The sequence below is a fragment of the Coptis chinensis genome, chromosome 2 (genome assembly GCF_015680905.1).
Source record: "Coptis chinensis isolate HL-2020 chromosome 2, ASM1568090v1, whole genome shotgun sequence".
Classification (NCBI taxonomy): domain Eukaryota; kingdom Viridiplantae; phylum Streptophyta; class Magnoliopsida; order Ranunculales; family Ranunculaceae; genus Coptis; species Coptis chinensis.
The window spans coordinates 18,397,281-18,469,369 of NC_141457.1; the positions used below are offsets into that span (position 1 = coordinate 18,397,281).

Consider the following 72,089-nt stretch of genomic DNA (forward strand, 5'->3'; position numbering starts at 1 on the left):
ACTTCGTCAAATTTTTTCGTAGCGATAATAATGTACTAAGCGAGCGTAAAAATGTTCAAACTTAGACTGACGAAGCTAAACGTGGTAACTTCATCAGATTTTGTCGTAGCAATAATAACGTACTAAGTGAGCGTAAAAGCGTTCAAACTTATACTGACGAAGCTAAACGTTGTAACTTCGTCAAATTTTATTGTATTGATAGTAACGTACTAAGCGAGCGTAAAAGCGTTCAAACTTAGACTGACGAAGCTAAACGTGGTAACTTCATCAGATTTTGTCAGAGTGATAGTAACGTACTAAGCGAGCGTAAAAGCGTTCAAATTTAAACTGACGAAGCTAAACGTGGTAACTTCGTCAGATTTTTTTCATAGCAATAATAATGTTGCGATGGAAACCAAATTATACCATTAGAACTGAAGTAAAAGAAATACTTTATTGATCACCAAATCTTGTAATGTGCAAAGATAATAAAAAAAAAAAAAAAAACTATTGAACTGGAAATAGACTAACAAATTGTTATCCGATTTTTTGTTCAACTTGTCTATTTGGTCCGCTCACTTAATAAAATAATTTGTTACGACGAGCAAGAAACAAACACTACCAGTGGCTGTTGGAAATAAACCATCAATGTTAAGGCCCCATTTTTTAAATGACCAAGGTTTATGGATTGGATGACGCTTCATCACGGGAAGTTTGACTCATATCATATATCATGTTTTTGACAAGGCATACACTTCTCGGACAAACGCTTAACATCCGTTGATATGTATGGCCACCAATACCATTGGGTCATTGTTATGTGAGCGAGACTTCGCCCCCGGGAGTGGTGTTCACATAGTCTTGAATGAATTTCTTCAAGGCCTAGTAAATCGTTCGTTCTACCCAAACAACAAAGGAGAGGATTGAGACTTGTGCAGCTGCGATAGAGTTTTTGGTCATCAGGAATTCCGGAACATCGTCAGCTGTATGATCGTCGTCGATAGATACCGAGACATTACCAGTGCCAAGCTTGTTGGAATCATCTGACAGCATAAGTGGTTAATCTAGTGTTGTTTTGGCAGCAACGACTTGATTTACACAAATAAGTTGCGATAGAATCAAAATGTCGTATATCATAACGTGGATACTGCACAATACTGATAGATGTAAAATTTCATACAATTTGTTAAATTAAGTCCAGATAAATGACTATTTTATTATCGCGAGCTGCATATTATCATTCAAAGTGGCTAGCGACTAACTTAAAATAATTAATCGTAACTTAGTCGCCCCCAGCTGAAGAGTTGTGCATATACTGCAAATGACAGTTTCATACTCGACCATATTATTTGAAGCGTCAAAACCCAAACGTAGAGACCTCTCAATTATGTCTTCATTTAGCTTCAAGATGACAAAATGAAGACCGGAGGCAGACTTATTATGTAAACTATCAGTGTAAATCTAGTAATCAGCTGATATATCCGATAAATATTTCAAGTCATCATCCCCGGGAGGTAATGACAATTAGGGATCGACGTTTTCCTCATTGAGTAATGCATTAGACATAGGAATATCATCAATAAGAAAATCAGTCATTAGCAAAACCAAAGTTTATCTCTATTTAATTGTACGAGTGTCATAGACAATATTGTAAGCGCTAAGGCAACTTTTCCATTCTACGACTTAATTCGTAGACATTGCAAAAAAACTTGCACAGCGGATAGTCAATATAAACTTCAATGATTCCTTCCTGAAAATAAGCTTCAGACATCTGGCTGCAAGAAACAAGGCCAATGCAATTTTCTCAATGCAATAATGCCTCGATTCAGCTCATATAAGAGTCTTGCTAACAAAGAATATGAGACGACTATCGACACTATCTAACGACAATGAACAATTATGAATTGGAAATATTTTGCTGAGATTCTTGAAAAGTAACCTGTGCACAGTTTGTATTTATTGTCTTGAACTCGTGGGTAACCATTGCGAACAACAAGAATCTAATCATCATCACGTAAACAATCCCACACGTAACTATGTTATTGGCGTGTGTTACGTTGAGTTGTTATAGATACAATACTATTTTCGAAAACTCGTGGATTACCGAACATTGGGAACAATGGGAATCTCATCCTCATCACACAAACGATCCTACACGCTACGATGTCAGTGGCGTGTGGTATGCTATGGTGCGATAGATTTCACATCATCTTTGAGAGGAATGGTTCGTTTTAGACGACGCTTTTAGTAATTATTTTGTTTCCGTACACACTAGAAATATCGAAGAAGTTCTTCACGAGACATTGGACTTACATTATCCGCATCAAACGATGGAGAATCGTCAAAGGCAATAACTTCGTGCTGAATAATTTGGTGCATCGGTGGAACGACAGTAGGGTCACGTGCAACTTGTTGTTGAAAAGGAGTAGGAAAGACTAGTCCGTTATCGCCAACTTGACCTTGAACATAATGTACGCGATGATCGACATTAATTGTATCGGGAACTTGAGCTTTTCTTGTATTCATTATAATTTTTGCAAAACGTGATCGAGGGTGTTGAAGAAGAACCGCAGACGGCACCAATTATGTTTTGACCAAATATGATCAAAACACTAAGTGGTGACGAATGAGATGAATAACGTATAAAAGTAGTGAGAAAAGGAATGGTGATCAAGAGAATGATAAGACTGTACCTTTCGGTTGCCTACGTACCCAAATTATCGATGAGATCAAGTCTCAAGAACGTAGTTCTGTATGAAAAATAGTTTGGTATTTATATAAGTAGAGTAGAGACTCCTTGTAACTCAAGTATTCTTGTAGCTTAAGTAATTGTAATTGAATATAACTCTCAACTGATAATTATCTCTTTGATAAGAAACAAATCTGGACATAAATCAATGTACGTTAGTGGCAAGCCATGTAGATAAGGTTCAGCCTTAGGCACATGAGTTAATGGGCCTATATATTAATCCATGGTATTGCACATTGGGCTTTAGCCCTTTCAATTAAACGAATGAAAATGTAGACCCCTACTAATGGACGTTTGCCACGTAGGTGGGGGTCGAAACAATATGGTCAATGCAATCACACTCCGCAAAACAAGATTAGTGTAACTTATAATAAATCACTTATTTGTGATCATAGTTTTTCTCTCATCTTTGCTTACTTGAGGACAAGCAAGATGTTATTTGGGGGTGGTGATCAGCTCCCAAATGTGCATTTTATTACCCTTACAATACTGCATTACAACCCTTCTTATGTTTAATAAAAAGACAACTTATAGCTTTTATTGTCTTTTTCAGATTACAGAGAATTTCAGACTACTTACCATGAAAGTTGTGTCTTAGCACCAAAAGGAGTCTTAATCACGCTTATTATAAAGACCAGAAGCTACTATAAAAAAGTACTGAAAAAGTCAAAGTCAAAGGTCAAAGCCCTCAACTCATAAGACCAGAGATGGAGGTCCTTATTACAAAATATGGCATTCTCCAAAACCTATCTTGATCAAGAAGAAATCAAAAAGCAAAAGCATAAAGTAAATGGTGAAGTGTCTTAAATGTAGTGGAGAAGGGCAAATCAATCATTGGCATAAAGTAGGATACATAAACCAAAAGTTAGGGAGAGAAAATGCACCTATACTTAATCTAATGTCATGTAGGATTTATTTTTCTAGTCTTTTTTCATTCAAGTCATTTTACTTTATTGTTTGTAAAGACTAGATTTTGTAATTAGTCTTACAACTTAGGATAATGGGATTGAGTTGTGGATTTGACTGAGCTCGTGATAGATGCAAGCTGCCTACGTATCCAGTTCTCTGGTGAACTGGAATCAAGTCTGATGTAGTTCCTATTGATTGGTCCTTTGAATAGGAAAATGGATTGATTGTGGAGAAGAAGCCATGCCTTTCCAGAGTGGAGACCGTCGTCCTCTTTGGTGATGTCTCCTCCTGATTTTATAACCCCTCTACTTATTGTGGTCTTGAATGAGCTTTGATGAGGATGCAATAAAGTGCATGGTTTTTGTTACATAATTGTTGTAACGTCTGCCTTTCCATCTTTGAGCGTTACAAGACCTGGTTGTGGTCTTGGTATAAGCAACCTAGTTGCGGTCATGATATGAGCGTCCTGGTAGGTCTTGGTATGAGCGACCTGGTAGGTCTTGATATAGTGACGAGTTGTGCTGGACATGTGTATAATATATGTTGGTTGTGTATATTAGTCCCTCACACAGCCCCCTCTCATTAGGTCGTTCCTATTTCGTAGGAAGATCTAATGAAAGATTAACTCCACACGTGGAAAGCACATGGGTTATGTAATGATTGAATATGAGAATGATGTTGCTTTGACAAGTACTAGATTAATCCTAGAAGTGTAGGCCCTGAATTAGTGAGAAGGTTATTGCTTAAGAGAGCATTCTGATTTCTGCACTGAATTGATCTTAGAGGTATATATCATTAATTAGTGAGAACATTGTAGCTCAAGATATCACTAGAGCTCAAGTGAGCGTTCTACTCTAGGGCGTGTTGGAGTTCGTGTGAGCATGCTGCTCTAGTGAGCGTAGGTCTAGGGACCCTTAGTGCTTAAATAAGCGTTCTGCTCAAGTGAGCGTAGGTCGAAGGACCCTTAGTGCTTAAGTAAGCGTTATGCTTGAGTGAGCGTAGGTCAAGGGACCTTTTAGTGCTTAAGTACGCATTCTGCTCCAGTAGGTCAAGGGCACATTTAGCACTTATGTAAGCATTTTGCTCAAGTGAGCATAGGTCGAGGGACCCTTAGTACTTAAGTAAGTGTTCTGCTCCAGTAGGTCAAGGGCCCCTTTGAGCACTTATGTAAGCATTCTGCTTGAGTGAGTGTAAGTCGAGGGACCCTTAGTGCTTAAGTAAGTGTTCTACTCGAGTGAGCATAGGTCAAGGGACCAGGAGTGCTCATGTGATCGTTCTGCTCTAGGGAGCGTTTGAGCTCGAGTGAGCGTATTGCTTTATTAAGCATTCTGCACTGGGCTGGCCTTTGACGTGTAGGTTGAGTGAGCATTTTGCTCAAGTAAGCGATGTGGCCCATGGGAGCCTAGTGCTTTTAGAGAGCATTCTGCACTGAGTCGGTCCTAGAAGTATAGGTCCCCAACTAGTGAGAAGTGGTGACGCTATATAGTGTTTGAGCTCGAGTGAGCGTTTAGTCATTCAGAACGTTTGAGATTTGGAGAGCGTTTGAGTTCGTTTGAATGTTTTGCTCTTAGAGAGCATGCTGCACTTAATTGACCTTAGAAATATAGGTCTCCAACTAGCGAAAAGTGTTAAGGCTAAGTAGCATGTGAGCTATGTAGCCTTGAGTTCGAGTGAGCGTTTTAATGTGGAGAACGTTTAAGCTCTGTAGAGCGTTTTAGTTTCAGTGATCGGGTAGCTCTAGTGAGCGTTTTGATTTTGGAGGTCGTAGTTGATAGCTAGCCTTGAATTGGCGTAACTGTAGCTAGCCCCAGTTTTGGAGCTTGATTGACCTGTAAAAAATGTGAGCTAATACCATAGATGCGGTAGTAATTCTGGAGATGCATAAAGTATAATAACTGAATTGAACATATTTAGGTGGCAATAATTAATAGGGTTAGATAGACTTACCCCCCCATTACTAGTTGCCAATTAGTCTTACCCCATTTTAAAAAATATTAGTGATACCCCCCCATTTGTAAGATCCAACGGTCAGATTTCTTCATCTGAAAAAAAAATCATCTCGTAGCCGTTGGATCTGACAATTGGGGGGGTATCACTAATATTTTGGGTAACACTAATTGCAACTATTAATGGGGGGGTAAGTCTAACTAACCCTAATTAATAAGCCCTAGTCCAGAGATGGTTGTGGCTAGCCCCCAGTTTGGAGCTTTATTGACCTGCACTAGATTGAACTAATATCCAAAAAGAATTAGAACAAAATAAATGATAATTTGGAGATAAATTGAGTATCGAGCTCAAGTCGTAGCCGAATTGTACTGAGCATATGGCTATTGCGAGCTCCTGGTTTGTAATTTGAGTAACATGTATGCAAACTTGATGGCAACAATTTTTGATCAATCAAGTTTGACTTTAATAAATTACGCAGGAGGTCGATCACTCGCAACTATGTAAGCGACCTGCTCTTAATGGGTAAAGAAGTGAACGACCTCTTAATTCGGCAGTTTGTAATATCTGGGTGGTGTTGATTCAGAGATTTGAAACTTGCGTTGTTATACTGAAGTATATCTCCATGCTGCAGTATTATGGTAGCACCAATTCCTAGTATAGGTGACCTGCCAAAGAGAGTGTTGTACGAAAAGTAATTAGCTAAATATGTTAACCGGGATCTAACATGCCCTTGATTAGGTTGCTCAAAATCTTCGGATTCCTGAACCTATAGCTCACGATAGCGTAATGTGAGGGTTGAACTCGTATATGTAGCTTGTAATTCACGAGCTTATAGTATGATCTCGACTGTGGAGGTGTGTCCTGGTTCTTTGTAGTAGAGTACGTATTGATTTAGCCTAAAGGAACACATGGTTTCAATAATAGCATAAGAAATTAATTGGATTCGAAAACTGACGGATTGTCGTTTTAATGGCTATTCAACGCTTACTGCTAGCCTATGATTTTAATTAAAATCTTAATGTACCGGTGCTCCATATGCATGTGCCTTAGTGTATGTTATAGCATGAATGAATGACCACCCTCCAATTAATTTCGGTAATTGGTGTAATTGTGTAACGGAGAGGCCATTGAACACATGCATGTTAGCTAACATTCCAAGCTTAAGCCCATTCGTGGAAAATGAATGCAAAGCAATATAAAGATAAGTGCTAATGAGAAGCATTATGATTCAGAAAAATGAAATTGAATATTTGGAGCTGGAACATAGGTCGCTCAACTGCTCAAGGCTTTGAGTAGGTCGCTGACCTTATCAGTCCCTTAGCTTAAAGAGAGTAATATTATCTCCAATTACATAGCATGAGGATGTCTCACTGCTGTCAGTTGGAAATTGAATATAAATGAAACAAACTATGCATGTGAACCATCAAATGTGATTCTCATTTTCTGATGGTAGCTGGTATTCTACAATAAATTAAGTGTTTGTCTTTTGTGCAAGACATGTATCATAATATGGAATTGATGTGCAACAGGAGAGTGGTAAAAATATTCTAGATGCACAGAAAATGGATCTCATGCTATGACCATGAACGACCCGCAACATATGAGTGTTTGCAGATTAACAGAAGTGATGCAAAGATCATAGTTTAAGATAAATGAAGCATATTCAAAGATAGACTTATCTATCTTTAGAACGCTGCCTTTATAACGCTACCTTTCTTATTATTGTGAACTGGCCATCAACTTGCTATTTTCGACTTCAGTGGTAATATATTATCATTCCCAGAAACGCTTCTAATGCCCTTCAGTGACTTGCTTTTCAACCAAGCTTCATGGGCTTGGAAATCGAAAATTTCATAAATTAAAGATTGAGTGGAGTAATTGGAAGTTTAGTAGATGAATTTCCAAGAAATTCGACCCACAGACGACGCCAATGTAAAGACTAGATTTCATAATTACTCTTACAACTTAGGATAATGGGATTGAGTTGTGGATTTGACTGAGCTCGTGATAGATGCGAGCTGCCTACGTATCCAGTTCTCCAGTGAACTGGAATCAAGTCTGACGTAGTTCCTATTGATTGGTCCTCTGAATAGGAAAATGGATTGATTGTGGAGAAGAAGCCATGCCTATTGATTGGTTCTTTGATGATGTCTCCTCCTGATTTTATAGCCCCTCTACTTAATGTGGTCTTGAATGAGCTTTAATGAGGATGCAATAAAGTGCATGGTTGTTGTTACATAATTGTTGTAACGTATGCCTTTCCATCTTTGAGCGTTACAAGACCTGGTTGTGGTATAAGCGACCTGGTTGTGGTCATGATATGAGCGTCCTGGCAAGTCTTGGTATGAGCGACCTGGCAGATCTTGATATAGTGATGAGTTGTGCTAGACATGTGTATAATATACGTTGGTTGTGTATATTGGTCCCTCACATTGTTCTTCGTTTCAATCTTGTTATTTTGCTTTGTTATTCAATCAATCAATCTTCTTTTTGTTGTTCTTTGTTCCAAACTTTCATTTCAATCCTTTCTTTCAAAGTTTGTGTCATTTCAATCTTTAAAACATCTCAAGCTTTTAATGTTCTTCATAAAACTAGAAACCAATACAAGTCCTAAACTAAGAGTCTACCTTCCTTTCTTTAACTCCCAACATTCAAACTCTAAACAGTCTATGGTGAACCACATCAAAATCTTTGAGATACTCCGAACTAGTCTACTTCAACAGTGTCTTTTCAAATCTCCACAAAATGAGGCGGTTGTTACACCTGCTTAAAAACCGCTCACATCTTCACATGTGTTGCACACGTGCTGTCAAAATCTCTCAGCAGCTTGATCCTCTACGCAGAGCGACCTACTGAGACGGGGCTGTGTGAGAGAATAATATCAACATTCAATAGATATTACATACGTGTCCAACACAAGCGTAGCTACCAACTGATCTCCACCACGTACTCCATTCAGATCGCTACATTACACCTCGCACCTTCAGACCGCTTCTTAGCCACTCGAACCAAGAGTACGATCTCTTCAGAGAGATCGTCCTACCAATTCGACTTATATAGCGATCTTCAGAAGATCCACACTTGCTCAGATCATAACGGATAATAATGTACCCCACAGTTGTCACCATCAAGAACAAAGCTCCAGATACGCACTCCATTACTCCACCACCACTTGCCATCATGGCTCATTAAATGACCTCAAGTCCAGAACTTGACCTGACGCGGGATAGGAGGAAGCGCGGGCAACTTGCCTATATAAAGAGAAGAGGAACTACGTCTAACTTGATTCAAGTTGCACCCAAGAACTTGATACGTATGCAACTCGCATCTATCGCAAATTCAGTCAAAATCTTATCCAATCCACACCTCCATTCATAATTAAGACTTGTAAAGCAAACACCAAATCGGGCCTTTACAGACAACATAAAAAATGTTGAAGGATTCTTTTTTGGATCAGTCGATCTTGCATAGGTAGACTACTTGAGAAGAGTTACCATGAAGTGAAAGAGTGTTTCGGAATTACTACCTACCATATTGTACCACTTCACTTTGGCTCTTGGAGTTTTGATTGAATCATATGCGGATTTTGTAGTGAATTCTCCATTAGCTGAGGGTGCCCATATCACTCTATCCTCTGCCACATACACATTAATCTCTGTTTTCAGCATCAAACTCTTAAGTGTACCTTGAGGGAGATCTTGTACTAGTGCATTCCATTGGCCATTTGAAATTAGAGAACTAACTCTTGCATCATCTGGGATCTGCAACATGTCTCTTGCACCTTGTAATTCATTTAGAAGCATTCCATCAATCCACGGGTCATGCCACACAGATATAGTGTCACCAGATATGATGCGACATTATACTTTATAAATTTGATGGCAACCTTCCTCATTTCTAGAACATTCCTCTAATACCCATGAGCAATCTTAATTTAGGAATTTTCAAAGTGAAAAGTTTTGTTGCCTGATGTTTTGAGTCCACATCCATTGTACCCATATACTTTCTTCTCTCCTTGCTACTTTAAATACCAACCCATAATAAGCTGCTTGGTTCCAAATTTTAAGGTATAAGATGTTAAGTCTACCCTCATGCTTTGTCTTTGTTGTACACTTCTTCCTAGCATGTTGCATCTTCATTGACATCTCTGGCCCACTCCATAAGAATTTGTTACATATTGTTGTTACTTGCTCCAACACCATATTAGGGAGAACAAATTAAATGTTCTTGACCAGTACACATGAAATGAAGCTAATACAAAGTGTATCAGTTCAAGTTTCCCTGCATGTGATAGACATGCATCTTACCTTCCAGTTCTTTATTCTAGCAGTTATCTTTTCAATCAAAGGCATACATTCTTTGATTCCCAATCTAGTTGATACCAGTGGAAGCCCCAAATAGTTGATAGGAGCTGAGGTTTCACCAGTTGAACCCCCATGCATTATTTCAGCTAACAACTTGCTTTCACCTTGATTTAGTCCTCCAGTAAGTAAGGTAGTCTTATCAGAGTTAATACTCAACCCTGTGTAATCTGTAAAGATCTTAAGAGTGTTCTTGATTGCTTTAAGAGATTGGATATCACCTTTGAAGAATAAGAGAAGATCATCAACAAAGCATAGGTTAACCACTTTAAGTCTCTTGCATTTAGGATGAGGTTTAATAACACCTCTTGCAAGCTCTTCATTGAGTTGACAACTCAAAATTCCCATGATCAACACAAAGATGTAAGGTGATAGGGGATCTAATGTAGATTTTGACTGGCGGAAACTTCAGTTAAATAAAATCTACACTTTAATTGGAACACAAATTAAAGAAGACCTAAGAATCTATTTTTTATTGAATCTCACAACTCATAAACTTTAACACTGAAGAACCCTAATTATAAGCCTCTTATTTATAATAATAACAATAATGCAACAACTAGTGGGCTCATGACCCATGAGCTTGGACTCGAGTAAGGGGAGCACGCCCTCAACATCAGCAACACACTAATGTTCTACATCACTCTCCCCATGTTAAAGAAGCTTGTCCACAAGCTAAAGCAGTGGAATGCCTAAAGCTTGAAGCTGGAAACACTAACAAAGCTTCATGCTGAAAATCTAGGAAAAGATCAGGTGGCTTGGTAGCAACATCTTCGGCCTCATCTTCACCTTCAGCTAAGAAAATAGGGTGCCTCTTCTTCTTAAGACACTCGACAACAATGTGATCCATAATGCCACATTCAAAGCACTCTCTAGCAGTACTATATGTACCAGCAGTCGACATAGGAGTAGCAGTAGGAACTGCACTTGTCGAACCAGTATAAAGAGGTGCTGATGTCTCGCACTAGGTGAAAGCACTTTTTCAACACGCAAGGCATACTTAAATGCGGTAGCCATGTCATCAATCTCAAACATGATAAGTGCTTCACGAATTGCCTTATGCAGGCCATTCAGTAACAACCCATTCTCTGTTCATCAATTTCAACCAACCCAACACGAGTACACAACAACTGAAAGTGCTCAGTATATTCTTGAACTGAAGACAATTGTTGTTTCAAATTTTGTAGACGAATTAACAAATCTTGCTGGTACTGTTTAGGAACAAAATGAGCAATGTAACTCTCGACGCATAGTAGACCAAGTGTAGACACGCCTGTAACCTTGATTAACCCTCCTCAGATTTAACTCATCCCACCACACCAAAGCATAACCCTTCAATTGAGTAGCAGCTAATTTAACCTTCTTACTATCATCTAAGTTTTTATAATCAAAAGCCTTTTCAATGTGATTAAGCAAATCAATAAACTCATCAGGATCGAGTTTACCATCAAAAGTAGGCACATCGATTTTAATATCACCAGCTTGACTCGATCCTCTCCAATATATGAAGGAACGATTAACATCAACAACCCCATTATAAATATTCTGAATACCATGACCTTCATCAAAATAATTAAAATTGTCATACCTTTCAAAATCACCTCCCTGGCGATTAAGTTCACGATCTACCCTACGACCACTTCGATCAGTAGAAGGAGAAGAAGGAGGAGATGGAGACCGGCCCCTATTCTCTTGTCTTGCATTGCGAGGAATAGGTTGTTCCCAAAAATTCCTATCACCATCAACCCAGCGTTGTACATGACGTTGGTAACCACGATCTCTACCTCGAACCTGATTAACACGTGGATTTTCACACCCTTGTTGAGGAAGACGCACACCTCAAGGCGCCGACCTCTTGCAAGGGTAGCCCTCGATTTTGGCTATAAGGGTTTACCTTGGCTGAAAAATCGGATCTTGAGGCCCTTGGGGGTGCACGATAGGTAGTTGTTGGACTGGTGGTGGCACTATAGGTGGAACACGCACAGGGGGTTCAACAACACCTTCATCACCTTGACCATCTCCACCAATAGGTGGTATACGATCACCTACTACACCCAGGGGATGAACCTGAATGTCGTTATTCTCTCCAACAACTCTTTCCCCGTCATTCCTCAATTCTCTAGAGCAATAGGCGCAAAAGGGTTTAGAAGAGGGATTGTACCATCACTCTGCAAGGACGCATCGATCATCAGTATTTGAAACCACCGAACTAGTATTTCAAAGTGGTGAGCGTGGCAGCTGCACCTCTCTCTGTACTGTGGCCATTGTTGCAGTAAAGTTCTGGAACATCTGTGTCATGTTTTTCATGTTTTCTTCTAAATGAAACATGCGAGTATCCATATAGAGGGAGGACGACCTCGAGTTGCTTTGTTATTCACCATAATAACAATAAAAATTGATTTTTTTTTCAAGAAATAAATCGCAGTGAACAGTACACGATGAACATTGTTTCGGTGAATAGTGCTCGTGAATAGTAATCCCGTGAATCAATCTACTCTGATACCAAATAATGTAGATTTTGACTGGCGGAAGCTTCAATTAAATAAAATCTACACCTTAATTGGAACACAAATTAAAGAAAACCTAAAAATCTCTTTTATTGAATCTCACAACTAATAAACTTCAACACTGAAGAACCCTAATTACAAGCCTCTTATTTATACTAATAACAATAAAACAACAACTAACTAGTGGGCTCATGACCCATGGGCTTGGACTCGACTAAGGTGCGCCCTCAACATCAGCAACACACTAATGTTCTACATCAGGATCACCTTGTCTCAACCCTCTCATTCCTTTGAAATGCCCTTGAGGAGAGCCATTGATGAGGATTGAGTAATGTGTTGTGGAGTAGTAATTCTGGATCCATTGACTTAGCTTTGGAGGAAAGAGTAGTCTCTGTATCATCCTAACAATAACATCCCAACTAAGTATCACACCTTTAGTCAAATAGTTCAAAAAGAACAAGCTAGAACTTGATGGCTTTAGTGAATTCTTCCCTGACTATAGACCAACAATGCCTAAAATGTAGGCATTATACCCATCTGGCGAGGAGCCTTATAGTCAGCCATATCAAATAGACAATCTTTAATTTCCAATTCAGAGACTTCTAAGTCCATTCCTCCTGTATCTTCTATAACATCCTAACTTGCAGCTTTTCATAAAACTCAACATCTGATACTGTGTTTGGTGAAACACGCACCCTGTAATATAATCCTAATCCTTTGTAACAATCACTGAATGTTGAAACCATCTTATCTTAAGAATTTTTGAACGGATGTCAAAAACATTTTGTACGTGATGTATGTGATGTATGTTAAATTGAATACGGCCGTATGTATTTGAGGGTGTGCATTTGAGTAGATAATAAATATTACCTTAATATATTATTTTTGTCTTCAGCTACCTCTAAAACCTATATTGGCTCTAGCCCATTTCTCATCCTATCTTCGACTCCACCTAGGGGTGTAATACGGCGCGGGCCGGGTCAACTGCGGCTCAAATAGTGATGGGTCGAGGCGGGGCGGGGCGGATTGAAGTGTCATGTCTTAGTACTATCATCCGACCTGTTGGGTCAGCTTATGGGGCGGGCTTTGGGTGGGTCATCCGGGTCGGGTGAAAATTATCATTTTAACCCAATTTCACCGAGAAAAAAACTTTCTAATTCTGCAAGTTATTTCCAATTCACAACATAGAGAAAAAAAAAATATAATCAATCGAAAAAAAAAAAAAAAAAAAAAAAAAAAAAAAACTTGAACTAAAACCCAAAACCATATCTGTAAATTTGAAATTTTTTTCTCGTGATTTATCATTTGTAAATTGATTATTTTTCATAACATAATAAAATGAAGATGGGAGCGAGGATCTATAGTACAAAATAATAAAAATATAAACTAAAAGAGTTCAAAATTAATACAAATATGAATGATTAATCTTTTCCAAAATTCGAAAGTTGAATTTAAACTTTTGATATTTGCCCAATGTTCAAACTTGAATATTCAAAATTGATGTTGAACTCATAAGTTTGTGTTCATATCTCCCAAATTCCTACAAAAGTTAAAAGAAAATATAAACAAAATACAAAAATATTAGAATTAGAGTCTTTAAATTGTACGAGTCAAAGAGGTTGGGTCAACAGCTTTTGACACGGTGTGGGTCGGGTGGCTTGACGGGTCAGGTTTGAGCATATAACTTACACCTATAGCCCGACCGCGTAAAAACGGTAGCGAGGTGGGGCGGGTCTGTTTTCGGGTCGGTGCGGATTTGGGTGGCGGATGAAGACCGAATACCCTACCGGATGATGGGTCAACGGGTTTTTTTTACACTCCTCCCCACCCTCCTTTCTTTCTCGACAACTGGAGGGTGTGTAGAGACCACCCTTAATACAAAAACCTAGACTGTGAACGGTATCTGATGACATGATTTGAGCTAGGCTAATATCATCAGTTAGCTAAACCAAATTAAGTGGGAAGGAAGGATATAGTCCCACATAGACTACTGAATCGTTAAATAGTCACTTTATATAGCTTTCAAGTACTTCATATAGCTTGTCCCCATCCGTTAAAATTGGAACGATACAGAGAAGATTAGCATGGCCCCTGCGCAAGGATGACACGAGAAATGGTCCAAATTTTTTAATACAAATCTCAGCCGTTGATCTTCTTTTTTTAAAGTTAACCGAAAAAATTAATTTTGCAATGGAAGAAGTAGCAGGAAAGAAAGTCGTCGTTGGAGGGATAAATTTAATAGGAGAAGATACACTTGAAGAAATCCTCTCCAGACTCCCTGCCTCATCATTCGCATCCGCCACGTGTGTTAACCGTTCTTGGTCCCACCTCTGTAACCGAATCCTAACTAAACCCAAACTCGTTTCTGCTCTCTCCTTAAACCCCAATCTAAATGTAATAATTGTACACACCTCTTTTTTTTTTTTTTTTTTTTTACGTACCATTTTTCTGTACTAGTTATTTTTTATGTTTTGTTTTCAGGTTGCAGTGAGTGAAGTTGTTGAGAAAGTACTTGCCCAACCAATACGACCTCATTTCGCCATTGCTTCCATTGGGAGTAAGTTCAGCTTGCCCGCGACTCGCAAACTGATAGCGTCGAGATTGGGTACTGGAATTCCGATTATTGTTTCTGAAGCGTATGGGATTATTGGGAAAGATGTTCTTACTGGTCACCACAAGGAGGTCTGTCTGGTTGTCTATCTCCATTGTTTACATTTTTTTTTTTTTTTTAATTTAAAAAAAAGATATTTAGTGATAGTCTTTTTTATTGATAGGTTAATTGGCTTGAAACTGATGTTGATGAGACCGGAAAAAACTGCGCAGGCATAGTTCTGACAGTTGGGTTTCTTCCTGGATTGAAAGTTTGTTCAATTCCTTTAATGAAAACAGTAGAGGTAAAAATTGACTATTGTTGTCGGTATTATGACGATTATATTTTCATACACCTTTTTTTTTTACAATGATTCATGGTAGAGTTCACTTGGTGAATCTTGAGTAATGGGATATTAGACGTGAAGATTTCCTTTTTTATTAAACAGCAGTTCATGGGGCCGCCGAATTTTGGTATGGATGATCTCTTCGTCTCGAATATATCATATAGTTCAACATTAGGAGCATCGTCATTATTCATTTTGTAGAGAAATTTCCTACAGTCCATATGTGCTACTGTTTTTTTTTTTGATCGGTAAAATGTGATGTGTATATATATATATATATAATCATAAGTCAACTTTGTAGGATGAGATATCCCGCTCAGATACAACAAAGGGAAAGACATATACAATATCGATACTAGAAAAAAGAAAACTACAACTATTAGAGAAAACTAAAGCAAAGGGATGCAATCATGCATGGCCGAGCAAGGAGCCCCATCTGAACATAATATCCCCAAAAGATGTATTTGTCCACTCCTCCCAAAACTTCTAAGTCCATATGTGCTACTTGAACTTGGAAACTTTGGAATGATGAATTAACCCATCAACAAAAAAAAATCTGTTGCAAATTCAGTAAAACTTTTAAACACGAAGCTAAATCAACGGTCACGAAGAAGCTTACCTTGAATTGATTGGCGTATGGAATGTTTCTTGAATACTTCCTATGACTAGTTCATGTTTACAACTTTTTTGCATTTTTTCTTTTGCCCATTCGGAACATCTGGTATGCTGAGTTGATACCCAAATATTGAACCTTTACAGGGACCTTCTCAGCAGTCTACTATTGACAAATTCGTAACCGATATTAAAGATTACACAGCCTCAGTGTCTGACTGCAATTCGCCAGTGGGAATCATATTGTTCGCTGTAAGTTTTGCTTCCTTTCTAGGATACTACATATCGTAATTGTGGTGTGCCTAATGGATCTTGTTGATTTTAGGATCGGAACGCTGACATGGGGGCCGTGCTTGAAAAGATGGGTAAGCATCATCTGGTGTGTTATTTATTTATTCATTATTGGGTCAATTGCTTTTAGTATAAAACAAGACGAATATTCTAAAGGGGGGGAGGGGGGGTGTCTATGTTTATGTTGGTCTATCGTCGCATGATCCTATCAGGTTTCCTTAGAGACAACATGGACATTGTGATTAACATGTGCACAACACATGTTGATTATTCTAGCAAGACTATCTTCTTCTTTTATTTCTCCTAGTCTCATGCACGCTTGATGAGCGTTTGATTTACTCGTCTTGATTGTATACGCGGAAATAAAGAAAAATTTGTAATTCGTATATGCTTTTAAAGTGGAAAGTGAGAATATTGCTAAGTTGTACGCATTCATTTTTTCTTAGGAATTAATGTTCCCGTCCATAAATATTTTCATTGGTTATTTTAGTCAAATATATATGAATCAATTTTTCGTTTAGTAATTGGTTAAGAAATTATTTAAGTTGGTCAATTTATGTATATATATAAGAAAGACAAATTAGTTAGTCAAGAAAATGAAAACACAAAAAAAAAAAAAAAAAAAAATGAAGAATGAAAAAGTAAAAAAATTGAGAGTGGGTAAAAACTAAAAGGTTGAGTTTAAGTCTTGTAAACTTGTAAAGAAGTAAAAAATTACACAAGCATGATATGGAGCCCACTTACCTTTTGTTTGAAATGTGTAACCAATTTTCTCATTAACTAAATAAAGAATATTCAAATACTCTTTTGTTCCTACGGTTTATAATTAATACAATGGTATGTAATGGTTCTCTTGACATATAAGATGTAAATTACAGACAAAACCGTATGTACATTTGTTAAAAAGTAGGTTGCTATTTTTTATGATATCTTATAGTAAATTACCTTTTCGTCCCTATAATATAACAATTATTAGAGTGATATGTACATGAATCTCGTGAAAGTTAAGACGTAAAATAGGGACAAAACCGTCTGAACAGGTTGTGATAGCTGGATGCGGAATCCCCTTTATACCCTTAAAGCGAAACACATTGCAATATTTGATAAAGCTGCCACTGAAATTTAAGAAACACTAAAGGGACAAAATCGTCTTTTTAGTGGACATAGAAAGATACCGTATCTACTGTAGGTGAGACCGGAATAATTACGAATAATGAAGATATTAATATTTTAGTTTAGAATTAGTATAGTCATTGTTTTAGTTGATTTCGAATTGGAATTAGATTAAGACTAGTTTTTAGCAACTTCTTCTCTTATATAAACAATTGTAGAGATTAATCTGGGCAGACCTGATATTTTTATTATTGAATTAAGAGAATTCGTTTCAATACACGCCTTATAATCGAATTAAGTAAATAACATTAAAACGATTGAATTGTTGTTACCAAAATGAGATGACCGGATATGAAGAGAAGATCCATGCAAGGAGAAGAGGTTATATAGATGTGATTTTGATGCAAGTGATACAAATCTCATAACTTCTTGCAGTATGCAAAACTGCTTCATTAAGGATATCTATATCGCTGGCTCATTTTTTAGTATTTGTTTTGCTTACTAATTTACTAGGCTAAAAATGTAGTTTCATATTGCCTGAATGTTTGTTGCAAACTATTATTTGACTTTTTTGTATGAACAGATTGTGCCATGTCCAAGGAAACCATCATTATAGGTGATGAGAGTAATTGCTTCTTATGGAATGATGGAGAAGGCTTCAAAGAGGATGCAATTGCTCTTGTATTTGCTACAGACCGAGACAAACCAGGAGGTACATCTTTAATCTTTTGCTAATGAAATGCTCATAAAAGAGCAGGACTGCTTGTGTAATACTTCCTTTCTATCATCGACGTTCCCAAACTTGTATAGGGGCAGGACTCAGGAGGATGTATTATAAACAATAACAAACTTCTTGAAATGGATTGAAGTGCACTTGCACTTGTCTGTATCTTTCTTGGCACCTTTTTTTTTTGGGTTTCTCTAGAGCATTTGCTGATCCACATTCGTACTTCATATGTCAACGCCTCAACGGTGATTACTATATTTTTTCTCTTCAATTGAAACTATAATTTTTTATTATGATATTTCCTTTTGTACTGAGTACCAGCATTTATGTTTCGGTTTGAAAGGATATCTGGGTGGGAAACACTCCTTAATAGTGAACTAGGGAAGTATTAACAGATCACATGGAGGTGACTAGTAGACATCCTTTTTAGGCACCGCCCAACCAACAGTCCTTAAAGGTTCTTCAATCACACAAGATTATGGAGCGTTTTCCACAAAAAAGTTTTAGTGCAACTTTATCCCTGTAAAGGTTGCCTTATTTTGTTGGGAAGCCTTCTATGATAGAATTCAAACAATTCATTACTTCAAAATAAGGGGAATCTATCTTACCAAATATGTCCTCTTTGCAAGAATGTTGCAAACGGCGTCGACCATCTTCATGTCCTCTGTTTTTTTGTGGGGAAGTAGTCGGAAGTGTTCTTTTCTTCTTTGGCCTAACAGTGGCTTCCCCATCAGGTATTATGGTTTGAAGTAATCTTCCTATTTCGGCAAAGGCAAGATGGTTGGTGGACTGGATATCGGGCGCTATTATATTGTTAGTACTGAAAGTTGGAATATGAAGATCCTTGAGGTCGATCAATGGCTATTACTCTTGAGGTCAAATATCCACTGTTTAGTTGGGTGGTGGGAATTCCTGTCTGAAATATTTATATAGGATTTTTTATTTGGATCAAACTCTATTGTATCTTGATGTTTCTGGGATTTCATAGTCATTTTTTGCTTTTTGTTAAGGAAGCGAACAGTATTGTTAATGGATCTTCTTTTTACCATCAGATAGGATCCTCACCATTATTTTTTATTAATTGCGCAGGTATAGGTGAAGTTCACTTTAGTCTTGCACTGTCAACTGGTGTTTCCCCTGTAGGTCCTGTATACAAGGCAGCTTCAGTTAGAGTGGTCAAAGACGAAGAAGGGATATGTTATACTTGGCTAACCGCAAGAAGAAAAGGGTCTCTTGAGAAGCTTGACGGTCAAGTTATCCTCGAAGAGATTGATGATATGGTATGCTTATTTTTTTTTGAATTTTACTGTTTGCTAGATTTTCTGCAAGAGATTTTATCTATATCTTTATGATTTTGAAAAGTCGTTTATGTTAAATATTGCCAGTATTTGCGACTCATTGAACTTGTCAAGGGCCTCACTGTCACAAGAAATATGGAGTCATTCAGTCATCACTTACAAAACTTTTAACATGCACCCACAAAATATTTTTCTAACTATGTGGGCAGAAACATGGTGGAAATTGTAAATGCAAGACATACACATCTGTATGGGGATATTGCCTTTTTAACTCCCTAATAGCACATTATGCAATAAAAATAATAATTATCATCATGGAAACTTAAGAACATAAAATAGAAAAGGACTGAAGTGGTGGATTTGGTCTACATTCCATTTAGAGTCTTATGTTTCTTCGGTGAGCCCTAGGCGAGTGGTGTATTTATTGAAGGGTTTGGGGTCATGGTCCTTTCACCTCTTCAGGTAATCATTTTTGGAGCTTGTTACCATTTACTTTTCTGTGGGGTATTTGGATTGAGCGAAATCGTCGTTACTTTGAAGGCGTTTCTGCATCTAAGCAGGAGCTTATCATATCTATTAAGGCTTTATTGTTTCAGTGGTCTAAGATTTTTAAAGAGTTTAGGAGTTTTCCTTTCGAGTATTTTGTGGTGAGGTGGGATAAACTTTTGTATTTAGATGTAGAATAATTTGTGGTTCTTGAGTTAGCCACCTGTGGTTATGTTTTTATTTTTATTTTCTTTCACCGTAATAGTAGGCTTTCTTGGCCTACTTCTTTTCACTTTTAATGAGATTTCAACTTTACCGAGCCAAAAAAAAACAAAGAAGAAAAGGACTGAAGTAAACCTCTATATCTAGGAAACCTGAGATTGGGATCTTGGGAATCTTGGTATGGTTGGCTCAATTGTATATATTTTTTTCATTATTCACCTTGGCCCATTAGGCTTATTTATAAATTGATGGAATTATTCAATTCCTGTGCATATTCGTTTTGGTAAAAGGTCTTCTGTTATGTTCTTGTTAGTAAAAAAACTAAAAAGTGTTTCTGAGTTTCTGAGTTAGTTGATTAAGGTAGATGGAATGACACTATTCACAATCTACCCAAAAGACCTCTTAAGAACTCAATCTTGAGTACTGACATCTTTAATGAGCTCTTTGAAGATCAGATTATTTGGACTCCAACTGCCTCGATGATTTCTCCAATAAGTCAGCTTATGATGATGGTCTTAGAAGAACAAGGGCTAAGGTGCCTTGATATAGTCTAGTGGGGAAAATTAGTACTACCAAAGTTCTCCTTCAATGCATGGCAACTCTTTTCTGGGAGTTTCCCTCCCCAAGACAGGTTAGTCTACAAAAAGGTGCTGCCATCTTCTTGTTGTTTTTGCCAGGGCCATAAAGAAAACTCCAAACACCTTTTCTTTGATTGCCTATATTCTAAAGAAGTGTGGATTCGAGTTAAAACTTCTATTGGTCTTAATGCAAATGCCTCTCACTCTAATAGAGAATGGTGTGATATTATGAACCTTTGTAAAGGAAACTCGTCACCAGTAGAAATTTATAAGGTCTTTGTATGTGCAACTATTGGTTACATCTGGAAAGAAAGGAATAATAGGAGGTTTAATGGTGTATCTATGGAGGCTAAGGATGTAAGCTTTCTTCTCATGTCTGAGATGAAGCACTATATTGAAGTAAAGGTGGAAGAAGACATAAAGGATTTGATGGCTATCAAAGTTCTAACAGATAGAATTGGGTTAAGTTTATATATAAGTAGAAACAAGTCACCCAATGTAACTGGATACCCCCTCCACTAGATATCATTAAAGTTAACTGTGATGGTGCTATGAATGCTGAAGGAGTTGGCTATGGAGGGACACGAAGAGATGCAGAAGGAAATGTGGTGTTTTCTTTCTCTGGAGGTGGCTCTGTTAAATCTATGCTATACCAGGAAATAAAAGCAATTCATATAGGTTTGTCTATAAGCCTATCTATGAATATAACAAAGGTGGTAGTCCATTCTGACTCACTAAGAGCAATCCAAATCATGAAAGGTATTGTAGCTGCACCCTGGAATTGCTGGAATCTTGTCACGGCTATAAAAAGATACGTTGCCAACATGGAAGTGATTTCTTTTGTGCATGTATTCAGAGAAGTGAATAGAGCTGCTGACTTTTTAGCTAAGTTATCAATAGATTGTAATGAGGAACATATATCTTTATGTCCTCCCCTATGTAAAACCCTCTCTGAGATAGTAGATGAAGATGTAACAAGGCTTTACTTGAGAATCTAATACAGGTGGAGGTTTGCCTAACCTTAGCAACATTTCTTAAAAAAACAAAAAAAAAACAAAAAAGTGGTGTTTGCCTGATATATGGACCAATTTCATACGATTTAATCTTACATGTCTCAACTCCTCGGTTTGATGCGGAAGATAGGAAATAATCTTGATTTGAATTGATCGGCTGAACCATTTGGGTTGTCTACGTACCCCCTTACCGGGGATCAAGCCGCGCCGTAGTTCTCCATTTTCTCTACTCTCTATCCCTCGCTTTCTCTTGTTTTCTGCCTTGGCCTCATTTTTTCCTCCTCTTCAACCCTATTTCTTATGAGGTTTATACCCTTCCCTAAGTCTTCTCCTAGCCCTTGATCATTTTTTTCCTGTCTCATGGTCCAAAATTACCCACTTGTCTCTCTCTACCTCTTTTGAGTTAAGTTCCTGTGCTCCCATCTCATGCAAGTGATATGTTTTAGGCCTCTTATACATGTGATGTTACTGGTCATAAATATGGCTACTACAGATGCCCCTTCTCGGGTCTATCGACAAAGACGGCGGACCCGAGAAGACCTTGATCTCTCCTGTATTCGTACTTGAATTTTAAACCTTTGCGGTATCATATGATTTCATCTCATATTTTTGTGTATTCATCTGACACTAGCTCTGTGATATAAAAACTTTTGAAAGCAGTTTTTAATAGAAGTGTGCCAACTCGAAATGTCTAATAGCTTAAATATGTCTCCACTTATGTCATTTTGGCTCACAATGATAGTTTCTCAGCTCATCGCTTGAAGTTTTTAGTCCATACAAGTTTAAGGGAGCGCCCAACCCATGTTACAGTTTAAGGGGTGTCCAATCCATGTTTGTTTTGGATACAAGGGTCTACGGATGGCTCCTCTCACCTGCATCCATTTAGATAGAAATCACAAGCGCATATCCGCGAAGGGTCTTCTTGAACCCCTCCGCTCTGTTTCGGAAAGCGCAACAGCTTTATCCATTCGCATTTGTTATATTCTTGCTCATGTCCTCGATCTCCAATGCTCAGAATTGCCCTTGGCAGACAAAACTAACCCAGCTTCTCTTCTCGGTCAACCATGCCCTAGAGCGTGGTTGAAAGGGAATTAAACACATCTTTACTCCTAGAACTCGACTAAAGTTAGCTGCGGAGTATACAATACCCGTTTGTTTAACCTCTCAGATAAGGGAAGAAACAACTTCCCTATCTACTACTGCGGCCCTACCAAAGGACGCATCTATCTATGCGAACATTTATCATCAATGTGAGATCATGCAACCATTATTGTTTGAAACACTCAATGCTGAAATTAAGCTTCTTGATGACAATAAATGCATGCAAACACAGTAGTTAACGGGGTGAGATGGATCCATCTTTCAATACCAGCTCAATCTCAACTCAGCTCCGCGCTACCGCAGGTCTTTCTCTTTCTCTGTAACCTGAAACTTTCATGTTTGAGTGTTATAAAAATAATGTGTGAGTTATAATGAAGACCATTCAGCAGAAGAAATAACAACGATCATATGCTAAAGACTATGTACAATCTGTCTTATCCAGAGGTGTACGGTCATGTTCCCCATCTAGGTTTGCAGACACCTAGATAACCTAGAGCTAATAGGTCTCTGGAATATCACGAGCTTTGGGCAGGACATCTCTGCCAAGGATGGGGACAAGGCTTGCCTACCCCTAGTGTAGCTCTGGTTGACGGCTGAGTCACTACTTGTTCGTCTATTATGTACATGACGGCAAAATAAATAAGTCACTTACCATTCGTATTCGGACACTCCAATCCGACGATCTCAGTCCCAAACTCTGAATCTCCTTTCTCTACCTCCAAACTTCATGGCCGTCAATGTTTTGCTCAAGCTCCGAAGTTGATTAAATAGTTTCAAGTGCCCCACTCAGTCCAGTCTTGTTGAGAATAGCAAAAACATAGATAAGATCGACCAGCAAGTTTTCCATTAACAGTTATGTGTTTAGCAGTATATTTTCTTAACCAACACCACAACGTTTTAACTCGTTTTTGAAGGTACTACTGTTAGTTAACCAGGCATGCCTTAGAGCGAAATTCCTTGAACTTCACGCTTACAATTTGTGGTCTAATTGAGCCATTGGCCTCTATTCTATAACATTCATAAATGGGTTTGACTCTACAGCTCTCACCCTCTTTGCGAAAATCAAAGAACAAGTAGTCTCCCCAACAGCTTCTTCACATGGGCTAGCGTGAACAAGCATCAACACTTTTGAACCATCACCAAGTGAATCTTTGAGAATTTGAGTTAGCTTACTGTTTCTATATGGTACATGACCACGATTTCTTTTTAGAGCAGCAATAACGTCCCCAAGAGCTGACAGAGAAAGATTTATGGCTCTTCCTTCATCAACAGTCTGCCCTGTAGCTCTGGTCTTCAAAAGTCGTTCGCTTCCACCAAGATCCACCATTCACAACTTGCTTACTTTAGCTTTAACTCCCTCCACTGTCCCAGATCGCGCAATTGTAATTCTAGCTAAACTAGATATATTGCACTAAACAGAAATACAATTACCAATTCAAATTAATCCAATGAAACAAATAAAAATAAGAAGGGGCCTAATAACCCACCAATGAGATCTGCTAGATGCATCGTTGACATTTGTCCGTGATGTAGATCAGGCCCTTCTCCCTTTCGTGTACCACCGACTTGCTTGTGTCAAATCAGATACGCTCACATCAGTGAGTCCCTCAACTTTGACGAATCCATTTGGACCACTTTGTATGTTGAGATTGCATTTAGAGGAGGTCTCGTGTGTTCTTGCAGGCAGCTTTGGGGCCAGCAAATCCCTGAGACTACCCATGTAAACTTCTAGCATACTCATTGAGAAAGAATATGAAATTGAATTATCACGAGTTGCTAAACTGAAGAGTTTTTCAAGAGCTTGAGGAACAATCCCTGGTTGTTTATTGGTTCCCTCCTTTTATTCTGGTCCCCACAGACGGTGCCATTTGTATGAACCCACTTCATACCATTTAATCTTACATGTCTCAACTACCCGGGTTTGATGCGGAAGATAATAAATAATCTTGATTTGAATTGATCGGCTGAACCTTTTGGATTGCCTACGTACCCCTACCGGGGATCAAGCCGCACCGTAGTTCTCCATTTTCTCTCCTCTCTATCCCTCTCTTTCTCTTGTTTTCTGCCTTAGCCTCTTTTTTTCCTCCTCTTCAACCCTATTTCTTATTCCTGTGCTCCCATCTCATGCAAGTGATATGCTTTAAGCCTCTTATACGTGTGATGTCATTAGTCATAAATATGGCTACTACACCTATAATTGATGAATCCACTGGAGAAATAAAATTGTAGTTGGAGGTTGAAACGTTCTTCCACAACCTCTAATTCCAAGGTTACTAAAGTAATATGGACAAAGGATTTAACACACTAAATCCCTAGATTGAATGATATAAAAACAATATGACTACTGGGAAGTGGTAAAGGAGGAAAGCAGGACCAATGTGGTTTGATTTTATCCATCCTTTCCGTTTGTGGGTTTATTCCTCTTTACATAGGTTTTGTTTTGGTTTTGCTAATGCAATCCAAACTCAGACTTAAGATATGTCCTTCATTCAATGGTGGTTCAAATATTTTTATAATATGCGTGGAGGCCCATTCATTTTGATTTGTAACAACATTTTTATGTTGTGATTATTATTTTATTTTTTAGTTTTGTTTTGTTATTATGGTTGCTCTCGTTAATTATAGAAGGTTGTTTGCTTGGCAAGTTGGTTAGTCTCTAGCTTGATTTCATATCCTAATTAGCAAGCAAACCAATACTAGCATGTTTTTTACTCCTTCCTATAAAAGGATTCTTGGCTGGCATGATCCCACCTGTAAATAAACTAGTGATCATCCACTTAACTTATTTTTTGTGAAGTTATAAGCTATGAAGCACGGATACGCCTGTAAGGGTGAAGTATCCGTGTCCAACACGGATACGCCCCGATTCGCGTCTGATACGTGTTGGATATGCGATTTGGAGTATCCGATTTTTTAATTATTTTTTTAATTTCCGACACGCGGGAGATACGCAGGGGACATGCCATAATATTAATCTCACAAATTTTTTTTGGAACTTCAACAAAAAAAAAACAAGTGAAATAAAATCCAAGATAAGAAGAGATGCAAGAGAAGAAAGATGAAGTGATTAAGTGGTACCTGACTAACTAATTTTAATCTGCAAAAAAAAGGAACTTCTTTTTAAAACCTCCATGGATAAATCTTCAATTATATGAAGTAGAATTGTCATTTTAATTTGAATTTGGTGAAAAATGCTCAATTATATATATATATATATATATATATATATATATATATATATATATATATTATTCAAACGTATCCATGATGTATCCATGTCCTATATTTTTGAAAAATGCCGTGTCCGCGTATCCATGTCGTGTGTCCGTATCCGTGCTTCCTAGGTTATAAGTGTGAGTTTAATATTAAGATTTGCTTTTACCCCTTTTTGTGGGGTTGTTGAAATACTAGATATAGGTATTTTGCTGATTGTGCTAAGTGCTAACTGAAATTTGCTTCCACCTCCAATTTGTATTAAAGTGGTGTCGAAACTTCAAGCTCTTGGGAGATATTGCTCCTGAATCGAGTTGCAGGAAATCTGTCTGTGAGATCGACTGATTCGAGACCGTTGGAGTATAGTGTATCGTCATCCTTTGTACGATCAACTGGTTAGAAAATTTCCTCTTGTTCGGGTTACAGGCCAGTTTTTGTAAAAGATCAACAGACCATCCATCAATTTCTGCAATTTAGTAGGAAGCCCTGAACGCTTCCCCACTTTGTTGGAGATCTGAACGTCCATAATGGTTTTGTGTTTTTCACATGATTCACAATCTAGTATAGATTGCGTCCCAGAATGAACAACAAGTTATGCTTGCTCCAATTGATTGATTACCACAGGAATTAGTTGAATGCACACCTCTATCCCCCTTGACAATTGCTAGAATAAGCTTAAAGGAACAAGCCAGAGAATGCGGTCTCTATTTTCTATCTCTTCAAAGGTCTTGAAGCTTGCTTGAGTCCTCACAAGTGTGTGTTCTTTAATATGTTTTCCTCTTTATTGTTTATGTACTCCATTCAATTTATTCTTTTGTGCACTTCTATGTTTAATTGATTTGTGTGCCGCTATAAATTTTTCTTCAACTTTTTGAGTAAATTTCATTGAAGTTTCTTAAGTAATGCGAGGTGTTGAAGGATGATAAGGGAATTTTCCTTTGAAACTTTAGTGCCCGCAATAATATACTTTTTTTCTTTTGCAGATGAGTCATGCTAGTGATAATGACTTGTACATTGGAGTTACAAAGCGAAGAAAATGTTCTGTTGGATCAGAGAAAAAGAAATTGGTTTCAACCTTGGCATTCCATGAAGTTTCAAGGTAAGGTGTTACCTTTTATGCATCTTCAGCCTTAGTCAATGTTGTGTATACTGCATGGGTTCTATTCCAAGGGAAATACAGGTTGATAGGTTCCCTGGGCATGATTCTGTAGCAGGTACCACCAAAATGGCCTTTTAAGCACATGATGGACGAATTTCCAACTGCTGCATCCAAACTAAATTAATTAGGTAAAAGTATTCTACGGAGTGATTGAGTGATTCAGAGTCCGTGTTGGTCAGGTATCTCTAAGTTATTGAGTTGGAAATGGTTGTGTTAGGAAGATGGCACAAGGAATAGGGTGTTTGTTATTGAGTCTGTGTTGCTTGGGAATGTAATAATTTTTTTCATTAAACAGTAAAATCTGATTGAGGATTTCACTGTACCCAATCATTCTCGAAATCATAAATAAAAACTATCTTGTTTACAGATGGTGCAATCAATAGTATCTTAAGTAGGTATGGAAATTTTGAAACACTGATTTTTGTTGAGGATGATCACTATGACACGGGGATCATACTCACCAAATATCACCCCTTGTCTCATCTTCGTGTGTAAATGTGCTTGGGATTTTTGGCTAAATCAAAATATTGCCATCTGGGGCAATTGTGTTATTAAGTAGAAGTCAGGGAAGTCTTCAAGGATGTTTGGAACGTATTTTGTGATTTTAATAACAATCATATATTACCGATGACTTTACATGTCTCTTCATTTCATCCTAAAATCCAACTGAATGATTTCCCCCCTTTGTTTTTCTCTAGGGGTGATGAAGAGTACCTATATGTCGTAGGTGATGGAATCAAAACTGGTGATACTTTCCAGTTCTTCTATCCATATCCAGAGGGAGCTTTGATGTCACGCAATGTTGTTTTTGATAACCTCAGAGCTCTGAAGCAGAGTAATGCTGATAAGAAGGTGATGTGCGGAGGACTTATATTCTCTTGCTGCGGTCGTGGTGAATCGTTCCTTGAACAGCCAAATGCTGACAGTTTGGCTTTTTCTGAAAATTTTGAGGGAGTTTCTTTGTCAGGAGTGTTCTGTTGTGGTGAAATTGGACGTAGCTCGGTGTCGATTGGACAAGATAACGGTGAGCAAAGATCTAGTAATTGCTTTCTTCATGTTTACAGCACTGTGTATCTTTTAATCATGCATACCCCTTGAACTCGTCAGTGAATTTTAAATTTTACTTGTCCTCTACTTAATGTGGGATGATAATGACCATGCTCGTTTTGTAGACTATGTTTAACCTTCGAAATGATATGACATGATTCTCATCGTTCATATAATTGTGACATTTTACACAAGTTCTTGTGGTAGAACTTATAAGACGGACTTATCTTGTTCTTTAAGTGTGAATTCTTTGTGTTTTTTCTTGGTGGGCTTGGAAATTGGTTAAATTAGGCGTTCTAAGTATATCCAATGATTTTCTAGATTGATCTCTGAGTTGTACAACAGATTGAAGTTTCCACTGAATAGATCTTTGATAGAGTAGTCAGCTTTTGGTGGGAAAGGGCGAACAGTACAATGATCTTGACTGGTCGAAGGGAAATTATAGTTGCAGTTACCGGATTTCTGGATTTATTTTTGGGTAAATTCTGACTTTCCGGATTTATCTTGTATCGGCTAGATTTCATTGGCATTTAGAGCTGGTATTAAAAGACTCTTGTTATGATATGCGTCTTTGAATATTTTTGTTAATATACCTTTTTAGTATACTTATGTAGGGTGTTTTTTCCCTGCACTCTCTCTTCGGAACATTTGAGTACTTTGAGAGCGGCTGGCAGAGTCAATTATTATTGGAAGCGATAGAGGTTTACGTGTAGCAGGCCACTGAGATGTTCCAATTAAAGTCTTATTGATTCTCAATTTTCATAAATTCACTTTTGAATTTGTAGCAGGGAAGTAGGGAACAAATATAATCTGTTACAAAGCCATCCCATAATTTGTCTAGCTAAGTTGCTTATGCATCAATGCTGAAAGGTTACAGAAAATGCAGTGCGCGGTAATCTTCCCTGATTCTCTCGCACTATTGTTGAACATCCAAGTCCATTTTAGGACAACTTCCCTTAGCTTTGAATCCCTTTGATGTTTCCTACTAGATTTAAACAGTCTAACATTTTGAAGAAACATTCCAATACATATCAATGGAGTAGATATTTCAGTTCTTCCCTGATTCTCTCGCACTATTGTTGAACATCCAAGTCCATTTTAGGACAACTTCCCTTAGCTTTGAATCCCTTTGATGTTTCCTACTAGATTTAAACAGTCTAACATTTTGAAGAAACATTCCAATACATATCAATGGAGTAGATATTTCAGTTCTGCTGCGGAGCAACTGCACTGGAAGTACTAAATAAGTGTTAGTCCCGGATTTCCGCAACGATTTTGCTGCCATTGAGCCAATAGCTGCGGTTGGGTGATGTTTGCCTAACATTTTCTTGGAATTAGTGGACCGAATGTGTGCGTAGGTGTATCTGCAAACACTTCACTTTGTACTCTGATTAGTCTGATACTCCCTCAGTGTCCTTCATATGTGCCAGAGGTGGTAACATTCGTGCAGTGTTCAGATACAAGATAATGAAAAGTCGTCTTGGTACTACGTGATCTGTTAGACTCTTCACACAATTCAGTAAATTGTGTAATTTGGGTTTCCTATTTCGTTAACTAGGAGCAATGCCACATCTCAAGAACAATGAGACCTTGGCAGCTTCTGAACGCAAGGCCTAATGACACCTAATCTCACCGTCTATATTATTTCGAAGGTGAGACTGGGCAATTCCCTACCCCAGGAGTTGGACTATAGCCACAACAAAAGCTTAACGATAAAAGAGACGCTTATTTTAGTTTTGCTAGAGACGAATGCTTCAAGATCTTTACCAATCAAAAGAAAATCCGTGTTGGAAATCAAAATTCGTGAATTATAACTGTAGACAGTTTCTTAGAACTTATTACAAACGAAGTTGGAAAAAATAAAGTTCCTGAAAATTCTCTTCAGAATTCCCTCCTACATGTTACATTGACTTTTCATTATTTAACAATCAATCTTGAATTTCTTTTCTACACATAACAAAATTTGTTGCACTTGCACTGAGCTTTCAATCACATAGCGCATTTATTAGATCCTCTGTTGTGATTGAATCCATGATAAGAGCATGAAGGCCTGCAACCTGATGTCCATAGATGTCTCGCCTATAGAGTCTATCCAATACTCCAACACAACTCCAATCCACTTCATCAGTTGTCAATAGGTCGTGTCTAATTACATCACTTGCTAAAACCATACTCCCACTAGTATTCTCCCCATCACTGCCATAAACCGCATCCATTATCTTGATCAAGCAATCTATAACATATTACAGCCTTTTGGCTGAAGCTAGGATTTTACATCTTTCAATGGAGGTTGTTATTTGGGACAATAGGGGAAGCATAAATAAAACCGAATAGAATGGTCTTGGTTCGTCCTCACCCTTGATGGAAAGAAGGAACTCGAGAAGATACATAGCATGCAGGCAAAGGGTGATTCTGCCAAGTATTTCCCAACAAACAGCACTAAAGCAAGAAGATCCTCTCCTTTTCTATGATCATGATCCTTTGCCTCTTTGCAAGAACTCTAGGACCTTACCCATCGTCTCGTTCAGACAATTGACCACCATTATTCCCGTGTTTTTATCAATATAACTCTCATTGATTTTAGAGATATTTTCTGCCGAGACTGATTTCATCATCTTTTCTTATGATGATTCCTTCTAGGGATGTCCAAACGGGTACCCGACCCGGCCCAAACCCGATTTTTCGGGTTTTGAACGGGTATCGGGTTACCCGGGCCCGACCCTATTCTTTGCTGGTCGGGTTCGGGTTCGGGTATTTGTTGGATACATGTGACCAAACCCTACCCTAACCCTATATTTCGGGTACCCGTCGGGTTCGGGTTCGGGTTTCGGGTATGGTAAAACCCGAAATATATGAAATAAAAGAATATTAAATCTCTTCATTAGGAACGCCATTTTCAGTTATTAGATCTCAAGAAAAAACCTCTTTTTCATCTAATTAATCAAAAGCCATCTTCTTTTATTGGATTTGATCCGATTTTAACTTTAACATCGTAAAAGCCACCCAATGATCATCAAAGATTCAAAACACCGCGGGATTGCATTTTTTGAAAAGCAAAAGAAGAAAAGTAGACCAAGCAAAGCAAAGCAATTCCAAGACAATAACTCAATAAGATTGATGGTTTTTGGGAGTTTCGAACTTCTTGTGGTGGTGTGAATCGACTGTTGATTTGACAATAAGATTGATGGCTTTTGGGAGTTTCGGTTTCTTGTGGTGGTGTGAATCCGACTGTTGATTTCTTTCGGCCTTGGTGACCACATTTAGAAAGAGATATTTGAGGAGGTCTTTGCAAATTTTTGAGTGAATGCAAACTTAAGCACCATCAAACCCACCAATCTCTTCATCATGAGCGTGTGATTGGGTTGTCTTGTTCTTGGAGAGTTGTTGGAGGGAAGAGAGAGAAGAGTAGTAAAGTGCGGTCAAAAGGTAATTTGTCTTGAAGACCAAAAGTAAATAGTAATGAAGCAAAAGACTAAAAGTTTGTTGAAGATAAATAGATAATAAATGAAAATATAGTTGTTGGGAATTATGGTCTGGTTCGGGTTCGGGTTTTGGTCGGGCATTTTTACCCTATATAACTGGGTTTTGGGTTCGGGTTGGTCCGGATATGGTTTTGGGCTTTTTAACCCTTTTAACGGGTTTAGGGCCAAATTATCGGGTCGGGTTGGTCGGTCCGGGTTTAGATAGTGTGACCAAACCCGACCCTATGTATTCGGTGCAGGTTGGGTTCGGGTTTTGTCGGGCTCGAGGCGGGGGGTTGGTTTTTTTTTTTCGGGTTTTGGGCGGGTTTCGGGTTTCGGGCAGAATGGACATCCCTAATTCCTTCACGTATGAATCTTCAACTGCGTGCATACAAGAACAACTAGCCCTAGCACCTAGCACTTCCAGAAAGATAAGATAACGTATGAATCTAGATGCGTACACACAAGAACAACTAGCCCTAGCACCTAGCACTTCCAGAAATATAAGAGAACGTATGAATTTTCAACACAAATGCGTGTACACAAGAACAACTAGCCCTAGCACTTCTAGAGAGATAAGAGAACGCAGATAAATAAAACAATAAAACGAAACAAATTATATTCAGTACTACAGTGGAGAACCGTATTTATAAACAAACTTCACACCGCCACTTCAGTTTCCTATTTCGTTTATAAGAAAATTAGAAACTATGTATAAAACAAGGCTAAATCTATGGTGCGCGAGATGTAGGGTCGCCATAAAACAATTACAAGGTATAAAATTGGAAGTTGGACACCAAGACAACAATTACAATGTATAAAACAAACCGTAACTTGTAATTAGAAACTGACCGACTTCCTGGTTGGATTCCTTAACTTTTGATTTAGAAACTGTAATAAAGAGACTTGGAAACCCCAGCCCATTCGTACATGCTATTCCAAACCCAGGCCCAACGTATCAAGACATGAAAACCCAGCCCAACGCCAGCTAACTCAACGGTACAGATGGAAATTAATGAAATTACAAAAACATGTGTGCACAACAACTTGGTACTACTTTTACTAATGAATATTATGGGGAGAAAGGTAAGTTTGAGCTCAAACAGCATTAACATAATCATTTAAATGTAAACACTAATTGAATGCAGGGTTGCAGGGTATGCTTCAAAATCGCAAGTAAAGTCGATGGCGAATTTCAATCGGGACTTATATGTAGTATAAACTCTGAAGGAAAATATTCCAATGCTGAGCTGATGTTGCTCCTCATATGTTAGTCCAGCACCTGACTACAATGCTCGAGACTATCGTCATCATGAATCGTCATCATGAATGCTAGCAACTGAAAACCTTTGCAGAATCTAATTCCAAGAGGTTGATATAAGATATCCCCAGCCAAGAGCTTCGATATGTACAGTTTCACTCGCTCGAACCTATATAAGCTTCTTTTTTTAATAAACTATATAAGCTTCTTAGCAGTTTGGGTAGTTAACATATTTAAGATATTACATACATAAAACACTAAATGGATTACCTCTTCTGACAATTTCTTTGATCATCATTGATGATCCATTGATTTAATATCCAATCAATTCTTTCTACAACCATCACATCCAAGTAAAGAAAAATTGGACGGTTGCTAAGAGAGGCGGCTTTAGGGCTTATTTCCTCACAAAATAGCAACATGCAAAACACAAAATACTCAAATTGGAATTCCAAAAGATTTCTTCAACTTCTCTACCTCCAAATAACCCGTGGAGTAGGGGAGGAACTCTGAGAAATGGCTCTTGCTCAGGTCGTTGATTCCAACAGCGAGTTTGGGGATCTCCAATATCTCTTCATGGCTCAAAGTCCGAACAAATCTCGCTGGATTCCCAGCCCACAGTTCTCCTGTTGGAATCCTCCGACCTGGAGGAAGAACAGATCCAGCTTCGAGAATTGATTGAGTCTCAACCAATGAACCTTCCATGAGAATGGAGCGCTGCCCAATAATGCACTCTGGTTCGATTATGCAAGAACGCAGAAGACTGTATGCCCCAATTGTAACATACCTTTCAATTGACGTTTCTGCTGGCAGCCCTGAAAAAGACCAAAACAGAAATCATTCAGATCGAGGCACATATACTTTGACATCATAAAAACACATACCAGAGGAACGACAACAAGAAATTTTATATCATCTTGTTCAGAGCCTTCAAAACATCACGTTAATAGCACAATATGTGCACTTGGATTCTTTTGTAAAATTGTAAAAGAACTGTCCCAGAATGCAAAAGTGGGTGGCCTATTGACTGTCATTGCATTCTGATTGTCAAATCTCTAAGTTCAAAATTGAAACTAGATTGGATGAACTAAACCATCTGATCGCTGAAGTATGGCCATATTCAAACCACACAAAGAAGATCAAATGTTTAAAAAAAACAGAGGAGGTAAAGATGGTAATGCTTTAACGATGGCTAAGATAGATAAAACCATGTTCATGGGCCAAACAAAAGGGTAGATGGAATCTTTACCAATAAAAAAAAAATTGAAAAAAAAAGGCTTGGTGGCAGGACAGCAGTAGTAGCGGTGAATAAGGAATTTGTTGGATGAAAAGATTGATGAAAGAATAGGAAGGTGACCCCATTAGAGGGTAGGGGTCAGAGACTAGACTCCTTACCTCAGAGTGTATGGACTAAGGACTCGGGAGTAGAACATAGCCAACGATGAGGAAAACCACTCAATCATGTGTCTCCCTCGGGTCCTTGGACCTCCTACTACAGTCATGATCAGCCCAATGAAAAGATAAGATTGTCCTCTATCATCTGTGTAGGGTCCATGAGATTTCCACCATGAAAGCATAAATTGGACGATTCCCCCATATGAACCTCTATATGCTTCTTTGACATGCATGCCCAAGTCTCAATTGTACTATTGGTAGCAGAACATACTTTTTTAAACACCTATAACTACACTGGAACCTGGCATTGCCACCCTGCCCCATTGTGCACTTCACTTTTTTGACCTGCAAACCTGACCACGTGATCTGATTCCAGCTGCACAGCGTAGTATGTTATCTCGCATCACGTCATTGAGCTTAACTCTTGCCTATCAAAAAGTGCAGCTTAACAGTCGCAGGGCAGTGGTTACTTTTGCCAAATTATGGTCAGTACCCATACAATTGTCCAAACCATGGGCGTATGGAAGATAAAGAAACAAAATGTCAATGAATAGTGCAAAAATGGATGACAAGACAGAAAAACCTTGTTCCAAAATAGAAACAACTTGCCACGAGGGCCAATTATCTCTTTTAGAAAAAAAAAGTATGAAACCACATACTTGGTTTTTCACGCGGAAAATATATGGTCCTCGTGACAAATGACTTCTTTTTTTATTTAGAATTTTGTCTTGCCGTGCATCCTCGCATTAATCAATGACATTTTGTTTCTTTATCTTCCATACATCCATGGTTTGAACAACTCTATGGGTATATCAACCATAACTTATCCAAAGTAAGCTCAGCCGCACGGACCGTTATTTTTCAGTTTCGCACCGCCTTTGTTGCCCCTTCATCCATCAGTAGTTGTGAAGATGTGACAGACTCCGTAAGAATTTTTCAAAGATACTTGTAGAGGCACTCCTGTGTGGATTTTCTTTCGATTCTCCATTGCTGGGTTTCTACGATTTTTTTCATTTCTGATGTAAGACCTTTTTTTTTTATTGTTGTTAGTGAAAATTACTAAGATATATTTATTTTAGAAAGGTAAACAATTACATACGACCCACTCCCCTAAACAAGGAGGGAACATTGGAAAGAACTCCTAGCTCTCCAATATGGGACTAAAATGCGCACAAATAATACTAATAATACTAATAAGACTAACAATATCACTTAGACTCGTACATTGTCAACACCCCTGCTCAAGCCGAAATATACAAAATGTATACGTCAGGCTTGCAATCATGAGTACATAGATAAAAACTCTCTATATTTCAGTCTTGCAATTATATGAGTACATAGATAAAACTCCCCTTAAGCAAATACAAAGATGTCACTAAATCTCCAAGCTCTAGCTGCAAGCACATTCATGAACTAGGCACCCGATAACAACACTACAAAAAGCCTGGGACCATTTGCCAAGCCTAACCATAGCCAAGTCTAAGGCCCACACATGGCACCCTTAAGGATCTCTCATCCAAGCCCGATGATGTCCCAACCTTAGCCACCACTAAGCACAATCCATAATTGGTCCCCATCTATAGGGTGGGGTTTTAACTCAAAAGGCCTCGACAACTCCAACAACAAAGGCTCCCAGCACATAGGCATTCCTAGCTCCAACAACAAATGGTCCTCAACAGAAGATCACTCAAGAACCCCCAAAGGCTGGGATGGATCCAAATCGGTGGAGGGATGGTGCACAAGGACCCAATAAAATCTGATAACTTGGGGAGGAGAGATGATGAGCCGACTAATAAAGACACTGCTTCAAATTGTTGATAGTAGGCAAAGGCACAAAATGCAACATCCAATTAGTGGTTTACAACTTCTAAACAAGCAAATAAGCTTAAGGCGGGCTGCCTATATCAATACTTCCTACACCACCTCTCAAACCCAAAGGCATATTTAGTAAAGGACTTCCCATAAGCATCTTTCAGTAACAGCAAAGACAAAAACATCAACAACGAATAAAGATATGAAATATACCTCAACAAGAGGTAGCAAAAGTCTGTGAAATGCCAAAGTACTTGGCACTACTGCACTACAAAAGGAAATCAAACCCTGATAAGCCAAACGATCATTGACACCAACTGATACACATATGCCCCTCAACAAAAGAGCTAAAACGAAAGAAACCAGTGAAACACACCAGATAACTTGGCACCACGACATAAAAGGGTCAAACCCTAGATAACTTAACCATAGATCAATTAATTTGAATACCAACCAAGCAATAAACCACCAAGGTTTATCATCAAATTTTACACTTTGAAAGGAGGGGAAGATCACACAACATGCGCTGATTAATTCCGTACAAATCGATATCCAAGACTTATAGATTTAAACACCAAAGCCTAAGTATATAACACTTGGGAACTCTTGCTGAACAATATAACGTATCTCCTTAGATATCTCATGGCCTACCTTAACATCAATGGATCCCCATAGTAGACAGACCAATCAGGAAGTCCAAAACAAAAATCACCAATCAAACACTACCAAATCGAGAGAACCCACAACACCAAGACCTCAAAGATCTATATCCCATGATGAATGAACACCATACCATAACCTATAACTAAAAGATATGAAAGCATTCACTAAATTGCAGATATTAACACAACCATATCAACCAAGATTGAGAGTTCAGTGACAAACCAAGAGCATCAACATAATAGTTCACAAGGAAACATCACCAGATGTGCCCACTGGAAAAAATCTCAATCTCACATAAACAATACCACCAAAACGAGGAGAAAAAAAGGACTAGCAAAACTCATCAGAAAAATACATTCTTCGCCGGAAACTAGTAACCAGAAAAAGTGAAGCGCTATGTCTTAACCCTAAAGCTCCAATACCAAGCGAAAACTACTAAGAAATATTTATTTAAGCAAGGTAAACAAGTACATAGGGCTCACTTTGTGATTAAGGAGGGAGTATGTGATTGAACTTCTAGCTCTCCAATATGGGGCTAAAACCAACACACGCATAAAATTAATAAGATTCTAACAGTATCACTAGACTCAGTACAATCTCAACATTGTTATTGTAGGTCTACATCAAATTTGTTTTATTTTACTTGAGAGTCAAGAAAACTATGAAACAAGTAAAGGAGAAAATCATTACGTCAGTTCATACTTACTTGTTTATGTTGCAAGAAAAAGAACAATCTTTACAGAGTCAGGAAACACGGACATTCAAACACATTGACACTCCTCGGACACAGAAACATATGTGCCCAAAATCTTGCTTTTTAGTTTTCACATGGATACTTTTGGGACACTTCTGCACACAATACATAGGGTGAGGTTTTTATTTTGTTCCATTTTAATTTTAGCAACCAATAGATATTAGATATATTAGCAATCAAGGTAAACAATCAATAGATATATTAGCAAAACAAAGTGGTAAACAGTGTAGGATGAGCTATCATACTGCAAACAAAACATAGAGCGGATAACATAAAACTTAATAGACAACAAATACAACCACCAATCAACCCTCTCGGATAACACACCCCCATGAGAATGCACAAACCCTAAGCAGTATATCCTTGAATTCATTTACACAATGTAGAATCAGGTTATTATGACACAAAAGTATGACAAACTAAATGACATGCATTGATGGGGCCACAAAGAAAAAAAGAAAAATGTTGGATGTGTAGGGAAGAAGAGTTGAGGAAACCTTTGGACCTTTTGACCTTTTGACATGACTTACATGATTAGACTACAAAACTACTTGGATTCTTTTTTCGTCGCTTAGCAATTGAGGTAGCATTTTTATAAATACTATATTAATTTTGGATATAAATACTATCAATTTGTCACAATATGAATCTTGTACTTAATACGATCAAAAAATTACTTTATCGCCATGCCCTCAGTGTCAACTTGACCTAGTTTTTTTTTTTTAATCTTTTCTTCTTCTTCTTCTTCTTCTTTTTTATTTTATTATTATTATTTTTTATTTAGCTTTTAAGATTTATCGTGTTCGTCTCTATGCTTCCTAGCTATAGACAAGCAACCATACAACATTAAGTAAGTGACCAAAGCGCACTTAAAACCTATCTCTATGCAGCATAATTCACAGATATGCTTAGTATACGATCTCAACACTCTCCCCGAACTTAGGTTCTTACCATACCTACAAGTACTCCCTTATAAACTCTTCCTCAAGATAGACCTTACTCTGCTAGCAAATACGTGCGTAGAATAAATACGGACTTATTGTTATAAACCAAGCTTTCATTGTTGTAAGCGTGTGTTCCATTTCGAAAACAAAGTCTAGTAAAGACACAACCTAGCCAGTTTGTCTCCTAACACCCCAACTAAGAGACTGTGCAGTGTGCACAAGTCAAGACTAACTATGGTTGTGGTTGTGAGACATAATGACCTGCTCTCATAGATGGAGACAGACCCCCTCAAAATAAGTTCAAATATTTTACTACCACCCCCTCAAACTTTTTTACTATGTTTTTTAAACGTGAAGTCACAACATAGTCTTCTTATAATAGGTGTAGGAACATCATATCAAACCCAAGTGTTTTATCATTAATCTACTCTTAGAGAATATAAAAAGACGGGACCGAGAATAGAAGTAAAAAAACACACAATTAAGTCAAACAAAAAATCCTTGCAAAGTCACAGCTTACTTGCTTTCTCCAAATATCAAAAAGTAAAGCCTTATTATACCATTTCTTTAATAAGGTCTGATTCTATCTTCACTATTCACTTTACCTTTCTGAGTTTTGAAAAAAATGGAGAAAATCGCTCATTTTAATCCTTTCATAACTTCTTAAACCATTTTATTTCAATTTACAACAAGGATTTGCTAATTCTGATGGAAAGAAGTCAAGAAATGATGTTAGAAGAATATGTAAGCATTTTAAAACCCTGATATTAAACTATTATTTTCAATTCAACGATTTCGCTGAGTTATTTGGAGATGAAAGAGCTCAGGGTGCACATAATATATGGAACAAACCTCTTAAAACAGTCTATAAAAGTGACTGTGGGGAGCTTAAAGTGGCCATGCCTTTGCTTTCTCCTAGTCTGCCTTTATTGTTCCTTTTCAAGATCTATGGGGCATGATCATAATTTGAATGTTTTCCTTCATCTACTAATACGTTTTGTTATCCCTTGTTAATTATATGGTCAAAGTGGTAAACACGTTTCATGCTAACGTGCGCTTCATGCTATTTCATTTTCTGAAATAGTATAAGCACTCCCCCCTAGGTCAGATTTATGGCTCCGTCCGGCCCCATCCGGCCAACCGACCCTGTATTTTGATTATGTGTAGACACTCGGCCCCCCTAGGTCAGATTCCTGGCTCCGTCCCTGCCTGCTCTCATATTACCACCATAAAACGGTGAAAATAGATAAGATCAACTCTTGACATATTTGGTTGTCATTCATTGCAAACTAGGTCTCCTACATGAAGAGTATGTTTCAGAATTTTCTCACCTGTCTCATGCAGGGTATCATACAGTTAAGTATCAGTACAATGTTATACAGGATAAAACTTTTCAGCAAGGTTAAAGTCGCCAATAAACTACCTTGTAAAGTAATAATACAAGTTGGGGCATTTCTAAATTAGTCAAAACCATAATATTGAACGAAAAAAAAAAAAAAAAAGGCAAACCTGTAGGAGAAGCGCAAGCAGCATGAACAACACAACGTTCTTGCAAATTAGAGAAGAAACCAATAGTAATCTTATTAAGATCACCTCTTAAAACGGATCCAGCCCAAACAGAAGATCCATCACAAACCTTAACCTGACCAGCTAAAACAACATTGGGTGCCACGTAAGCATCAACAGCTATTTTAGGTACCCATTGACCTAATGGTATTATCTGTCTTTGTCCTCTGTAATCCCATTTCACTCGATCTCGTGCTGCTGCTTCTGCTGTGGAAAAGTTTCGTTGGAGTTTTGAGGATAGGGATCTTCTTGAGAGACGAGCTACTAGTGTTGTTGTTGCCATTGTTTTTTTCAGGAGAGAGCTGGTTTTTTTGGAGAGAGAAAAAAAAAAGAAATGAGTGACAAGTGAGGACCAGGGTATTTATAGTTGTGAAAAACCAAGGCCATAAACTAGGCCTGGTTTGTACTGGGCTTTTAGAAATTCATTCATTTTTATGTAATGAAACGCAGGCCCATAAACTAGGTTGGTACTGGGTTCAGAGAATATTGTGGGCCTCAAATTAACAGGCCTGCCGCATTTTAAGAGCACTCCTCCTTTATCCGTCACATGAAAATTCGAGGTTTATCTAAACACCTTTAATAGAGCGTGCCCGTCTTAGCCGATGTAGCATGGGCCGCCAGCACATAGAGGCATGGGCGAACTAGCCGTGCACCGCGCTTTTTCTCCTCACTCCATTCCCCATCTGTCCGTTTTAGCTACCTAAGCCTATTCGGCGTCCGTCCGGGTTTTCCCTCCAACCACCAGTCAACACCTACATTCTCATAGCTACTCAACTCCGAGCCATCATCCTTAGCTTCCACCGCCTGCTTCACCCAATCAAAACACGAATCAGAAAGAAGATCTTTTTGTCTTCTCAATAGAAAAAATAAACCCCCCAATCAATTGCTTAATGTTTGGTTTTTTCATCCTACCAATTTCTCCATTTTTGAATTACTAAGAAGAAGAAAATCAAAACAAGAGTCGGAAAAGAAGATTTTTTGATCTTCTCAACAGAAAAAAATAAACCCCCTAATCAATTGCTTAACATATGTGTTTTTCATCCTACCAATTTTTCCTTTTTGAATCACTAAGAAGAAGAAGAAAGCAATTAATAAGAGGTAAGAAGACTGCTTCTTTAATTACTTATTCTTATTTGATTGATTCTTTTATGTTTGTCAATTGGGAAAATCATTTTTTTCCCTGATTTTTTTAAAAATTGAGTTGGGTTTAGGGTTAGCATAGGAAAAAGATAGAGTATATCTCAGGCTTTTGCCTTCATAAATTTTAGATGGGGTGTGACATTTAGGGTCTCACTCACTCTTTTTATGTGTTGAATAAAAACAAGAATAGAGTTTGTTCTCTGTATAATTCGATCAGAGTCTCTCAACCTTTATCGGTATATATTTGTCAACTTAAAGTTGAAGTTGTCTGCTGATCAAAAGAGAAATTAAGTTTCTTGAAAATCGAAGGGCCAAGACAAATTCTCCACACTCTGATCTTTAGATCACGAAGACCCTAATGACTTACCCCTTCCAGCAAGAAGAAAACAACATAAATGTGTTTTTGTAAGGAGATGTGTGTAAGTACAAATCTACCAAAAACTCAATGTAATTTCAAAAATTTTAAACATCTCGAACACAAAACGTATAAAGAGAGTTAGGTGTATTATTTCTTCTGAAGTTGCTTCAAGTACATAACTATGTATCTATCAAAAGTGCTCTTCTCCATGAATTAAGAGACACTCCCGAAGATCCCCAAGTTTTGGCAGTAATTTCTTGGAAGGAGCGGCGTTCTATTATAATTATGGATGCTAAACTTTTTGTAAGGAGATCTGTGTAAGTACAAATCCACCCAAAACTCGATGTAATTTCAAAAGTTTCAAACATCTCGCACACAAAACGTATAGAAAGAGAGTTAGGTGTATTATTTCTTCTGAAGTTGCTTCAAGTATATAACTATATATCTATCAAAAGTGCTCTTCTCCATGAATTATGAGACACTCCCGAAGATCCCCAAGTTTTGGCAGTAATTTCTTTGAAGGAGCGGAGTTCTATTATAATTATGGATGCTAAGCTTTTTGTAAGGAGATGTGTGTAAGTACAAATCCACCCAAAACTCGAAGTAATTTCAAAAGTTTCAAACATCTCGCACACAAAACGTATAGAAAGAGAGTTAGGTGTATTATTTCTTCTGAAGTTGCTTCAAGTATATAACTATGTATCTATCAAAAGTGCTCTTCTCCATGAATTATGAGACACTCCCGAAGATCCCCAAGTTTTGGCAGTAATTTCTTGGAAGGAGCGGAGTTCTATTATAATTATGGATGCTAAGCTTTTTGTAAGGAGATGTGTGTAAGTACAAATCCACCCAAAACTCGATGTAATTTCAAAAGTTTCAAACATCTCGCACACAAAACGTATAGAAAGACAGTTAGGTGTATTATTTCTTCTGAAGTTGCTTCAAGTATATAACTATATATCTATCAAAAATGCTCTTCTCCATGAATTATGAGACACTCCCGAAGATCCCCAAGTTTTGGTAGTAATTTCTTTGAAGGAGCGGAGTTCTATTATAATTATGGATGCTAAGCTTTTTGTAAGGAGATGTGTGTAAGTACAAATCCACCCAAAATGCGAAGTAATTTCAAAGGTTTCAAACATCTCGCACACAAAACGTATAGAAAGAGAGTTAGGTGTATTATTTCTTCTGAAGTTGCTTCAAGTATATAACTATGTATTTATCAAAAGTGCTCTTCTCCATGAATTATGAGACACTCCCGAAGATCCCCAAGTTTTGGCAGTCATTTCTTTGAAGGAGCGGAGTTCTATTATAATTATGGATGTTAATGCAAGGAAATGTTGAGAATGAATTTTTCTCCTGTACAAACCATAAGCTTATTACCTTATATATATTTTTAGTTATCAAGCTTTTGTTATTTTGCCTACTATATGTGTACATGTTCCACCATCAGATTGAATCTCTTTCTCAAGCTCTATTTTCTTATGGTTGACAAGATATTATTCGGTTGCCAAGATTGTTTCAATTTCTTCAGAGTCCCTTGGCGCAATTCATATCTGTGTTTAGGGCACCCAAAAGTAAAGAAGGCTATGCTTCTATAGGCGGTGGTTCTCCTCTTCGTCAGATAACTGATGATCTAGCATGATTTATGTGCTTCCATTTGCATTATTTTATTTTTGTTACGCATTTCCCGGTCAGGAGTAACTCTGAGGCTCTTATCCTTCCACTACAAAAAAAAAAAGGCTTTATATCATTGTTAAAAACAGTGACAAAAAGTCTTTTGTCATTGGTTTTTTTTTTTCCAAAACCGTGACGGAATGGGGGTCATTTATTTTTTTCCTAAAACCGTCACAAATATTTGTTCCATATTAGCCTCTCTCAGCCATTAAAAATGGTAACAACTGGTCAAAAACCATCACAAAAAAAGGTATCTTTTGTGACAGTTCTAGCAAAACCGTGGTAAATGTTATAATTTTTTTCAAAAAAAAAAAACTTGTATATATTTGAAAACAGGCATTTCACATTGAATTGGACCTGCAACAAATATAAACCTGAAATATAATCCATTACAATTCAAATAGCATTCATAAATGCGAACTCCATTGAATATTCCTGTAGCAAAAATAGACATAAAACTTAGGTAATCAATAAGTACTTAATAATATATAAATGAATAGATTAAGAAAGAATTGTGACCAAGTCACATTCACGTCAAACACTTGCGATTAGTCTTCATTATAGTTCGAAAGACATTCTTAGAGACACCGAACAAACTACGAGCTTTGACATCTATCCGAGGTGGAAGTCTTCTTGCTGGCCAAAAAGTTAGTTTCTTGATCTGCAAAAGTTAAAAATATAAGAAATAAAAAATAAAAACTAATGAACTAAAAGATCAAAACAAGACTTGGGCACCTACCACACTACAATACTAGGCCATCTTCATCGAATACCTAGCGACCATTGTTGATCCCACCAAATCTTAAAAATGCTAAAGATAAAGTGGAATGACAAAAAAATCATTTATTACTAAGCTTTAATGATTATTCCAATAAAGAGAACTGCCCAAAACAAATAAAATCCATATAACAATTGCTTCTAATCTTTAGTGAATAAGAAAATAGGGTTGTACAAAGTTAGATAGCAACATTTGTAAAAGTTGGACAAGGGGGAATCCATAATTAACCATAGAACAAAGATGAAACCTCGCCAAGGACCAAACACAGTGTGCAACAATAGCCCACAGTGTACCATTACAACTACCATCTACAAAAGCCATACTAGATGTATCTTTTGCCGCTTGGTTATGTGCTTGCAACATCCAAACAGCAGTGAGCTTAAAGTGCTTGTGCAGCAACAATAGCTTGAGCAGTAGCCATTACACAACAAAAGGTGCTGAAGAAACCTGATAGTACTTTAACAAGTTCTAAACCTTTAGCATGAGGTTTGACAGCTTCTAATATTTCAGTTGTATAATCCATATACATGAGTACATAATTTAATTTGGGTCGAGATACATACTATAGGATACACGTGAGAGAGAAAGGAGAACTAGAAATAAAAGCTTCCTCACTCGATCCGAAATTGGGAGAAAGTTCAGTACTCTCATCGAACTGGTGGGTGAAGACGATGAGACCTAGTGCTTGAATAGTAATGGATGAAGATAGTTCTTAGTTTATGTTTTAGTATGCAACTAAAATTCCAATCCAGGCTTAAGCTATTAAGTTATTCTGACTACTGAAAAGAGAGTGAATAGCTTTTGATGTAAAAATACTAACCAAATAAGCGAAGATCCAACATGGCAAAAAAAGTGGGAGAGCTTCTAAGAACTAGACCGGAATTTGAACAAATCCACAACCAAATCAAGTAAATCAGGTGGCAATGTTCCTTAATTAAATAAGTAATTACATCATGAATGAGCTAACAACTTGTATAAAATTAAGTAGAATCGAAAGGTGTTAGCATGATCTAAGTTAACTTAGTTAAGTGATGAAAACTAAACATGTGATACGTCGCATGATCATAAAGTGATGAAAACTAAACATGTGACACGTCGCATGATCGTAAACCATTGTTTGTGATTATTAATTTCCAAAAACACTAAAAGCATATGAACTATGAAGCAACCAAGATCAAAGAATCAAATCTGAAAAAAATAAACTTGATAAATCAAAGTAGTTGGATCATGTGATGTATATATATATATATATATATATATATATATATATATATATATATATATATATAGGGTCAAATAATTGAACATAGCATATACTAAAACCCTCCGTCATTTTTCATTATTGATATAAGTTAACTAAAAAAATGGAGGAGAAAAACAGTGGATACCCCTTTTTATTTTCTTTTTATCCCCCCTCTATGTGAGAGGTATTTGGTCACTTGGAGTAGACCCCAGCTCTTGCTTGGTTCAAGCAGGAGGTGTGTGTAGCATATAAGTATATAACCAATACAAGCTTGCTGATAAATTTAGCATACCTTAGTGCACGCCGCCTCCTCTTCATCCTGCATGTCCACCTCCAATTACAATTTGCTAGATAACATAAGGTATGGATCTCATACATATATAACCATAAGGCTCTCCTATATTTACTGATCCACTTAAAGTTGCTCATACATAGTAATTCACCTGTTTAATACTAAGAAAACAAGTACAAAAATATCAAGCGTACCAAGGCGCAACTTAGCGTACTACAATTAGTTGACCATTGCCAAGTTAAATCAATGTGAACAAATCGGCTAACTAGTTGCATAAAAAATCAATAACGAAAATATTACATCTAAACCACAATTAAATTAAGAAAAAATGACTGATAAATCAATGCATATATAAAATTAGTCTATGAAACACACATTGCCAATTAAGAGCAAGTTACAAATTTTGTATATCAATACCTTGTCTAGCAGGATATTCATTGATCATCAAGAGATAAGCTCCAACGTCTAAATTCCACTGCCAATCAACTCCAACACACACCGTCCCCTCCGTCAGCACACCCAGTAAGTGATTACAACTTGAATAAAATTGAAACTAGAAATTGAACATAACATATTGGGTTAGTAGCATTTAAATAGTATTATATAGCAACTGATAGATAACACATCTTAATAAGAAGTTGTGGCATGTAACATTGATAGACAACAAGTGAAATCTTCATTTTACATACTTCTACTAAAGAAACTAAGAAAGATTTGGTTGTCTTAAATCTATTGAGGATCGGTCATAAACCATACTACAAAGTACAAGTGTCAAGTGCAACGGAAGAGGCTACGTTTCCCAAATGGTGCCTTAGGTAGTCATGGCAATGCATTTGACAAAACCTCCAACTATGCTTAGAAAAATCCTCACCATTTAAATGCAATTAAACAATCAGTTAAAATAAATCAGACCATAAACGTACAAAAGCTCAACCAATAAGGGGCCTTCATTATAAAGGACACAAGGAGATGCTTGCAAGGGGATATAGTAATAAAAAAGAATGAGGCATTTTGGAAACTGGAGCTATGTTATGTATCTATGTATTATTTCAATTCCAGTGTCAAAATGACGAAGCCCAATGAGGGTTGGCCAAACACCTTGCTCTAAAGCTATTTTCTCCAAGTAGTAAGAGAATTAAGTACCAAAACTAAACCTAGTTATGTAAATTGAGCTATTATATCCTAATCAAGACAAAAAGGATATTAGTATAGGTCCTGATACACTTCATGTTTTCAGCAGTAACTTTGACATTGTTTGATGCTTTCATGGTATGAAATTTAAAAGCTTAAATTAACCTCATTTCCAGAAACAACAGTAAAACCATTCAAGATGTAATTTTGTTTCAGGAAACTAATACTTCAACTTATACTCAAATTTACCTAATTTACCAATTCAAGGATTACAAGTTTTGTTAAAAACACAATTGGCAAAGTTGAAAACTAAACACGAAGAATCAAAGAAGATACTAAAATCAACTAACCTGCGCCAGTTCCCTTGTTGGGTTGCTCTTCTCTGATAGAGGCGTGTTGATAAGTGCTCAAAAAGTGTAATTTAACTCTTGATTATGCCTCTTGTTTAGCCATCTTAGTGGACTAATAGTGTTTATAAGTTATGTTTTATGATTCTACAGCTGAAAAAGAGAGTTTTGTGAAATATTAGAGAAAAAGGGGTAAAACGGAGCATTAAGGATCACATGGGAAACCCGTGGACAATCATGGGAAAGGCCAAGGAATTGAAGCTATTAAAGAGGCGACTTGGACCTATTTTAAAGCCAATTTGGAAGCACAAGGCCAAAGGATTCGTTGCTTGGACCAAAGCCTGCAAAAGAGGATAGAAGGATAGAGCAAAAGAGGGAAAATAGACTTTCGCGTCTGGGATGCATGGATCGTGCGTCCAGACGCAATTTTCGCGTCTGAGACACAAGGATAGTGCGTCCAGACGCATGAAACGACACTGTAGCCACTGTCTTCTAAGTTTTGGAGACAAAGTTGGACTCTAAAAGAAGTCTATTTGTATTAGGAAACAAATGGCGGTTTGGAATACTTTTAGAACTCATTGTAACCCCTATAAATAGAGGACCTAAGTGCCTCATGTAATTTGCCAATTCACTTATATTCTTGTATCCAAAACTTGAGGCAGAGAGAGATTAATAATAAAAGATTCGGTTTTAACTAGTCGAGTCTTAATAAATTAGTCTTTCTAGTCTTATGTTCTTCGACTCTTCTTCTTCTCGTTCTTTGTGTTCTTCCTTCTTCATGGAAGGTTAATCTTCTCCTTCAAGGGAGGAGATGAAGCCGATGCTTAAGTTTTAATAATTCTTCTGGTTCATGGTGTTTTTCAATCAGGTTAGTTATTTATGTTTTTAGTTATTAGTTTTATTGCCCACACCAGGGGATGGAAGTATAGAATATGGTTTATGTTTTGCAATATTAATATCATGTTAGTGTTCTTTACTTTTCTTCTAGTAGTATAATTCTTTAGAGTTAGAGAAGTATTCTTTGTATTGCCTTAGAAAGGGTAGCTCAGGGAGTGGCTGCCTAGGGGAAATATTCTTTGTATTTGCCTTAAGTGGTGATTCATTGAATGGCCGCCCTATTAGGAAGTACTCCTTGATGTTGCTCTCGGTAATACATTGAATGGCTGCCCGAGCTTACATAAAAGGAAAGAATATATTAATAGCATAAACATAGGAACAACCTTAAGTAGAGTTAATTGTTAACGATGTTTCATCCAAGAGGGCATCGGCACTCGCTCGATTGCCTAATTGTAGTCTACCTGTAAGAACAACCATGAAGCAGTAGGTCATAGATCAAAAGTATTGGTGGATTCTAATATCTTGAATTCCCTCTCTTATAAATTCTCAATAGTTTAGTTAATTTAGTTTAGTTTAGCATTAGAATCTAAAATCTCTACAATTATAGTTTTTAATCCCTCAAACCCCCTTTCTAATCATGTCCTTCACATAACATACACTTAAAAGTGGAACGATACCGTACTCATCCTTTACTTATTGAGGGATAATTAGGTTTTGATATGCTTCTATTTGTTCAATGACCATCATCCATCTACATCATCTATATCTCATAAACACAAAAGAAGTAGTGTCAAGTATGTTTGCCGTCTAAAGAGCTTAAGAAGGAGCCGCCTAAGCTAGAATTGAAACCTTTGCCGTCTACACTCAAGTATTTTTCTTGGGAGATTTGGGAACCTACCCAGTAGTCATTGCATCAGATTTGACTGAGGAGCGGGAATCCAGGTTAGTAGCACTTTTAAAGGAACACAAGTCAGCTATAGGTTGGACAATTGATGATATTAAGGGGATCAGCCCTATGATAGTTCAACATAGGATTCATTTGGAAGAGGATTCCAAGACTTCTAAATAACCATAGAGGAGGCTTAATTCGAAGATGAAGGAAGTAGTATGAGAAGAGGTCATCAAACTCCTTGACACCGGCAATATCTACCCTATTTCTGATAGTCAATGGGTTAGTCCAGCTTAAGTTGTGCCGAAGAAGTCTGGAACCATAGTGATCGAGAATGAGAACAATGAGTTGATTCCAACCAGGATTCAGACTGGATGGAGAGTTTGCATCGATTACAGGAAGCTGAATAGCGTATCAAGGAAAGACCATTTTCCATTGCCATTCATCGATTAGATATTAGAAAGATTAGCTGGACAAGTGACCAACTTCTTTTTGTGTGTAGATGAGATGGTATATGGATGATATAGGTAGATGATGTAGATGGATGATAGTCGTTGAACAAAATAGAAGCGTATCAAAACCTAATTATCCCTCAATAAGTAAAGGATGAGTAGGGTATCGTTCTACTTTTAAGTGTATGTTTATATGAAGGACAGGACTGGAAAGGGAGTTTGAGAGATTAAAAACTATTATTATAGATATTGTAGATTCTAATGCTAAACTAAACTAAACTAAACTATTGATAATTTATAGGAGAGGGAATTCAAGAGATTAGAATCCACCAATACTTTTGATTCAATGACCTTTTGCTTCATGGTTGTTCTCACAAGTAGACTACAATTAGGCAATCGAGTGAGTGCCGATGCCCTCTTGGATGAAACATCATTAACAAATAACTCTACTTAAGGTTGGTCATATGTTCATGTTACTAGTATCTTCTTTCCTTTTATGTGAGTTTGGGCAGCTATTCAATGAATCACTATCTAAGGCAAACACAATGAATACTTTCCTTACTCTAAAACACTACACAACTAGAAGAAAAGTAAAGAATAATAGTATAATATTCAATTACAATAAATAAAATCCTATTCTAGCATTGTATTCAATTGCAATAAATAAAAGCATGTTACTAACAAATATTCAATTGCAATAAATACAACCCTAAACTAGCATGATATTCATAAATAAAAACCTTAATCTATACTTCCATCCCCTGGTCTGGGCAATGGAACTAATAATTAAAAACATAAAGAACTAACCTGATTGAAGAACACCATGAACCAAAAGAATCAACAAACCTTAAGCACCGGCTTCATCTTCTCCCTTGAAGGAGAAGATTAACCTTCCATAAAGAAGGAAGAACACGAAGAACGAGAAGAAGAAGAGTCGAAGAACACCATAGTTTAGTTGATTTAGTTTAGTTTAGCATTAGAATCTAAAATCTCTACAATCATAGTTTTTAATCCTTCAAACCCCCTTTCCAATCCTGTCCTTCACATACCATACACTTAAAAGTGGAACGATACCCTACTCATCCTTTACTTATTGAGGGATAATTAGGTTTTGATATGCTTCTATTTGTTCAACGACCATCATCTATCTACATCATCCATATACATCATCCATATCTCATAAACACAAAAGAAGTAGTGTCTCATGTTCATTCACCATTTATAAGAGAAAACGGTTGCTACCCAAGCAATCATTAGTTCGTCCAATCAAGTTTGTACCACAACTGAAATGTGATGCCCTAACTAAATGAATATGCATCTCAAAGAAGAAATTACCAAATCACAGTACTAATTTCTTTGAACAGAAAATAAGAAAGCAACTAGATTTCACGGAAGAGACTAACCAATAAGTAATAAAAGAATTTGAAGAGCTTCTAATTAAGAAGTGAACCATAACTCATGCTATTAAAACAAACACTACCAAAGTGATGATGATATTGCTTCATTCGAAAATAGAAAAGGTAAATCTTTTCGCAAATCAAGTAACCGAAAGAGAGAGAGAGAGAGAGAGAGAGAGAGAGAGAGAGAGAGAGAGAGAGAGAGAGAGAGAGAGAGAGAGACGTGAAATTGAAGTTTGGAAGAGAGATCGAGTGCTCTGTTGTGAAATGAGAAGATAAGATATTGTAATTCAAAAAAACCGAACGTGGGTTGTGTTTCAAGTTGTTTTAGTTAGTGGGCCGAAATATTTGGGTCCAAGACAGACACGTGAAAGTTGGGGAATATGTAACTGTTTTGGGGGAATGGTGACAAATAGGGGAATGGTGACAAATAATATGCCACATGATAAGCACCCAAAAGTGTATTATGAAACCCCGTTGAGACATATAAATTTGGTTAACTATGTGTTTAATAATCATGAAATAAATATGTTTTCATACTTTTGCAGGTATTCGCAGTAAACATGGAAATATGGTTTAAACCTGCAATAAAGCACGAGGAACGACATGTATATGAATTCTTCCAAATCCGCACAGAAGCATCAAATTTCCGAAGCTCCTACCTCTTGAACCAGGACTCCGAATGCGACAAGTGAGCTGCTTAGACAATCAGGGCGATGAACTCTACGCATAGGTGGGAAGTTGTAAAATTGCCCAAAGACCGGACCGCCACTGGACTGCACATAGGACCCACTATACGGGCCCGCAAGATTGGATGAGTCATCAATTATGGAGCATGTCAAGACAAAAATGACAAATTATTGGTGCAACGTTGACACCTTGCATGTAATTAATTAGATTAGGTGTTAATAGTGAAAAAAAAGGCAAGGTGTCACTTTGTTTTAATGTGGTGGATAAAAATAAAGTAAATGTGGTTTGATGTTTCACATGGAAGGAAATGAGATGTCTCTCAAATAAAGAAGAAAACAAAACAAGAGGGGGGGGGGGGGACACTTCATTTACTCCCTTGACTTCTTTTTCTTACCTTGTATTATTTTAGTTCCTTAGTCATTCTTATTATTTAGTTTTTAGTTTTGTAAGAAAAAGCTTGTAATAGTTTTAATGGAGGAAACCTTGGTTTTTTTCTAGAAAATAAATAAAAAGCAAGTGAGTTTAGTTAGTTTATCTTCTTCCTCTTTCTCTATCTTTTGTTCTTCTAGTTTGTAATCCTTTATCCCAAGGACCATGAGCTAACTTCCCTTTTAGGGAGTTAATCCAACTCATGTGAGAGAAAATAATTGTTGTTGGTTTGGTAGGTTGTTAGGAAGAACAACTAGACCTACATCTTATCCCAAAATGATAGTTGGTGTAGTGTCTAGTTAGGAATCAAGGAATGAGCTTAGAGATAAGTCATTGCTTGATTCCAATTGCTAACATGTATGAGTTTAGAAATGAGCCATACATGTTAGGGATCAAGTTTTCTTCCATTAGGGCTTGTCTATGAGTCTAGGAAGAATCAAATGAACTTTTTCAAATCAACAACTAAATGTTATTTTCACATGAGGAGGATTAGCTCTCCACCTTTTATTTAGTAAATTGTATTTTGTTTTAGTTGCATATTTCGAATCTTAATGTTTTTATTTAATGTTTGTGTAGGTAAGAATCTTAGTTTTAATATAAACTTACTCACTAGTTCCATAAGAGTAACAATCAATTTGTAGTTGTCCTAACCTTTAGGTTGGTTCGATCCTTACTTCAACTTTACGAATGCGAAGATCGTGAGTAAGGAACTTTGAGTTCGCTTTTGCATCAAATTAGAGAGTCAAATCTCTAACGTAGTAAAAAAAAGCTAATATCAAAATGGCGCCACTGCTGTTCTAAAGGCATAGGACTTGTTCTACAGATTGGAAGTTGTATCAAGGGGGAACCCCTACTCTCTTGCTTTCTCCCCTTTCATTTTTTTTTTATGTTTTTTTTAAAATTTTTCACTCGTAAACAACCTGTTCGCTCACGGATTTTTTGCTCTACTTCCAGGTACAAAAAGTTAGAACTGGGAACGTAAACTACAGCCACATATAAGGTTGCTCTGAAAATTTGAGCTTACTATGGGATAATCATCCGCGTGCGGCGCAGACGGACTTCGCGCGTCGCTAGTGTAACCAGCGTCCGCGCAGTGCATTTGTTCGTTGGTGCTAATAATTTACCTCCAGCATCCCCTGATCTACCTTGATCCATATCCAGGCCTAAATCTCTGGACCTATACCTGAAATTTCGAATATCTATTGGGATTAATCATGTCGACGATTGAAACGTCTGTTTCACTCTTTGGCGGACTAGCGGGAAGCTACAGGTTCCAACGTTTTACTGTGTTTTTTTTTTATTGCATGAATGCCATGTACGTAGTTATTATAAATTAGTTTATGGATTATTATTTACGTCTTAGGCTAGAAATATGCATGAATCATATTAATACACCCGTAAATATTTATATGCGATTAAGTGGGTATGAATTGCATATTAATGTATATGTACATACCAATGGTACTGTTTTGCATGAGTATCTATATTTATATGTATAAGTGTCTATTATTGCATGTTTAGTATTTCTCTACGTATACGTACACGGTATTGTCTAATAAGTTGATTTTGTCAAGAAAGAGGAGAACATTCCAACGAGGGTTAAAATCTGAGTTGGGTAAGTTGTTTCTAAACCCTACGGGGTAAAATTTTGCTCTCTATATGACACTTTCGCAATCTCAATGAGTATTGTCGAAATCGAATTATTATGCAATACAAGAGTCGTATTTTAGTTTATGTATAATACTTTGCATGTTTAGTTTTGTCGTATTTATATGCGTATGTATACTATATTCGCATGCTAATGTATTTAGATACGTATGAGTGATTCAAATTTGCTCATTCATTGTTGATATCGTTTACGTAATATCAATTTACAAATTAGCGATACATATATGTATTCTTGATGTATATTTGCCATGCATTATGGAAGTATTTATCGATGACACAAGCTTGCCTATTCGTATAGCTATACGTATGAGTAGAGTATCTTCACATGCTACTGTACCTAGTATTGTATGAGTAGATCGTATTTGCATGTTTGTATTTTAACCCTTGCATAAATTTAAAAAAAATAATAATAATTAATTAATTAAAAACAAATTAAATTAAAATTAATACCGCCTTTGCATAAATTTTAATTCCATAAATCTTAATCATATTCCAATGGTGTCTAGGAAACTTGAAAGATTGAGGTTACTTAATTAGAACCGTGCTTGCACGGAAAGCCTCCCTCATATCTCTCTTGTGACCTGGCCGTTGGTTTATGCTCACATATTCCTAGCTTCACTGCTATGTTAGCAGCAGTTTAGGCCAATGTTGTTCAACTCTAATGTTTAAGATAATAATAAAATTCGAGTCCTACTAAATTCCTTCTATAAGTTAGATCTAATTTTATGCTTGCATGAGATTAAGGTCTGGTTCCACTAAAGAAATTGAACATACCTATCGTCGAAAAAAATACGATAAGCAATTGCGTAAGTTCTCACCTAAAAATTGTTCTTCTTCTGTTAATTACCTTCATCACGATCCTTCGTCGCCATCAACTTCTGTCATTATGGCCGACGATCCTCCACTGAGAGAAGCCCCTCTCGGACTTCTATATCTTTGCATTACTGGGGAAGGACCTTCTTCCCCTGATCAAACTTGAGGACATTGTCGGTGATTCTCGTGATCCCACCAAACGCGTTTTCAGTTTGTTACCTATATATCATGGTTTGGAGCACGAAAAACCTTACAATCATCTTCGTGAGGCTTCAACAAGTGGCAACAACATTTCACCATCCAGCCAGTCTCTAAGGAACAACTTTTGCTTCATTTGTTTCCATTCACTTTTAGCGGAAAAAGCGTCAATTTGGCTAGCGGGACAACAGCCACATCCATAGACACATGGAATAAACTAGTTCAAGCTTTCATGCTTCCGGTTTTACACTCGAGAAAAAACAACTGAAATGCTTCAGAAAATTCAATTCTTTCGTCAAAATCCTCATGAATCCTTTACAGAAGCATGGAGTCGTTTTTATTGATCTTCGTTAGAATGTCCTCATCACCAACTGGACAAAGCTGTCCTTGTTCGTTCATTCTTTAATGGTCTTTTTGATCATCAAAAAGAAACTTTTGATATAATGAACGGCGGTTGCTTCATGGACAAAGGAGCTACTGAAGCTTATACTTTTCTTGAAAACAAGTGAAAAAAGGTACACACTGGGGTAACACTGAGTCGTCTAGGTCATCAAAGGACAATGTTACAAAGGCCACATCTATTTTTGAGGTAAAACCCGATCCCGAAATAAAAAATTTGATAGAATCCCTAACTAAAAAAGTAGATGCCCTTGCAGTTCAAGTAAACGATCAACTACCAAAACCGGTCATGAACGTTGACACCGCCCCATGTGTCCTTTGTCTTAGTCCTGACCATCCTGATGCATATTGTCCCTTGTTATATGTTTCCCCTACTCAACCATCGAAGGAAGCATGTGCATTCAACATTCCCAATGCACCGTGGAGACAACATCCGAATTTCGCTTGGCGCCAAAATAACCAACAAATGGGGGCTCCTCCAGGTTTCGCTAATCCACCTGTTCGACCTACCAACAATTTTATTCCATACCGCCAAGGAAATAATCAACAATACCAACAAGGTCAATTTCAAAATAATTCCAATGCTAACTATCAAACCAACTGCAACCTTGTTCCAGCTAATCCAGATCCCAACTATAATCAACAACTTCTCAGCAATAGTCGTGAAATACTACATTTGCACAACCCAAGCATAACCCGTTTTTGGATAGGACAAACGAGACTTTCTTAGCTTACATGAACCAACAGTTTCAAATTTTAACGTCTATCCAACAATCACTTCAACAATTGGCGCAAGAAAAGAGTCAGAAAGGCGTGTTTCCTGGACAAGCAGTTCTAAACCCTAAACAAAGCAAAACACGACCTTTGAACTTACTAATGCATTGGTACAAGCACCTCCAATCAAGGTGAGGTGCATGCAATCACTACTCTATGATCTGGAAAAATGGTAGACAATCAAACACATTATGCGGATGATCAACCAAAGGAATCGAAGGTTCAGATAAACCTATTTCTAATAATGAACCTACGGACGATTCACCGGATCAAACAAAGTCAACATCTCGAATTTAGGAAATAAGCAAGAAGACCCCTTTTCCAAATTCGTCTTAAGGCACCATTTCCTTGCGCTTGGCAAAGAATAAACCCGATGAGAATTTTCTTTGAAATTCGAGAGACTTTTAAAAATTTGACGATCAACTTGCCTTTTCTCGATGCCTTAAAACTATTACCAAAACATGCAAAATTTCTGAAAGATATGTGCACCACAAAAAGGAGAACTAATGTTCCTCAACAAGCGTTCCTCACCGAACAGTTTCCATCCATCATAGAACACAATGGTATAGTCAAATACAAGGACCCTGGTAGACCAACGGTTCCATGTACCTTAAGTGACAAATATACGACTACTGCGCTTCTAGACCTAGGAGCTAGTGTGAACTTACTTCCATATTACTTATTTAAACAACTAGGTCTTCATGAGCTCAAACCTACCACCATGACTCTATAGTTAGCCGATCGTTCCATAAAGTATCCAAAAGGAATTGTGGAAAACGTCCTCGTAAAAGTCTAAGACTTCTTCTATCCTGTAGACTTTGTTATTTTGGATATAGAAGTTGCATGTGATTCCATTCCTATCATCTTAGGACGTCCGTTCCTAGCAACTGCTAATGCTCTTATTAACTGTAGGGATGGTTCAATGACCATGTCCTTCGGAAATCTATCGGTAGAGGTAAATGTGTTCAAATTGATGAAACAAATTCCAGAGCCTGACATTGATGGTGAGGTGAACAGGGTTGACAACATTCCGCAAGAGTATTTAACAAACTCGTTTCCAGAAGATGAAGTGTACCAATTTCTTTCCTTTAGCTTAATTCGAAGTTTGAGGGCGATGATTATACACAAGAAGTAAATGAGTTATTAGAGTCAATACCATTATTTGACCTATTTGTGATGATGTCCAAGAACTGGGTGAACATCAATCTTTTTTGCATGGATGATGACTTTCCTCAAGAATCTTTAATACCCACTCCGCCCACCCCTGATTTAAAACCTCTTCCTTCGGAATTAAAATACGTACAGCTTGATCCAAATGGTCGTCACCCAGTTATCATTTCTTCACAATTAACTGATGATCAGGAAGCTCGTTTAATTAATGTCATTCAACAACATTGTTCTGCTATTGGATGGTCCCTCGCTGACATTAAAGGCATTGCACCTACTGTGTGCACCCATCGCATACACCTTGAAGAAAATGCTAAGACGTCGCGTGAACCGCAGCGTCGCCTAAACCCTACCATGAAAGATGTGGTACAAGACGAAGTTTTAAAATTACTTGATGCGGGTATTATTTACCCTATCTCTGATAGTGTTTGGGTGAGTCCAATACACGTTGTTCCCAAGAAATCTGGCATTACAGTTGTGAAAAATGATAAAGATGAATGCATTTCCGCTCGTATTCCAGTGAAATGGCGAATATGCATTGACTATCGCAAACTTAATGCCGTCACTCGTAAGGATCACTTTCCACTCCCATTCATCGATCAGATGCTCGAACGTTTAGCCGGTCATGCATATTACTATTTTCTTGATGGTTATTTCAGGTTATTTTCAGATAGTCATAGACCACCTGGCGATCAAGACAAGACCACGTTCACCTGTCCATTTGGTATATTTGCATATAAAGCGAATGCCTTTCGGCCTTTGCAATGCACCGGTACTTTCCAACGCTGCATGCTTCACATTTTTCAGTGATATGGTTGAGCGTTTTATGGAAGTGTTCATGGACGACTTCTCCATATATGGAGATTCTTTTCGATAGTTGTCTATCAAATCTTGAAAAAGTCTTTACACGCGTTGTGAAGAGAAAACCTTGTTCTTAATTGGGAAAAATGTCATTTCATGGTTACAAAAGGAATAGTTTTAGGACATATCATTTCAAAGGACGGAATCGAAGTCGACAAAGCTAAGATAGAAAAAATTGCTTCACTTCCTATACCAAAATCAGTTCGAGACATTCGCGCATTTTTAGGACACGCAGGTTTCTATAGGAGATTTATTCGAGATTTCTCAAAGGTTGCTCGACCTTTAACCAATCTCCTGCTTAAAGATGCCATTTTTTTATTTCAGTTTCAATTGCAAACAAGCCTTTGAAATTTAAAAAACCGCATTAACTACCGCTCCCATAATTCAACCACCTGATTGGTCTAAACCTTTTGAATTAATGTGTGATGCGAGCGACTATGCTATTGGAGCTGTACTAGGGCAACGCCGAGAAGATAAGCCAGTTGTCATTTACTATGCGAGTAAAACCCTTAATGAAGCTCAACGTAACTATACCACCACTGAGAAAGAGTTTCTCGCCATTGTATATGCTTTGGATAAGTTTCGTTCTTACCTAGTGGGTTCTCCAACTATTGTCTACACTGACCATGCGGCACTTCGTTATCTATTAGCGAAAAAAGATGCAAAACAAAGGTTGATCCGATGGATTCTCCTTTTGCAAGAGTTTACTCTAGAAATTAAAGATAAAAAAGGTTGCGGAAATGTGGTTGCAGACCATTTATCACGACTTGTCAGTGATGTTGATACTAATACCGAACCTATCTGTGATTCCTTTCCAGATGAACACTTGTACTCTATTTTTTCGTCCCCTTGGTACGCTGACATAGTAAATTACTTAGTTACCGAAGAAGTCCCTTCATCTTGGTCTCGTAATGACCGAAAATAGTTCTTCTCCACTGTGAAATTTTATTTCTGGGATGACCCCTACCTCTTCAAGTATTGTTCAGACCAACTAATCTGCCGTTGCATCCCTAATTGGGAACACAATGATGTGTTATCCTTCTGTCATGAATAATCTTGTGGTGGTCATTTTAGTGGTAAGAAAACTGCGGCCAAGGTCCTACAATGTGGATTATATTGGCCAACTCTGTTTAGAGATGCACATGAGCATTGCAAAGCATGCAATCGCTGCCAGCAGCTAGGACGCATTACTCAACGAAATATGATGCCCTTAAATCCCATTTTAATTGTGGAAATCGTTGATGTATGGGGCATCGACTTCATGGGTCCATTTCCAAATTCACATGGCTTCCTATACATTCTAGTAGCAGTTGACTATGTATAAAAATGGATTGAGGCATTGGCATGTCGTGCTAACGATCATAAAAGCGATCATTTTGTTAAGTAAAAGAAAATATTTTCTCTCGATTTGGTGTTCCAAAAGCTATAATTAGTGATGGGGAAAACATTTCGTAATAAATTTTTGAATCATTAGTAAAGAAATATGGAGTCACGCACAAAGTGGCAACTCCGTATCATCCTCAAACCCGATTGGTCAAGTAGAAGTCTCTAATAGAGAGATCAAATCCATTTTGGAAAAAGCTGTCAATCCATCTAGAAAAGATCTGGTCTCTACGATTATCGAATGCCTGTGGGCATACAAAAACAGCTTTTAAGACACCTATAGGGATGTCTCCTTATCGCCTCATTTTTTGGAAAACCTTGTCATCTGCCGGTTGAACTTGAGCACCGTGCTCTATGGGCCATCAAAAGCCTCAATTATAATACTAACGCGGCAGGCGCGAAGAGAAAATTGCAGTTAAATGAGCTTGAGGAAATTCGGAGTGATGCCTATGATCTCTTGAAATCCTATAAAGCCAACATGAAAAGAGTACATGACAAGCACATATTAAGAAAAGAATTCAAAGTGGGTCAAAAAGTTTTGTTGTACAAATCAAGATTACACATTTTTCCAGGAAAATTAAAGACTCGATGGTCTGGTCCTTTCACCGTCTTTGCTGTCACCCCTTATGGGGCTATTTCTTTGAAAAACGTAAATGATGACAGTGAATTTCAAGTAAATGGCCAGCGCCTTAAACATTATCATGAGTTGCGCTCTCCAGATGTCGAAGAGACTCTTCTCAATGACCCAGTCTATATAGACTAATAGATTCGATGGTGTACTTCTTTCCATGTGTTTAAACAGAGAAAGTACGCCATTTGGGTAGCCGGGCCCTCTTCTATTTTCTTTGCTAAAAATCCCTAGAGTGTGTGGTTGCAAGCGCCGGAACCATAGTCCACAAAAACTCTACTTCAGAACTGAGTATAAATGTCTTCTGATACTCGAGCAAACGTGTCTCCTGGAAAACAATAGGTACCAAAAATTTCAACTCCTTCTTTCTCCTCCTTTTTCTATTCTCTTCCTCGCGAACTCCAACTCATCATTTGGTCCAAATCTCACCCATCTTGAATAGGTAATGGTCGTAGTACTTTTGCTCGAAAGCGACGGGCGAAAAGGATGGGGTGGTGTATGTATGAACTATCAAACTCCTTTCTGTGTCAGTCTTGATATTCTATCCGAGATGAGCGGCGATTATAAAGTATATTATTGTCGACACCAGCTCGGCCAGAGGATAAACTTCGTCGTCGTCCGTTGTTCCCCCAGGTTGGGATTCGTCTTGAGGATCTGACGTTAAAAGACTCACATTCGTCTTGAGGATCTGACGTTAAAAGACTCAACATGTATATACTCGTTTTTCCCTTAGCACCAACCATGGTGCCCAAAGAGAGTCGTGATATGCAACATCGGACATTTCCTAGTTCGTGCGGGCAATGGATTCCACCAGGCCAACCCCGATCGATTTTCTATGTGATTGTATCAAGGGGCGGTTTGAGGCTATACCATATGTAATAAGGGTAATATTATTACTAGACCATTGCACATTGGTCAGGGATGGTACTGTCCTGAACTCTAGGCCCCCATAACATAAAGGTTAAGCCCGCGATCTGGCGAGGATTGGGTTAAGCCCAGAGCCGACATGAAAGTTGCTTGAGTTAAAGCTGTTGTGATGTGTTGTTTTATTTGGACTTCGGTGTTGTTGACGCGTTCCTTTTCGTCTTGTACATTTGTATATAAAAGTGTAAATAAATAAAATCCATAAAAATAAAAAAAAATAAAAATAAATTTTTTTTGGAGTTTGAATGTGATTATGTCATATTCCAGTGAATGGAATTTTTAATGCCGATCATTTTGATATATCATTGGTTCAATTTGGAGTTAAAACGAATCGAAATTCTAAGTTTGAAATTTCGGAACAATTCGGGACATAAGGGGAATTTCTGGAATTCATTTGGGCTTGGGCAAAAAAATTGGACCTAACCCAAAATCACTGACCCGGCTACAAAAACCCACACGCGGGGCACCCACGCGTCCAACCCTCTCATTTCTTCCTCCTTAAAATCCGGATCTTGGTCTCCCTCACACTCCCCTCGCGCACGCGACTCTACAACAGTGAATTCAACTCGTGCACGCGGGCCAAACTCCACCAAATTGAAAATCCTTCCTCCAGCACCATCTCCTCCACCAATCCTAGCTATTTTAACCCTTAAAATATCATCTACACCGCGTTATGGCAGCACGAAGGAGAATCATAGTTGAGAGGAATTTCGAAAACCTCTACAATTTCGGGATGTTTCACCCATTTTTCGATGAGGAAATTGCTAGTAGAGAGTGGGAATATCTATTGCATCGAATTCCAGCTCAGTACTCCGAAGATTTAGTGTTGAAATTTTACAATAATGGAGGTTTCCGGGGTGATGAATTTTGGATTACGGCGGATGGATTGGAACGTGAACTCTTATTTGGAGTTAATATCGAATCTGACCTGATTTCGATAAACTTTGATAGTCCGACCCTGTTATTGTCAGAGTATCCGACTACGAGGGATTTGATGTTTGACACGCTTCTCGAGGGAGAGTACAATGATCCCAGCACTCGCTCAGACGAAACCAACTAGCCGTCACTCAATGGCTGGCTTGCAACGTCATTGGAAATTCAAAGACGTCTGACGTGAACAAGACATTCTTGCACCTGCTGTGGATCCTCCAGGAGAAGAAGCACACTTTCTGTATGGTCCATTTTCTGGGCCATATTCTTACGACCGCGTCAAACAAGTCAGCTCCTCTTGCTGTACTTGTTACTCAGCTTATGCTTAATTTAGGGTTCCAGTCCGCTACTCCTTTCATTCCAACAAGGTCTTTCGAGAATTTCAGAATTTTGAGACTTGTGTTACGGACCTTGGGACCCGGTAGCTAGAGATGACATTGGCGTGATAACGTACCTCCCTCCCCCTTCACCACCCGACTGTTTTAATGAGGCTACCATGCACCGAATCAACACTCCCATGGAAGCCTTGAGACACATGAACACTAGTATGCGCAGGATGTTTCTTCGTCAGGAAGAGATGATTACTTCCCAAAATGATTTCCAAAGAAGAAATGCCAATCGCCAAGGCCGTTTCCAGAGAATGATGTTGGCAAATCAGCTGCAATTCCAAGATCGATTGCTACAGTCTATAGGCCACATTCCAGACCAGTCAGCTCAGCCAGAAGTTCGTCGTGGCCGACGATGTAGAAACCCGGGTTCATCTTCTGCTAACCCGGAGGATTCCCAGTAGCAGTTTATTTCCCTTATGCATTGCATTTTTAGTTTTCTTGTGATAAAAATATTATATATCGGTTGATTTCTCATAATATTGTATCTCCAGACGGTTTGAATGAGAAATTATTCAAGTTATGCAATTATTGTAATTCCTACTATATTAGTTGTCCCTTGATGCATTGGGCCTACTCTCAAAGCCCAACGGTCAGAACCAAACGGACTGATTCCAACGGTCAGATGCCCAACGGTCAGAAATCAAGTTATAAATACAACTCTCTTCCACTTTCACTCATTCCCTTCTCTCCCTCTTCACAAATTCTTTTCACATATTCTCAATTTCTTGAACATAATGAATCAAATAGAGCGATGGGAAAAGGAGCAACACGAATGGGCTATCACAGTATTCGTGATAACAGTGTTTATCATTATTCTCCTGTCACTCATGCATAACATGATCCAGAACATCTAGATCTATGTAACCATCTCTTTTTTTTATTTTCATTTTGTATATTAGTATGGCGTGTTAAATAATTCTCACACATTTGTACGGGTTATGTATTAAATGGAGAAGTTCCGTATTAAATATTTGTGTATATTAGTTGTCTTTTCCTCTCTAAAAAAAAAAACAAAAAAATAAAATAAAATAATAATCATAAAATAAATAAGTAAATAAATAAACAAACCATAACAAAGAAAGGCCGTCCAAAACTCACCAAAATAATTAATTGTTACATATGGTGTTCAGAGAAGATCGTGTACGCTACAAGGTATGCATAACACTTGTCACACATGCAGCTCGATTATTCTATCCATATTCTATTACTGAGTTATGATCATCATTTCTGAAATTACGTGTAAGTCTAACTACCCTGTGAAACTTTCCTCCGTATTTTCTAACATTGAACCATCTCATTAATTGTATTTGGATATCTGACATGACAAGACTTACTGTGGATCCCCTATGATGCTGTTCATAATCACATGGGTCATTAACAACACTTGGAATCTAGATTGGTACAAACTCATAGATTGGCTATAAATCTCTTCTTTTTCAGCCATTCTTATTCAAACAATTTTCACTATCCTTCCCTCAGTAATACTACCAATGGATCAACCAAGAAAAATAATGGTAGAGAAAGACTACCTGAAAACTTTCAAAGATGGCCGGTTTTCTCCTTATTTTGACACCGAAATCATACGTCGTGGATGGATGCCTCTTCTATATCATTCAGCAGCTGGTTATTCCCGAGAATTGGTTTTGATGTTCTACCAATTTAGTGGATCTAAAAATGGAAAATTCTACTTCAATGCCCATGGACAATGTTCGGAATTGAGTAAGGAAATGATCTCCGACATACTTCAAATCCCAGTGAATACCCAGGGGTCCCTTTTTCAAGAGTCATCATTTGATTCCGCCAAAACTTTACTACGAGCTACCGTTATCTCATGACGAAGTTGGAAATACACATCACATTGTTCTTCAACGCTCTTTGAAACAGAATCAGCGTGTTGTGCTCCAATCGGTTGGGACACAATGTGGTAGGTACATCACACCAATGTCGAAGTCACAAAGCCTCAACTTCACCTACTTTGGATTTTTTGCGGACTCAAAGAGATGACTTTTGTCTAATCTAACACATCCGGGCGTAACCACCAAGAAAACAAGAAGGTTAGCACCCTACCCACTTTAGTAACGCTAGATTATGATGTGTTGGGGTTATCGATAATTTCTCGAGACACCCCTTCAAAGAGCACAAACAAAAAGTACTCCAAACAGATTACTCCGTTGGTTTTGGACTCGATACTCGATAGAGGAGCAGAATGACCCAAGCTCAAATTGACCATTTATTTGATGAAAATGCCATCTTGAACATTATTAATCCCATGGAAGGCATTAAACTTCTTCATCATGGTTTGAGGGAACTACATGCTCGTCGGAATATCATCATCACAACTCTTCGGGGATTTCCAAGATCGTCAAGCAATGCATGATGTTGAGCGGGGAGGAGATCTTGGAAAATCATTCTCGATCTTTGCAAAATCACGCTCTCCTAATGGAAAATCAAATGTACTCTCTCGCCGGCCAAAGGGGACATTCAGATGCAACTTCGGCCAACAAATGGAAGACCTACTTGATCACGGTGCCGCGATATCGTCTCCAAGATCAACATAACAATCCATAATTTTCTACTATTACTAAGTCTATAAATAAATACTCATATATGTTATTACATTTTTTCGTCAGTATTATGAATTTTGTCTTACTTTTGTGTCTTCTTTTGTATGAAATGCTTAATAGGATTGTCATCATTTTGCGTTGTGACTAATATAATTTAACATGTACTTACGGGGAGGGTCTATTCTCTTACATACTCATTTATCCATCCGGTTTGCCTTTGTCGTTACCTATTTCTTTACTTCATCCACTATGGCGTCTTCATCAATTGCATCTTCATCAAACATGGTACCTCCCAAACTCATTCCCGAGCAATCCTTTCGATCTATGATGGATTCCAATACCTATGGCCATCTCTTCCGTGACTACATTACAAACATCGGATGGTCTTCCCTAATTCTTCAACGACCAAACTTATTCTCGAGTTTGGCTGCATACTTTATGCTAATATGGAAGACACACAAGCATTCAACCATCGCATGGTTTCTACTTAGGCGGGTTCACAATCCAAGTTGGTGACACACCTCATATCTTTTTCGAACAACAACTTGCACTAACTTTGGATCTTCCATATCGATCTGTTGCATCATGGCATTACATCTATCATAATTCTTACCGTGCCTTTTCGGTGGCAAGCGTTTTAGTGAAACTTACGGTGATGGTCTTGAGATTAAAGCGAGAAGGAAATGGCCATGTGGCATGGCGTGGCGTCACCATTCCTTAGCAAAGCATGACCATAAACATGGGGATTTGTGATGTTATTTGTACTCGAACATTATGGGAGATTGACATTTTTCTCGCCAATGAGAGGCGCTTGCGTTGTATTGATTGCCCTAGCTCAAGGTCATACATTGTTTAACATCATAGGGTTGTGTTATCTCCAACCTGAAATGAGCTCGCAGTTTTAGGATCGGTATATACTTTTACGGTCACCGCTTGCGAATCATGAAGACACATTTCCTACGGTTTGCGGCTACTTTTCATGGTGGGTCAAGGTAGATGCTATGTGCCCAAACAAATAGAATCATTCGTTCATTGAGGTTTTCGGCAATGGAAGCGTCATTTCGGTACACGAGGCATGTTCATTGTTACCGAAGGATGAAAATATGAAGACACATTTGAGGAAATCTGGAAGCGAAGAATGGGCAGAAATTTGGCGGACTATTATCTTTTGGTAGCGATGCTAAGGAAATGCATTTCCTCAAGAGGACACCGAACTTCACATCTATTTGGATGGTAAACTTGAGTTTGCCATTGTACATATATCTAGCTAAACCTTATGTTTGGTGTGCTATTGTTTTTCATGTTTCGTATGCTATTGTTTTTATTTCGTGTGCTATGTTTAGTGTGCTATTGAACATTTTCTTGTTTTTTCTGAATAATATATTATGTTCTCCAACCTTTCTGTTCCAGCAATCTAGCCCTAATTTTGCTCACGGTTCTCAGGTACTTTCTCTCTTTAATTATTAATACTTCGAGGACTAAGCATCATTCTGTTGGGGGTGCTTTAACCCTGCAGCAAATATTAATCAAATTGTAACCTATATATAGTTTTTATTTTCATGTTAATAATTGTACTTAGTGACAAAGTCTTGTTTCCTTTTCAATGATGAAAATTGTCTAGAAATCTCACATTAGTATCCGAATTAGGAGTTGTTTTTAAGAAACTTAAGATAATATGTATGCAATAGTTTATACATCTTTTCATGAACATTCATGTACTGAGTATCATCGATTGTACATAGCAGTAAGTTTCTGGAACCAACGGTTAGTTACTTAAACTATAAATCCTGTGAGAATCTAACCAAAACCTTGACATGAGTGATTTGTGTGTGATGACCACGGAGGAGTAGTTTTCCCAATTAGAGAAAATCACATCTACTTACTTGATCACCACCGAACCTACTAAAGAGAATTTAGGCCATCTTTGGATCGACATAGCTAAAAATTCTTACCTGTTACAAATTTTACCGCTAGTCACTCCATTGAACCTTTCATCAAACCTTTCACTTTCACCAAAAAAATTCCTTACCCATCTATTAAACCAAATAAAAGAACCTACCTAAGTGATGAGTATGAAATATGATGAAATGTGAAAAGAATAAAGAGAAAGACTTGTCCCAAATAAAAGTCAGTTATTTGCTTCAGGAAAGAAAAATAGAATCATGTTCTTAAGCCAAAAAAAAAAAAAAAAAATCCCATTAGAGGCTTAAGAACAAGGTTGGAAAACTCAGTGAGAAGAAGGAAAGAAAACAAAGATTTCTCTAGTGTAAATATATGAAGACCCTATTCTCTCATACTCATAAATTTTAATTATCCATTTCCATTTTCTTGTACACTATCACCTAAGCCCCACAATACCTAATAAAGACCTCTAGCTCAATTAGGAGTAGGGTGGTGTGATAATAAGTAGTTGACGTGATTGATCGACATCGGCTCCTCGACCGCGTCATTGAGATGTGAGGAAACGTGTGCCCACCGTGCATCTTGGAGTTAACAAAACCTGAGTGGAAAATTTTTGAGTGAAATTGTGTTTTGACACATACCTGTGAGAACCCATTTAGGTACACTCTCCAAAGGATTCAGAAACAACCCTGCTAGTACATTTCAATGAAAAGTTCACTGCATGCATGATCATATGTAGATGTTTTAATTATTGAATACATATTAACTTGAGTTTCAAAGAAATCAATCCTCGTTCCCTGCTAAGGAGATGTATGGATATCTGAGATTAATTTAGGAAATGAGTTTACATCATCGAAGTCGTTGTAGTATAAATGAAGTTTGTGAGTATCTTCTCTGGAAAACTCTCACGAGGCTATAACTCGTCTACTAGGGAATTCCTAGTGGTTTAAGGCCTTGTTGTATATGGTCAATGCAATCGCACTCTGCGAAACGAGAATTAGTTAGGACTACACATTTTTGGCCACTTATCTGTTTTAATGTCTCTTCTTTGCTTAAGGACAAGCAAAGTGTTGTTTGGGGGTAGTGTAATAAGCACCCAAAAGTGTATTATGGAACCCCGTTGAGACATATAAATTTGGTTAACTATGTGTTTAATAATCATGAAATAAATATGTTTTCATACTTTTTGCGGTATTCGCGATAAACATGGAAATATGGTTTAAACCGCAATAAATAAAACGCAGGAGCGACATGTATATGAATTCTTCCAAATCTGCACGAAGCATCAAACTTCGAAGCTCCTACCTCTTGAACCGGGACTCACGAATCGCGACAAGTGAGCTGCGCTTTCGGATAATCGGGCGATGAACTCTCTACGATAGGGGAAGTTGTAAAATTGCCCAAAGACCGGACCGCCACTGGACTGCACATAGGACCCACTATACAAGCCCACAAGATTGGATGAGTCATCAATCATGGAGCATGTCAAGACAAAAATGACAAATTATTGGTGCAAAGTTGACACCTTGCATGTAATTAATTAGATTAGGTGTTAATAGTGAAAAAAAGGCAAGGTGTCACTTTGTTTTAATATGGTGGATAAAAATGAAGTAAATGTGGTTTGATGTTTCACATGGGAGGAAATGAGATGTCTCTCAAATGAAGAAGAAAACAAAACAAGGGGGGACACTCCATTTACTCCCTTGACTTCTTTTCCTTACCTTGTATTATTTTAGTTCCTTAGTCATTCTTATTATTCAGTTTTTAGTTTTGTAAGAAAAAACTTGTAATAGTTTTAATGGAGAAAACCTTGGTTTTCTTCTAGAAAATAAATAAAAAGCAAGTGAGTTTAGTTAGTTTATCTTCTTCCTCTTTCTCTCTCTTTTGTTCTTCTAGTTTGTAATCCTTTATCCCAAGGATCATGAGCTAACTTCCCTTTTGGGGAGTTAATCCAACTCATGTGAGGGAAAATAATTGTTGTTGGTTTGGTAGGTTGTTAGGAAGAACAACTAAACCTACATCCTATCCCAAAATGATAGTTGGTGTAGTGTCTAGTTAGGAATCAAAGAATGAGCTTAGAGATAAGTCATTGCTTGATTCCAATTGCTAACATGTATGAGTTTAGAAATGAGCCATATATGTTTGGGATCAAGTTTTCTTCCATTAGGGCTTGTCTATGAGTCTAGGAAGAATCAAATGAACTTTTTCAAATCAACAACTAAATGTTATTTTCACATGAGGAGGATTAGCTCTCCACCTTTTATTTAGTAAATTGTATTTTGTTTTAGTTGCATATTTCAAATCTTAATGTTTTTATTTAATGTTTGTGTAGGTAAGAATCTTAGTTTTAATATAAACTTACTCACTAGTTCCCTAAGAGTAACAACCAATTTGTAGTTGTCCTAACTTTTAGGTTAGTTCGATCCTTACTTCAACTTTACGAACGTGAAGATCGTGAGTAAAGAACTTTGAGTTCGCTTTTGCATCAAATTAGAGAGTCAAATATCTAACGTAGTAAAAAAAAACTAATATCACCACACATGTACCTTTTTTTTCTATAAAAAAACATTTGTGACCGTTTCAAAAATGACCGTCACAAAAAATATTTTAAAACAGTTACAAAAACTATTTTATGCCATTTGTGACCGTTTCGAAAACAACAGTCACAAATAACCTTTTACAATAGTCACAAAAACCCTTTTTTGTACTAGTGTTCACGAAATTTACTCAGTTCATTCAAATGATAGCTCTACATTTCTATTTTTGTTGTTCGCATGCTAAATTTTTGTTCATTCATCAAATATAATTTGTTGAAGATGCATTATAGGCTGCTTTAATATACACCTTTTCAAATGTTAATGGTAGTTACTTCTGTGAGATATGTGACATTGAAACAGTGTTTATAATTTTATTTTCTATAAAAATATGTGATGAAATTAGTGTGTAATGTGTACGAAGGTGTTTACATGCGTACCTCAGACTGATATCGATTTATTTTTTATGGTTTTTTTAGGTGTAAAAAGAAAGGGATGATAGTAGTGGATTTCGTCTGACTGCTCCAGCTCAAATTTCTTGATGCAACTTTCATCAATAATTTCTTGTTTGTAGGTAAATTTTCAATGTACCACTTTACAGTGTTATCATGGTTTTTTTTTTTTTTTTTTGTGATTGTTCATTATGTTTTTTTTATTGATTAGTATCAAACCATCGTTTGTTCAAATATTAATATGATGGTGTTTCACCTCTAACCACCCATGATCACCGTTTAAGGACTCAATTTATACTAGGTGTATGGACCCAAGATAATACCATGCTCGACTTTGGCCTTATAACCAGATTTCGATCTGATGTTTTTTTTATATGGTATCCAATGTGTATGTCACTATGGTTGACAAATGTTGTTACGCTCATTGTTGACTTATATGTACCCGATTTCCGTTATATGTTTCAATTGAGATAACATTAACTACAAATTACAATGTCTGTTTGCCATATTGGGCTCCATATGTTTTACTGTTGTTCGTTCTTAGTTAGTTCTACCAAAGGTTAGAGTTTAATTGCCATAACATATTTTAATACATGTCCAGCTAGATGATGTCGTTTTGTCAACACACCAATAGGAGTTTACACAAATACTACTATAGTTTTGCTCGATACAATCACACATAACGGGTGCCTCTGGTTTCTTTTGTTGATTGGGGCATGACCAGGTTTGCTTATTTACCATCATGCAAAAAAGATCCAACGTCGTTTAACTTTGACTTGCAGGTTTCAGTTTGGGAATAATAAGTGTTATTGGACTTAGTTAATATTTCAATAGTATTTTTGTTTGGCTAGCTCAAGTTTATGTCTACGTAGTTATTTACAAACGGCATTCGTTGGTTACACACGAAGCACCCTACTTGACAGCTATAACTATATATACATAATAATAAAATTAAATAAGTTCGCTACTATCAAAGAGTATTATAAACAAATTAACTCATTTGGACCCTGTGCATCAATGGTAAATTATATGCTTTCTCCGCCTATTAGTTTATAGTTATGATGATTAGTAATATGGTTAGCTGCGGCTAGATTTTTTTAATAATCTCAAAGTCATTGTGGGATTTCGGAACTTTCAACTCTACTAAAGATTGGGTTCCCATATAGTCTTGAGGGTTGTGCGATTGAGGGTTTAAATAATTACAACTTTTAAATCAAATTCATCACTATAAATCCGACTGCTGCCCGAATTGTGTATATGACATGATGATATATAAGCATAATTATTCCACCCAAAAGTTTATGTCAAGCTATGAAATCTATTGGTTTTCATTTTTGCAGTTATTTTTTTTCCCTCCAACTATGATCATCAGGAGATTTACTTTGGGTGTTTGTTTGCGTAATGCCCACTTTAGGAGCCAGTCATCTTTAGGAACACCTACATTCTATTGTCGTCGAAGAATTTCTAATGCAAGAATCTTAGAGGAAATTTGATGCTATGTATTCACAAGTCGAGGAGGGGATGCGATGCTTGATTATGAAAACATCATAAGACTTAGGTAGGCAATAAAAAAAAAATGACTAACCCGTATTTTAATATTGACTTGTGTGTTAAATGTGACTCTCTTGCTACCGCCTTGAACTTAGGTAGAGTAAACTACCAGTCGTGTTGTTTGTTGGAAGTCTTTATTTTTAGAACTGTGTAGCAGCCCCTTCCCAATATATACCTGTTACAATGTGAAGTTTGTGGGTTATGGTTGGCTTCATACCCTTTTTGTCTTAAAGTCTTAACGCTTAAGGGTAAGATGTCCCTGTTAACTCACTTGAAGAGACAAGCTACAACTAAGATTTCAACATTCAGTATTGAAATTCTCAAAGAGGGGCTACAGAGAAGTATATTGACCTCTGGGACCTTAGGACACTCTAGCAGATTGATGGATGCTTCAGCTTTGTAAAATTGTTTTGTTTGAGAATTGGATAAAACCAATTTCTGCATATTGTCCACTAATTAATATTGCGAGCTCGCAATTTAATTTCTATCGAGTCTCCAACTTTCATACTTGGAGAGCGATACAATCAAATCTTCCTCAAAACTCTTTCCATGCATCCTTTTAATCCATAGTGAAAATAGAATGTATTAAGAATGTCATTTTTAAAGCTTTTTTAGATCAATTATATAATTGTGATTATGTATGTATTTTCGATTAGGCCATTGCGGAAAGTTTTAGCATAAACCTCCACTCTTCTTACAGTAGACATAATGCACGATTTTAAAATTTGAATAGTTTTGCGCTGCACTTTTATTGGTGCGTCAAACTTCTAAGTTTTGCACTTACTATAAACAAATCACAGGGCTAGACCTTACCTCGCGTCGGTGTATACTTGCCGGATCATGTCTTCAACCATGGACAACTATATGTTGCGCTGTTAAGGTCTATATCAAGGCATACAACAAGGATTTTAGTAAAAAACGGTTCTCTCAATGATCACTCGGGTGTTCATACAAGGAACATGGTATACAAAGAAGTACTACAAGTATCTTGCTGAAAATCACTACGTTTTTTTATATATAAATGGTAATCTCTAAGTCCTACCTATTGCTGTTATTATAATTTTTTTTACCACCTGATTGATGTCTTATTCTCTATTTAGCAGCTAACCTTTCTCGAGTAAAATTGCTCATTATACTCAAGTATTTCGGGATATCTACTGCATACAAGTCTCCCGAACATCAACTACA

The 72,089-nt window shown here is 37.4% G+C and overlaps 2 protein-coding genes, 2 long non-coding RNA genes and 2 pseudogenes across 5 annotated transcripts; 3 read left to right on the forward strand and 3 right to left on the reverse strand.

Annotated features, from left to right (window-relative positions):
- The first annotated feature begins 14,411 nt into the window (after positions 1–14,411).
- On the forward strand, positions 14,412–28,487 carry LOC147515198 (F-box/LRR protein). Of its 2 annotated transcripts, XM_086586341.1 has the most exons (10): positions 14,412–14,846; positions 14,934–15,134; positions 15,227–15,346; positions 16,148–16,252; positions 16,326–16,365; positions 17,988–18,116; positions 19,221–19,411; positions 27,026–27,141; positions 27,257–27,329; positions 27,900–28,487. In XM_086586341.1, exons 1-9 carry the CDS (start codon positions 14,643–14,645, stop codon positions 27,285–27,287), a joined length of 1,137 nt encoding a protein of 378 aa, XP_086442467.1. In that variant the 5' UTR covers positions 14,412–14,642; the 3' UTR covers positions 27,288–27,329; positions 27,900–28,487. The 2 variants fall into 2 exon arrangements, with proteins under 2 accessions (XP_086442467.1, XP_086442456.1); XM_086586330.1 differs by lacking the exon at positions 27,257–27,329.
- On the forward strand, positions 14,495–14,580 carry LOC147515199 (U6 spliceosomal RNA; annotated as a pseudogene).
- LOC147515200 (kinesin-like protein KIN-14U) lies at positions 23,715–26,568 on the reverse strand (annotated as a pseudogene).
- A 4,729-nt stretch (positions 28,488–33,216) lies between the features above and the next one.
- LOC147515201 (gamma carbonic anhydrase like 1) lies at positions 33,217–40,442 on the reverse strand. The gene is made up of 2 exons (XM_086586353.1): positions 40,048–40,442; positions 33,217–33,785 (listed from the first exon to the last, which is right to left on the reverse strand). The coding sequence occupies exons 1-2, from the start codon at positions 40,385–40,387 to the stop codon at positions 33,409–33,411; spliced, it is 717 nt and encodes a 238-aa protein (XP_086442479.1). The 5' UTR covers positions 40,388–40,442; the 3' UTR covers positions 33,217–33,408.
- A 3,241-nt stretch (positions 40,443–43,683) lies between these two features.
- Positions 43,684–45,731, reverse strand: LOC147515202 (uncharacterized). Its single transcript, XR_015213393.1, has 3 exons — positions 45,593–45,731; positions 44,019–44,160; positions 43,684–43,940 (listed from the first exon to the last, which is right to left on the reverse strand). It is a non-coding gene; the product is annotated as an uncharacterized LOC147515202 (long non-coding RNA).
- LOC147515203 (uncharacterized) lies at positions 45,475–50,995 on the forward strand. Its single transcript, XR_015209909.1, has 2 exons — positions 45,475–47,116; positions 50,447–50,995. It is a non-coding gene; the product is annotated as an uncharacterized LOC147515203 (long non-coding RNA).
- Positions 50,996–72,089: the final 21,094 nt, after the last annotated feature.

Excerpts from the sequence above, each read along its gene's own strand:
- LOC147515198 (XM_086586330.1), top strand. The coding sequence starts at position 14,643 with ATGGAAGAAGTAGCAGGAAAGAAAGTCGTCGTTGGAGGGATAAATTTA. Across the intron at positions 15,347-16,147 it reads CTTTAATGAAAACAGTAGAG|GGACCTTCTCAGCAGTCTAC; the intron begins GTAAAAATTGAC and ends GAACCTTTACAG. Across the intron at positions 16,366-17,987 it reads GGCCGTGCTTGAAAAGATGG|ATTGTGCCATGTCCAAGGAA; the intron begins GTAAGCATCATC and ends TTGTATGAACAG.
- LOC147515201 (XM_086586353.1), bottom strand. The coding sequence starts at position 40,387 with ATGGCAACAACAACACTAGTAGCTCGTCTCTCAAGAAGATCCCTATCC. Across the intron at positions 33,786-40,047 it reads TGCTTGCGCTTCTCCTACAG|GGCTGCCAGCAGAAACGTCA; the intron begins GTTTGCCTTTTT and ends GGTCTTTTTCAG.